A 71,976-nucleotide genomic window follows, 5' to 3' on the forward strand; every position below is an offset into this window, starting at 1 on the left:
ATTTTTAAATACAGAGGGCCAAAATTGGGTGTCAACAGCTTTCCCTCTTCGACCGGAGATGATGAAAGAGTTTTCGGACGAAGACGTTGACGTGTAGCCAATTTTGGCTCGGCAAGGGATTGTTGAGGACGGAGGAAAAAGGGCTGGTTTTGTGGCTGTTAGTGGAAAATGAAGGGACAACAGGTGGTGGTGACGGTGGTCGTTATTGGTCGCTCCGGCTCACCGAGCTGCCCTTGTCACCGAGCAGGCCGAAGAAGACGAAGAGGGGGGAAAAGGAGAGCGGTGATGTCGTTGTGATGTTGGGGTGTTGTTGGGGTTCACCGGAGCTCGGAGCTCTGGCATGGTGATAGGCGGCGGCAAAGAGAGAAGTGGGGGGAGAAAGAAAATGTTTAGGGTTTAGAGGAGAGAAAAAAAATCTGAAAATGTGCAAGTGTTGTGTGTGTAGAATATGTGTAGAAGATGAAAAAATTAAATTAACCCCTCTCCTTTCTTATAATGTCAATAAACACCCTCTTTTGTCCGAAAAATAAAAGAACTCCCCCCCTTGTCCCCTTACCCCTTTTAACCCATGTTTAAAAATGCATTAACCAATGGATCAAGAACCCAACCCATCACCTCAAATGTCAACTTTTTAAAAGGTGACGAGACCTTGACTTGATCGATTTTTGCTTTGCGTTTAAAAATTAATTGCTCCGATTTTCTCTGTACTGACGGATTGTACTAAAATATAGTTAATTAATACATGTATAAATAATAATGTAAGTATAAAATATAAACATTAATGTATAAGATATAAAAATGTACTGCTATAAAATAAAGAGACAATTATTAATTGCACAAAAATGGTAGTATTACGTTGTACATGTGCAAAATAATGATTCTTGAAAAATGACAATAAATTGATAAAATTCCTAAAATAAGGATAATCATCCATAAATTTTTGAAAAAATGTAAAAATATGTAAAAAAAAAAAAAAAAGGTATTTCGTGCTCTTTAATGGATTAGGGCCCCCCAAAACGTTAATTTTAAGCACGTCGAGACAAAATTAGGTGTCAACATACCCCAATCCATTTCGCTATGCATCTCACTTATAGCGGTATCGTAACAATGATTTTGTTAGATAATAATGAAGGTGAACCAAGATGGATGTCCTACCCATGATTCTATGTAATTCATGCTTATGTTTCTTTGGCTAATGTTTTAAACCATCTTGTAGCTTGGCACAAAGCATGCCATTATCTTTTCCGAAGTACCTATGCCATTTTTATGTTCAAAGTGACTTTCTACCCATGTCTTAGATGCTCGAGGAACGAATTATTCATGCCTATAATCCATTCTTTCATGAGCCTTATTTATAACAAGGGCGTTTACTCACGGTGATAAGAGTAAGCTATGTTGAACCATGTCCTATTCTTTTGGTATATCTAAATCCTAAAGGTAATGTTTTATCCATGCCTTACATCTTTGAGTACCCAAGAATTAGCCTACAATTGTACTCCACGCAAGTCACACTTATGCCTTAGTCTTACTTCGATGCTCATGAACTCAAGTCCATACGCCATGGTATGTAGGTACTTATATGAACGCCATATTTTTCATGGTCCCATGCCCCATGTCATGCTATTCACGTTTCATGCCATATGAATCACGTTCCCATGTACGCATGCTCCACGTTACGTCCTCCATGTACAATGCACCATGTCATGTCTATTCTCTAAAGCATATCTTATATGAATAGTACCAATAATTCCTTTTTCTCGCCTCCTTATAATTCTCTCACGAGAATGAGCAAGATGAGCTAAGGTATTTATAATCATGATTAACAGCTAGCAAGATAACCAGAAGTAAGGTGCATTCCTATATTTAAATAGATATCTTTTCATGTACCCTGTGGTACTTATCTCAGGAGTATTCTACTCAGATTCGACGTATTCATGTCATGCCTATGCTAGAGATTTATGAATACCTATGTTAGGATCATATTCTTGTTATACGACTCAAGTCTGTCGCATTCACATCGAGTTGCGCTTACATTCAAAGCCTAAGTCATACTTCTATCTCATATTACCATGGTGACATACGAACTGTTATACCCCATTTTAACCGGGTTAAAGTAGAGTACAACATATTGGAGATTCCTATATTGCTTGTTTTAAGGAGTCGCCACCTAATTGATTTTAAGGTGAATTAGGGCACCTAATTATTAACTAAGGTAAATCTAACTAAACCTCCGTTAATAGTCTCCCATGATTACGAAGGGTTCTATATTATCCTAAAGGGAAGGGGTTAGGCATCCTTTAGAATCCGTTAACTACATGATCCGGCCAAACTTAGGTTAATTAATTAAGGCTAAAGATGCGAATTCGAAGTTTGACTTTTAAGAAAACGGCTAAAAATATTACTAAGATTTTAAAGAAAAATGTGATGATATTGTGTAAATAAAATTTACGTAAAAATAACAATTTGCATAAAAGATGAGTTTAAATGCTATTCTAAAACAAGACTTATAAAAAAATGATCTTATGAGAGATTAATGATGCTATTTAAGATAATGCTCGTAAAATATAGTAACTTGCATAAAAAAGATTTTAAATGCTGTTTAAAATAAAGCTTATAAATGTTGCTATTGCTTCAAAGGGAAGTATAATAATGCTAAAACAAGATTTGCAAAATATAATAATTTGTATATAAGTTTTAAGAAAAATGCGAGTTTATGCAATATTTTAATAAATATCCGAAACAACTCAAATGATGAAGTATTAATTGATTTTGCAATTTAAAACAAAACGTAAAAATAGCTAACGTGAGCTTTCTTCGTCCTTTTATTAACTATACTTTAAACATATGCGTAATTAACTCAAAACTTGAAAACATATTTGCGTTTATATTTGCGTATTAGTGACGTTTTAAAATGTATATGATAGTAAAGATAAAATATAATTCCCTTTACTTAAAATATAAAGTCATGCCATTTTGCAAATCAATTATTCTGAAAATAAATATTAGACATTTCTAACATGAAAAGAAGAAAGTGAAAACTTATGGAATTAATTTTAGTCTTCCTTAAACTAGCTACCCACTGCTAAAACTAAAACTACTAATTCATCTAAGGTTCATCTAAATTAAAGAAAAATGTTAGTCATGCCATACAAATTAAATGCATAAAAAGAATAACATAGAGGGATGGATAATTTAAATGGGCTCAGCCCATTTTAAAAGAACATGTTGGGCTCCCCCCATTTTAAATGTACATGTTTTCATGTAATCCCAAAGAGATATTTTATGCATTGCATGATCTATGACTTGAGCGAGATTATGTTGGGCTTTCAGCCCAACTCCGAATGCGGGAGAAGAACGAGTCATTCGGACTCGTATGCGATAGTCATGCATAAAAAGAAAGATAAGGATTAGCATATAATCAATAAGGTTAGATATATATAAAATGTAAAACTAAAGTCAATTCAATAGAGTATGTATATATTGTGTATATTCAAGTATATCTCATGTATATTCGTAGCTGTTTTACATAAAGGTGTACCAGAAACATACGTAAATATGCACAAAATCTAAACAAACTGAACTGGAATTGACAACATCCCGTACAGGGATACTTTATTTAACCCATGGGTGGCTTACACATACTCATAATGATTAACTTGCTGCCAAATACTTGAGCTTATTTGCATACACAGTATACATGGATACACATAAATTAAACATGTTTGAATCAGGCAAGTTAAGTGTTTGCAAAACACTGGGCTATTCTGATGGACTAAAATTAATCAACTCATAAGCGTATCAACATAATGAACATTTCCACCGATCTGAGTTTTGAGCCAATTAAGTATACATTTGATTGCCACATCTGCCTACTTGAGATAAGTTATTCATCCTCTAGTCAACAAACATATAAAAGATGCACTCTCCTTAGTTTACTTCGAGCTTTATACTCACAGGTCAATATTTAGCATATCCAAAACAGTTATCATGCCCAAACCTCACACTCATACCTTTCTGTTATATTCAAGCTAATTCATTAACATGATAACACATATTAGTCACCAAGGCACGGTCGAAAGCATGAACTAATATATCAAGGCTAAGCCAATTAACCAAGATGTAATATACAAACTCATAAGTTGAATAAACTAGTTCACAAGTTAAACCATCTAATTAATCACCGATTATGTGAGGATCAACTTAACTCTAATTGTTTCCTTATCAAGATTAGATGACCACTATGTTATGCTAATCTAGCACATACTTGATTATACAACCAGCAATACTAAACTTAACAGAACAAACTAAACATGGTTTTATACCAACTACAATACTAAGCAAACAAACTAAAAGGCTAAATAGTAGGGCATAAGTAGATTTAATAATCTCAAGTCACAAAGGCCATCAATTTCATCCTAAAGCCATGCTGTATGTAACAAGTTAATGGCAAAGCAACAAATGGTCAGGACAAATTCAGCATCATCTTTTGGAATCTTTGCACATATTAGATATAGGCAGGACCATATTCAGGAATGAAATGAAGATGGTAAGTATGTTAGCTTACATGAGGGTCACAATAGGATTACATGTTTACATGTGACAAGATCAACAATTTGAGTTTCAAGCAAAGCAACAATCACAATGTGCTCTTTTATTAGTGATATTATTAGTTCATAAGTTGTTAACTTAATGATTCATACTCCTTGATTTAGAAAGCACCGCTAAACGAGTTCAATTTTAGTTTCAAGAAAAATAACCCTTCATACAAAACTTTTAAACATTACTATTGCAATAACACACTTATCATTCTTTTTCTAAACACCATAACACACCAATAACTATTCCTATGGACAAAATTCAAAAACTCTCATTTGATGCTAGCATCATGTTTTGGGTTATACACTCTTTTATCAGAGGATCAACTAAGCCAATAGGAACCAACAAATGCTTCAAGTCATACATGGTCCAAGTAATCGACAGCCTCTGGCATTATTCTCAAAATGCCAAAGAACAAACTAAGCAAAGCAAAGAAAATACATCAAGGCAGTAAACAATAGGGATTGAGGTTGCCCTATATAGGAAAAGAAGAAGATGCAGGAGGTGTTCTTCATGTAGGCTCATTTAAATTTTTTCATAAGAGATTGCTTCGGTCTTAAAGGTTTAAAGAAGAGACATTTTCTTGAGGAATTAGAGTAGACTATCATATTTAATAACCAATTGGCACTTAAACGTATATTAGCACAACACGAAACTACCATATCGTATGCTTTAATCAAAAACAAACAACCTCAATAAAATCTTTAATAGCCTACATACCCAATTCTATATTTAATTCAATTGCTTACGCGAACAAATCCAAAGTATTTCATAGGAGGCAAGTAATTCTTAACACTACGGATCAAATGAAAGCATCCTGTTTCCTTCAAATTGTTCCCTTAGTATAATATTGACCTCATATTATAGTAGCTAACAAATTAACAGAGACAAACACAATAATGGGCATAGAACAGCAGCAAATTTCAACTTATCGACATATCTAAGACATTATTAAGACTAAAAAGGGACACGTATTCAACTCCAGTATACATACTAAATTCATATTCAATTTGGCATACGAAGATGCCTAGAACCGGCTATATAAAGAAAAAAAAGGAAAGTTGAACTAATTTCCACATCGGTTAAATTTTCATATAATCTTATTCTTTTTGTAAACTAAAATAACTAAACACGAATATAAAGACAAACTAACTATTCTAATATATATACGTATATTAATTACACACACGATCACATAGAATCATTCTTATTAATCCTAAAATAAATCGAAAGGCACCAAGAAAAGAATCACCGCTTCCAACCTTCGAGTCTCCGATCTACTCGAATACTCGTTAAATCCGAGCCTGCGTTCTTTAAAAGCACAACCAACGCAAACGAAAACAAAATGACCGGATTTTCGACTACGTTAAAAAATAAAGCTGTTGAACTAATATTGCTTGTTTTTCGCCACCGGAAAACCTTTTTTTAACTTTAGGGGGATTTTTTTTTGGGGTTCAAGAAACTCGTTTTTTTTGTCAGGGGATTCCCTGGCTAAACCCAACTTCCTCCTCCTTTATAGGTTCTGTTTTCGTTGTTTTTTTTGTACTAAAAGGGAAGGAGGAGCGGGAGAGAGAAGAGTTGGACATCCGCGGTGGTGGGGCGAAGGAGATGATGATGGAGGAAAGGGAGCGGCGGTGGGCGGGCGGCGATTGATGAAGAGAGAAAGGAGAAGAGGAAGGAAGGGAAGGGTGCGGCGGAAGGGAAGGGAATTTCATTTCCTTTTTGAAACGAACCGGGGTCGGGTTATAGTGAATTAAAACGTTGGGCCGGGTATTAAAATGTGGGTTGGTCCGAAATATTTTCGGATTTGAGTTCTAAATTAAATAATTTTTTCAATTTGTCTAAACTTTACTTAATAACAAAGTATGTATTTATTAGTGCTTAAAATAAGATTATATGATAGGTCAAAATATATAAAATTTAACAAAATATTTTTTAAGCACGAAAATAAATTTCACTATAAAAAATCTCGAAATGATAAAAATTGCAAATTATAATAATACCGTAAAAATAATAATAATGAATATTATTATAATCATAATAATAATAATAATAATAATAATAATAGAGAGTAAAGTGAAATTTTATTTAATAAAACTAATAATTATAAAAAAGAAGTGAATTATTTTCGGTTAGTCAAATATACTAGGGAGCATAAGTATATTTTGGGAAGGAGAGAATATGATTAAGTCTCTGTATCCAAATCCTACACGCGCTGTATTCAACCCACATGTTGTAACAATCATGTTTTCGAATTCTATCCCATGTTACGACATCCATGTTTACACGTATTCGTATCTCAACTTAGAAGTATTCATGTCATCATATTTTCATGTATTTATGTCCCACGTTATGCGTCTCACGCCCTGTAATCATGTCTGTTCGTCCTATTTCCCGAAATTCGTGCCACGGATTTTATTCCAAACCCACGTATAGTAATCATGTAATCATTCACATACGATGTTAGATACATTATTATAATCACGTTAAATCATTATTTTCAAATAGAATTTAAAGGAAGTCCTTCCATAAATTTTGTAGATTCGATTAGTATAACAACTAATTAGAACAAATGTTTCATGATTCTTATTCATGTAGGCGCTATGTTCTGTTCCCCCGTAGGATTTTCACTAGGTTAATGTTGTAACCATGTCAAGCTCTTATGTTTTACGTCATGTTTCTTTTATGTTCATGTATTAAAGCCATGTCTATATTGACTCAACATTCGAGGAAATGATCCCGAGAGATATTGTAACACCCCCGTACCTTTAACTAGATTTTTGATCCCAGACTTAGAAAATCGGACAAAGGATGTGATTGGAATTTTCCTCGGTTGTAGAAGAACGCCCGTGAACAAGAGTTTTGTTAATACATGTCAAAAAATAAAATACATTATTAAATGTTACATTGTTAAATACGGTGGTTGAGACTCTTTGTTTCGGACTCTCAATCGTGGTAAATACTAGAGATTTTAAATATATACTAAGAGGAATCGAAGAGTTTTGTAGTCCTCAGATTCAACTTTCATCCTAAAGCCATGCTTCTACACGTGGCTTTGGTTTTGTTTTCTTATTCTCATTTTTGCCCTCATTTATTTTCTAAAACAATGCACTAGGCTCTTTATAATTGGTGTTGCTATTACTTTTCCACGTATTCTCACTTTTACCATCATTTTTTTCTCATGACATTAATGTTAAAATATAGAATAATCTAAAAATTTAGAATGCGCCCGCCCTTTTAAGTGAAGGACCTCGCAAATAAACCCAAATCTCAGCTCTTTAAATTTTTCGTCGTTCGGAAATAACATTTTCTAAGTGATTTTTGGTAATTTTATTAAACAAATGAAATAAAATCTTCTACCAATTCTTGCTCAAATCCATATCATAGAAGAAGTAATTCAAGGGAACAACTATAAATTATTATTTTTTATCACTAATTCGGTAAAAAAATTAAACATAATATAAATTCTAAGACTAAAAGTATTATCATTTTTAATTACTACTTAGTTGTAAGTGCATTCTTTTTTCTCATTATTTTTTATCTTTTTGTTTAATTTACTTATATTTTTTTTTAAATTAATTAATTTATTATTCTTTCTGAATCAATTGCACCAACCTTTCGAGGTTTTGTATTATAATACATAAATGGTGATAGTTACCTAAATAAAGGGTTGGGTTGGGTCGGCCTCACAGGCCAACCCATATTGACAGCTCTAAATTGACATCCCACTTGGGCCTTTGTAATTGGTCAATATTATAGTGAATTTTCGTGAATTTTTTTTGCTTCTTATTAAATGATTTTTAACTCCTTTATCTCAAAATATTTGTTACATTTTGCTTCTCATGGGTCAAATTATATAAACTTTAACAAATATTTTAAGTCTCTTTTCACTATATTGATAGGAGAATTGCAATTTATAGTATTTTCCGTATATTTTTCGAATATCTAAATTTTAATTATAAAGTATTTTATTAATCTAACCCAACTTAGCTTTGAAATTAGTCAAATTACCTTTATATTTTGGGATGGAGAGAATATATTATTTGTCCTTATATGTTCTGGTAAAATTAGGGTAACTTTGGAGCCAAATTTTATTTTACAACTGAAGTGTTTATTAGGTATTACAATATCTTTTATCCTTAAAACGTCCAATTTTTGCTTCTTTAGTGAGCACTCATTATTATAGTTTAAAATATTTTACTTTATTAGTATACTTTAATTATTCAAATGTTTTCTAGGATCACTTAGGGTTAATGCAAAGCTAAATTAAGTATATATATAGATTTGGGAGTTATCGAGATTTTGTTGTTGTGTTACACAAATTCAGGTGCAAAACAAGAGTTTTTTTAAAAATTAAAATTTTCAAATACATTATTAATTTCTTAAATGAGTTTAAGTTTAGTAGTTTTTTGAAACCAACTATGGATTTCGGCAACAATTTCAATTTTATCAAACCCATAGTTGAAATTAATTTAATATAGTTAATCTAAAAATTGATCTACTTAATGACATTTTGTGAGAATAATTTTATTAACAAAGTGTCTTGGTTTATCACAAAACTATTTGGTAAAAGCATTTTATCATTTCTCTTTCGCACACTATCAAATTCTTTTTAGTGTAAAATTAGGTGTATTATAATACATAAATGGTGATAGTTCAGTAGTAAATTCTATTTGGTTATTCTTTAGTGTAAGTTCTTCAGTCAACTGTTTGGTTCTGTCTTAGTGTAAATTCTTCAGTCAACTGTCTGGTTCTATTTAGTGAGTTTCATCAACTAAGCCACTGGTCTTGCTATGTTAATTCATTTTAGTCTACGTCAAGTTATAAGAAATATTAAGTGAACCACCGATCTTGCTATAGTTTCTTCCATTTTGTTAAAGGAGTGTAGTTGTGGGGAGAGAGGTCGAAGACGGTATAGTTTAGAGAGACAGAGAGAGAGAGAATGTAGGCGATAGTGTAGGGGTATTTGAATAAGGGGTATACGGTTGGGTCATAATAATTTTGGTTGAAAATATTATATCCGGTTCGGGTTGGGTTAAATTTGGTGGGTAAATAATTATTTGGGGGGAACATGGACTGGGCGTCTAGGATGATGCCATGTGGCAGTCTATTTGGGTTAAGGGTATAATTGACCCCATAGTATAACGATAAGCAATGATAATTAGCCCTATAGTATAATGAAGGGTGTGAATAAATTATTTCCCAAAGTTCAGGGGTAATTTTGGCCCTTTTCCGTTTTCTTAAAGGTCGATATCGTGAACTTTTTTTGGAAAAAGAATATATGAAACAAATAATTTATATTTTAAGCTACATGTGCATAAACAAAAAGGAATTGTTTGTATATGTAGTTGTACTCTTACGTGGTCCTGTAAAGTTCAGCAAGTCGGCAACATTTCATTGGCCCCATCTTAATATTGCTAGATAAACCCATAATATAAAGAGCAAAGGTGCAATTACCTTTCAACTCTGCGATTTAGCGGAGGTATACCTCTCGTTAAAGAAATGGTATATATATACCTATATCTTTATACAAATGGTACAAATATATCTCTGCCGTTCCATAAATTGTGCAAATATACCCTTTTCGCTGATAGATTTTTTTTTTTTAAAAAAATATTTAATTTATTTTTAATTAAAAAATGTCACGCGACTTTAAAAAAATAAGTATGTCCATCTTTTAAGTGAGCTATTTTTTAAAGCCAAGAGGTATTTTTTTTTTTCTAGTGGTTTGTCTAGCTCGTTTAAAATGAATACATCGTAGGCTTTAAAAAAAAGTCTATCCATTTTTTTAAACTAACCAGACCCGACCCACAAAAAAATTACCACGTTGCTTTAAAAAAAAAAAGTCTAATAAAAAAATGTGTAAACTTATCCTTTAAAGCTATGTGACATTTTTTTAAATTAAAAAACAAGCTAAATGACTTTAAAATAAATTATGTCAGCAAAAATGGTACATTTGTAGTTTTGCACTATTTGTGCAATAGCAGGGGTATATGCACCCATTTTTTTAATGAGGATATATTTGCTCTGAATTCCAAAGTTGGAGGGTATATTTGCACCTTTTCCCTAATATAAATACTTCAATGTATGTGTGAGGACTGAGATCACAAATCAAATTCTTTACGCTCCATCTAGATTGCCCCAATTACAATTTGCCCCCTCTCCTGTTTTTGAATTTTTTTTATAAATTATTATAGTCATTAATAGCTTATTGAACTTTTGACCTCATCGGTAAAATTTAATCCATTATAATAATTACTTATTATTTATTTAGATTATCAATTAATATATAAAATTATCTATAATTATCTTTTAAGTTATTTGATTGTAATTTTTTTTTTTTAACAAAATCAATACATAGAACTTAAACTTTTTGAAATTTATAGTATATTATTTACTTGTGATTGAATATGAATAATATTAGATCAATAATACTAGGATAAAGTTAATAATTAAATTTACTTCTTTAGAGGAGGAGATATAACCTTTTGGTTACGGATTTACTTAATGCTATAACTTTCTACTAGGAGTATGAATATATGTGTAACTACTAAAGGACTAGCTACCGGAGCAACCTGTAGATCATCATGACAGTTAAAATTGTATGATTATTGTTATTTTTTTTGTCAACGTACAATTATCCACCTACGTGAGAATCGGACTAATCATGCACTAACCAAAGTATAAGACTTTCTGATAACAAATACAAACCGACTAATTATAAAATACTTAACTTACTCATAGATAAATGATCTGATCTCAGATAGTATATCCCGATCATGTAAAAGAACCATGTGTTTGATCCATGTGCGTTGTGCATACATCTTGAATTTGATTGTGCAAGAAGGGCTAAAGGTGATAGGAGATAGTGTTAGTAATGTGTTAGTCAAATGGTTGTCTTATAATCGATAGGGTCATCAAGTAGAATTGAAAGGTTTGAAGAAGTCATTACCAAGCATTGTTACATATTTCTTGTCACAAAAAGTTGGAGTATGATTGTCCAACTCGTTGAACTCAACATATCTAATGTTGAAAACGCCTTAGACTATAAAGACGTGTTTATGAATTTGAGTCTAATCGACACTAGTTATCGTTGTTATCCAACCCAAGGGCAATCGAGTGCAAGGTAATAAAGTTTGTTGTAAGTTGATGCTTTTTTATCATATTACCGAACAATTCTCGGAAGTCAATATCCAACTTCAAGTCGAAAGATTTTCAAAAGTTTGTGAAATTAAGCTAGAATTGGAAGTTTGGGTTAAAAGTTCTAATATTTTAATTAGCTCTATGGCATCGGCAATGTTGTTGAAATATAAGAAATATTGGGATGACGTGCATATTTTTATGGGTGTGGTTGCTATCTTTGATCCGAGGTATAAGATGAAGTTGGGAGTTTTTATCTTCCACATATTTATGGTGAAACAATTGCTTTAGATAAGATTCAAGAAGTTCGAACCCACTCTTCGATCTCTTTCAAGTATAAGAGTAGCACTGCCAAGGCTACGGAGCATCTAGTTCTAATGAAGTTATTGGTTTATTGAGGTTGATCGTCCGTCTAGCTTTGATAGATTTGTCGCTTCGATTAGGGCCAATGTGGACACAAGAATCGGAGCTAGATTTGTATTTAAAGAAAGTTTGCTACCTCGAACTCCATCATTTGACAGTTTAAGTTGGTGGAAGACAAATGGATTAAAGTTTCCTCCTTTGCAGAATATGGCTTGTGACATCTTAGCTATTTCTGTCTCTACAATTGGTTCAGAATCGGCATTTAGCACTAGTGGGAGGTTGATTAGTCCGCATCGTAGTAGACTTCATCCTACTACTTTGAGGCTTTGATGTGTGCTCGCACTTGGTTATGGAACGAAGTAAATGGTAAGTAATTCTCAATGACTTATTATGATAATAAAGTTTTCATTTTTTTTTATATTATATTGATTAATTGGATTGCATACGTTTCTTTTTTGATTTGAATTCTACTGTCGACAAAGTTTCATGTCCAACATTACTTGACGAAGAGGAAAAGGCGGGATTCAAGTGGACTTCTTGGGCTATAGCTACTTTATGTATCTAGTAAAAAGATTCAAAAAATAGCAGCGTCAATATTCTTTATGTTTGTATTGATTGGAGTGTGTGTTATGTTTAGTCCTGATGTTGAAGAAAAAAACACTTGGTATTTTACGGTTAGAAGTGAATGGGAAGCAACTTTCTGTTTGCATACAATGAACATTGTTCTTGTTTCTTCTTATGATGTTTGTGTGTCTTGCTTTGGAGGAGAGTGACATCAATGGAACATTTCTTGCAAGATTTTCCCATCCGTTTATGACAAGGAAAAAACGGTATACAATGCCACTTTGTCCGTTGCAAATTTGGCCAAACACTTACGATGTTCACATCATCATTGTACCTTCTTGCACTTTGTTCCTCGATTGTCAGATTGCATCCTTTGTTCGGCAAATACTTGCCTATTTTAATTCTTATCCGTGTGAACTTGACAAAGAGTGATGGTTAATAATTTGTTGGAAATGCTTCGGGCGTTAGAGCATCGTTAGACCATTGTGTGCTCTTTACTTTGTATTGGTCAAGCTGTTGTAGAAGCTTTATATTGCATCATTGTAAAGTAATTTCCAGTTGTAAGCATTGCTTATTGTTAAGTTGTCAATCCTTATTTGTTATCAGGAAATGCCTTTCCCATTTGTCTTTACTACGTTACTGTACACATCTTAGAATTGTTTCGGATAATGGAAAGTGTGGAGTACTATACTAATGTTATAGCAAGAGCCAAAAGACCAAGAGCTAAAATGAAAGTTTGTCTCCTGATATCTTTCAAATTTATTAGTGTATGATGTATAAATCGAAGCCATTATGCGTACGGGGATTTCAAATTTTTATGTCCTAGTATCTTTCAATTTTTTATCTCTTGGTAATACCATCATGTTGTTAGATTTCAAATTATTTCCTGCTGAATCCTTGTTACTCAAGGACTAAACGATTCTTTTATTATTGTATGTACTTAATGTTTGTGTGTTGGGAGAACGCCACTAAGTTGATGAATTGGGATTTAGACATGTAATAGATATATTTCACTTCATTTATTGGAAAAATGATATCTTGTTTGATGGCACATTTCCTTTGAACAGTTATACGTCTAAATGTCCTCACTGCCTTTGAGTCTCAAATTGAAGAAAGTGGATATGATTGATATGGATAAAAAGCTATCATTCCACAGTTCTATGGTTTAATGAGCTATATAAGGGATCTAAAAGTTTCACTTGCTTTTAAATCATCATTCTGGCTTATGGTATCAAAGAATGTTTAGCTGCAGAAGAGTATATGTGGGATTGTAATTTATCTCTTGGTATCTTTCAAATTTTACATGAAAAAAAAATCTGGTTGTAAAAAAAAAGAAAAAAAAAAAATTAAAACAAGAACGTGGGGCGGGGCGGGGCGGGGCGGGTTTATGTGGGTGTGGGTGCGGGGTGGGTTTTCGTGGGTTTAGAGGCAATGCGGGGCGGAGCGGGGCGGGTTATAATTTTGTGGGTTTAGACAGAACCCGCACCGCACCGCACCACTGCCATTCCTGTAAAATAAGTGATAACCTTTATCTATGACTACAACAACTTAATTGTATTAAATTTAGTGCAATTTCATAAACAGCACAAGGGGTTGTCTATAATTTATAAAATATAGAAGGGCATCCCTGTAATAATTATGTCTGTTTTTTTTTTTCTTCCTGTTTTTAATTGCCAACCGTATATGAAGTATTGAAGAGTAAAACATTCCAAAAATAGATTGAAAAGTCAAAACTCCTTTGGTGATTATTAGGGTTTGTTAGTTAGGGAGATTAACTGAGCCTTAAGCTCAGCTCAATATAGAAAGAGAGAGAGAGAGGAGAGAGAAATAAGCCTCCAACCTAACAAAAAAACAAACCCAAGATTCATATAACAGCAAATCAAGAAAATTCTTGGAGCATTTAAATGACATATTATATTATGTGGAGCTTTTAGTTTCTTGCAATTATCATACATAAAGGTGCAATCTTTGAACCCTTCTTGTTTATTTTAAAGGACATATTATTTGGAGCTCTTATTTTTTTTTTTTTTTTTTTTTTTGTGATTTCATTTGGATATTGTATTGTGGGTGTTTGTTTCTTGCAATTATTATTCATAAAGGTGCAATCTTTGAACCCTTCTTGTTTGATTTTGTAATGTTACAACTCTGATCTTATTTGTTTTCTTTCTTTATGTTGTGGCTAAAACCTTGAGTTTGTGTGATTCTTGTGTTTATGGTATATGTAAAGGTGGAAACTTTGGATCCCTTAATGTATGTCAGAAATTCCTGAGCTCTTAGGCAGAGGCGGATTTAAATTTTATGGGTTCAATCTATCGATTTTTAGCATTGAACCCATTATATTTTTAAAGTTAGGGGTTCATATATACTATTTATTGGAATGTTAATAATTTTTTACACATAAATTTAGACTCCGCGTCCAAAGTTTGGGGTTCAGTTGAACCTCAACCTTATAGGCTACATACACCTCTGCTTTTAGGTTTTGTGATTTCATTTGGATATTGTATTGTGGTGTTTATTATCATTCATAAAACCCTTCTTGTTTGTTTTAAAGGACACTATTGTTTGGAGTTCTTGGTTATTTGTGATTTCATTTGGATTTTGTGTTTTGGGTGTTTTTTTTTTTTTTTTCCTGCAATCATCATACATAAAGGTGCAATCTTTGAACCCTTCTTGTTTGATTTTAAGGATAATATTATTTGGAGCTCTTAGTTTTTGTGATTTCAGTTGGATTTTGTATTCTTTGTGTTTATTTCCTGCAATTATGGATAATATTATTTGGAGCTCTTAGTTTTTGTGATTTCAGTTGGATTTTGTATTCTTTGTGTTTATTTCCTGCAATTATCATTCATAAAGGTGCAATCTTTGAACCCTTCTTGTTTGATTTTGTAATGGGTCGCTGCTTAAAACTGTTATCTTATTTATTTTTCCTTCATTTTTTGGATGAAAACTCTTGAATTTGTGTGATTACTGTGTTTGCTGCTCTCTGGGAGTTTGCCTCCTGCATTTTTCGTATATAAAGATGCAAATTTTGGATCCCTTCTTGTTTGTATTTGCTTTGATTTTGAGCGTCCATATTCTATGGTGTGATATCTTTCTTCTTTTTATCTATCTTTTTCAATATTCTAGAATGTAAGGATTAATATAACAATATATATTTGGATTTATATCAGTTCTAATACCAAAATAAAACGATAGGACAGAACTGCCACAAAACGACTTACTAGTAGGTTAATAGAGCACTTTGGATGGCATATAACATCACATATTCTGGATCATATCAGGGGCCAAGATGTGTCCTTATATTATTGAGTATTGGAATGAAACATGCCGAATTTGAGCAGAAAGAATATATAGAGGATTTATGTAGGCGATCCAACTAGATTGAGTTTGGACCAGAGTTTTGTAGCCTATTGGTGGTTTGAAAGTTTACTATTTGCGTTGATCAAGGATGTGGATATTTGGGTTTGACCACGCTTAATAAAGGATGAATGTTGAATTTCTTATTTCTTAACAGCGGGAATCTCGATGAGCTGTAGGTAGATTTCACATTTTAGAGTATTTCGCCTTTGACAACACTGTTTCTTAATGGAAGGAATGGTGACGACTTGTAAGTGGATTAGGCACTTGATATTTAACCTACTATTTCAGTTATGTTTTCCTTCTGTTTACCTGGTTCTTTACCAACTTTATCTGTAATTTGCAAGCTCAGATAGTTGTGGTAGGTTGACTGTCAGAATCAAAATAGCCTAACTATGTTATATCACTTGAAATCAAATTGACCTGAGTAGAGCGAACTGGATTTAGTGCATTCATCTAACCAGTTCTAACTAATTTGGGATTTAAGCTTGTTCGTTGATATAGTGGTTCTTTACTCTTTTGGTAAGAGTGGGCTATGGCTTTAGATGGTTAAGCAATAGTTTCTTCGTGCTCGTTTTGTTTAACTTAGTTGGTTCTGTATTTGTGTGGCTCTTCTTGATTACTTTTAACTTGATACGAGATCAAGTGCGACTCTTTTAATATAAACTACCTATGCATTTATGTTTTAATACTACCTGCATTTATCTTCAAAAATGGACATGTTTTAATCCTCCAAAAGTGTGCATTTTGAAGGATCCGACACGGGCAACATCATTTTGGAGAGTACAACATAGCCTCTGTTTTTAACCAAGTTTAATATTCATGGTTTCTTTCTCATAAGATTCTCTTTCATGTTCAGTAGGTGTCTGGATTCTCAAAGTTATATTGGAGAAGGGAGATAATAAATGAGTTGATGCTTGTTATTAGAAGCACTGAGCGTGATGATAGTTTTTGTGTATAGTGCTGGTGGTTGTGTTTTATCCTATAAGGAGGTGCAAGCAAATCAGCTGTGGTTGGTAAGCCGACATGCCGAGTAATTATCTTTTTAGATTAAGTCGTGCAGCTAGGCAGGGACTCCAGAAATCCATTTCTGGGCAACAAGAAAGTGGGCTCCGGGACTCGGTGGAGATTTTGGTTGCCCAAGGGAGATTGTTATTTGGCAATTCAAAATACTTCTACTCAACTGACCTGAATGTGCTTGTGCGGCCTGGAACCTTAGCTGCCGCACAGGCCAATTTGCATATAGTAAACCAGAAAAAGAATCTTTCTGTAGTTGGAGCGATTTCTCGTGCAGTTTCTATTCCTTCTGTGTCAGGGCCCGCATTTCACATCTGTGGCTATCACATTGATCGCCTTATATCTGACCCTGCTAAAAGTTTGTCTGACAAAGCACCTATGGAAATCTGTGGTTCAAGAGCTTCTCCTCCTGGCTGTGTCTCAGGCAAAATGACTTCAGGGCATCTAAACGTTGTTCTGTCTGTGAATAATCCTATTACTTCATATAGCAATAGAAGCTTTGATAATTGTAGAAAAGCCAGCATGAGTTTGAGAAATAAAAATCAGCCCAACAACTTTTTACTTTACGGATATTTCGCATACAATGTAGCAAAGAGAAGGGAAAATTCTGATCTATACGAAGGCCTTGGTTTGACGGGGTTCCATACTTCATCAACTACTTGTTCCTCTACTGGCACTGCTCATGATGTGTCATTCGGTAACTCTACGTGTGGGGTGCAGCTCTTAAGTTCAGCAGATTCATCTGAACAGTATGTTTCCTTTCATAACTTTTCTACTCTTATTCAACTAAGTATAGCTGAAATACAGTGAATTCACCATCATTAGATACAATACAAAAAGAGAACTGGGCAAACTACAGTTGTCTACTGAAAGTGAAGGAAATATTAATGACTTGAACACTACCCTCATCCCTCAGTAGATAGAAACTTCAACATCTTGCGGTTAAATAACTTTAAGGAAATTGGTGCAAGTTGTAATCCTAATTATTCTCAATAAAATTTATGGAAGTGTTAGAATGGGACATGTTGTCTTGTTAGGATGCATGGGACTAGTTCAACCAAATTTATTTGCCTGTGCCTCAAAACCATGTATGCCTATATCAGAGTCTGGAAACTAAAAAAGAAAACAAAAAATGACTGAAGAGAAGTATTAGCATATTAGATTCTCCTCAACTATCTTGGGTTGAGGCATCGTTGTTAGTGCCATCTGTTATTAGAAAATATTAGATGCTTAATTTAGTTCATCTACCACCACAAGCAAGCTACTAGCTGATTTTAAAGTTGGCACTCGAGTTAAAAAGGGTACTGTGTAAAAGTTAAAATCCTCCTGCAAGTTTCTCAATGCTAGGCTGCTAGCTACTGTGGGAAAAAAAACCGAAAGTTTAAAGCTCTGGCATCCATCTCTGTGGAAGAATAGTTGGATTTATTTCAGATCTCACTAAATGAGGACATGACTTAATTTGGATAGAGGAAAGTGTGACTTAATACCTTTTGCTATAGAGTGCCGGTGTTTTTGCATGGTCATCAGTAGGGGTGTCGATGGTTTTCAAAAAACCGACTTAACCGACCGAACCGTATGTGCTGAACCGATTTTTAGTTTTTTTTTTTTTTTTAATAAAACCGACGGTTTTTATATAAATTTATAACCGTACCGAATAATTAGGTCGGTTTTTAATTTTATAAAAATAAACCGAAAATATACCGAACCGAACCGAATAAGTTTATATGTGTAAAATATATTTTATATATTAAATTTAAATATAATAAAATATTCAATATATTAAAGTTGAATATAATAAATATTAAAATTTTCTTTTGGGTTCGGAATGATGAAAACGACTACAAGCCGACAACATAATTAACACCTAAAGTTCCAACGCTGAAACCAACTATACTACTCCTATTGAAATTAAATTAGTTCTAGCATCTCGAGTAGTTACTAGCTTGTAGGCTACAAGGTATTCCAATGATCTTTGATAGAAAGCTACAAAGTATTAGATAATTTCTTGTCGTATGATTTTAAATTTATCTTATTGGATACTTGATCTTAGTAACTCTTCCTTAAGTCCCATCTTGATTGATTTTTGGCCCCTCGTGCAATCTAATTTAGTACTTTTTGTCTTTGCTTAACATTGTTTTACACTATTGTAAAATAGTGGGATCTTTATTTTTATCGTCTTTCATATTTTCTCATCACCCTTTACATGTCTAGAGAGTTTTTTCCAAAGTCCCATAGAAGTATGCATGATATCGTGTCTTTAGCTTTTACTAGTGACTATAACATGATGTTCTTTTTCTTAAAAAAAAAAACCAAAAATTAACCGAACCGTACCGATACCGAAGATGATGGGACGGTTTCGAAAAGTCTAATTTTGGTTCTACAAAATCAAATAACCGAAAAATTGGTATGGTATAAATTTTATAGAATAACCGCCCGAACCGCACCATTGACACCCCTAGTCATCAGGTAGATCTGGAACATTTTTCATATTCTCTCCTTGGTGATCTTTAGGTTACTACTTATCAAAGGACCATATTCCAGTACAAAAAATTGTATTTACTTTTACATTTAAGTGGAAAGTCATTCCTGTTGTTGCTTTGTTCCAATTGCAGGAATATCCACATTGACAGAACCCTGAAGCTAAATTCTGGATCATGTTACCTGCCTCATCCTGATAAAGAAGAAACAGGTGGAGAGGATGCTCATTTTATTTGTAATGACGAACAAGCAATTGGTGTAGCTGATGGTGTTGGCGGTTGGGCTGACCTTGGTGTTGACGCTGGGCTGTATGCACGAGAGCTAATGTCTAACTCGGTCACTGCAATTCAAGATGAACCAAAAGGTTCAGTGGACCCAGCCAGAGTCCTCGATAAAGCTCATACGTGCACAAAAGCCAAAGGTTCCTCAACTGCCTGTATAATTGCCCTTACAGATCAGGTACGTGTGCAAATTCTCAGCCGTTGTTGGAGTATGTATTGATTTCAGCGTAGCCGTTGTTTTCTGGTATCCCCAGCATCTGAGGATTCTTTTAATTTGGCGTTTCCCTTAAAAACCAGACTTCTTGACATTAATAGCATGTTTGGCCAAGTTTCTAAAATTAGCTTTGTTTGGCCAAGCTTCTAAAATTAGCTTACTTTGGAAAGTGCTTTCGCAAAAAGTACTTTTGGCGAGAAGCGGTATGTGTTTGGCTAATCAATTTGAAAAGCACTTTTGAGCAGCAATTAGGTTTGGCCAAGCTTTAAGAAGTGCTTCTGAGTGTATTTTCTCAAAAGTGCTTTTCAAAAAGTACTTTAGAGGAGAAACTACTTTTTTCAGCTTCTCAAAAACAGCTACTTTTGAGGAGAAGCACCTTTTCTTCTCCTAAAAGCTTAGCCAAACACCTTAAATAAAGCACTTTTAGCTTTGGAGAAGCTTGGCCAAACAGGCTATTAGTAACGTATGCAACCAGATATGGATAAGTGTTTTCCAGGCTTGTGATAAAACAGGGAAACGAATAATATGGTAACTTTACCTTGTCAAAACAAGGAAGAATAATAATATGGTAACTTTAGAAGTCAATTATTAGAGCTTTTAAAAGAAAAAAAAGAATTTAGAACTTAATATCATCAAGTATGTTAGACTTATCATTCTTCCTCTCTTCCCAGGGTCTGCATGCCATTAATTTAGGAGACAGTGGATTTATAGTTGTTAGAGATGGATGTACTGTTTTCAGATCCCCTGTGCAGCAGCATGATTTCAATATCACATTTCAACTAGAGTGTGGTAGTGCTGGTGACTTACCAAGCTCTGGAGAGGTTAGTAATGCCCCATTTTCTTAATTACTATGTACAACTTGGTTTAGAGCTGTTTTTAAAGTCTGGAAATATTTTCGTACTCAAATAAAAGATATTTGCCTTTATTGAGCCTTTCGTTATGACTTTTCTGTTTTAAATTTTTCCCTTACAGTTCTTTTTTTTTTCCCTGTTAAAAAAAAATGCATTTCTTCATAGTTTAATCCTCATAGATGTGAATCTTCAGAAGTGTACCAGGTTTTTGAAATATTCGTTCTATTTCTAGTCTTAGTTAAAATTCCTCCTCATCGCAGTTGTCCTCTCTTTTTGTTCCTAGTTTGACAAATTTCACTTCTTTTCAGTTATTGATCAGAACTTCTTGGTGATGTCAGCGACATGCTGTGTTGTGATCATTATGTTTCTTTTTTGTTACTCTCTTTCCTTTTTAGTCAGTCCAAAAAGAATGATACCTTTCTATATTTAGTAACACTGTAACTTTTAACTTCTCTCATTTTACCCTTAATGAAAAGATTTATAGCTACACAAATATGTATGACTTCCAAGTTTCAAAAGTCTTTCTCTTATTCTTAAACTCCGTGTCCAGTCAAACACCTTCACGTAAAATGGGACCGACGGAAGCCCGCGCGCGAAAAAAAGAGAGAAAATCCATCCGTCATGCTTTTATCTGTTGAATAGAAATAGCGGTATCACCTGAATATTTTTTGTTAAGGACTCCGATTTTCCTTCAACTGGTTTACTGTTGATTTCTCCAATTCATTTATTTTGCAGCACAATTCTCTCTAAATCTGATTGACTTGCCCGTGCTGCAGGTGTTCAAAATACCAGTGGCACCAGGAGATGTTATAATAGCTGGCACTGATGGGTTGTTCGACAATTTGTACAACAATGATATTAATGCAATAGTCGTTCACGCAACGAGAGCTGGCTTAGGGCCACAAATGACAGCTCAGAAGATAGCTGCATTGGCTCGGCAAAGAGCACAGGATAAAAACAGGCAGACCCCTTTCTCTGCTGCAGCTCAAGAAGCTGGGTTCCGTTACTATGGCGGGAAGCTGGACGATATAACTGTGGTTGTATCCTACATAAGCAGTGACAGAAATGTATGAGCACTCTGTATTTCCGCCACCTCTCCTTCTTTTATTCTCCGCTGCTTTTAGGTCTTAAGTTCTTTATTTGCCTACATTTGTTCATTTTTCCTTGCATGGACATGACAGGCATCACTTAAGGTCTTGTTTTTTTTTTTCAAAATCTTGATGGGTTTCAATACTTATAGAATTTATTTTATTTCCTAGTTTTTACTGAGGCCTCATTTGTCAAAGCATTGTTGTGAAGCACCTTTTCAACTTAAATATTTCAGTATTTAATATAAAGTTAAGCAGTTAATATTGCTTTTCTCATAGTTACTTCTGATTCTACATCTTGTATTCTGGTTCTAATTGATTGGTTACATTATATTCTTATACTTCATCTAGAGTCCATTTCCTTAACAGTAATGTGTTGTATTTCAAATTAAGTAGAAGCTAAAGCTTACTCTCGTGTACAATCTTATAGAAAATGGAAACTGATGCCTCTTTTTTGCCCGTGATGCGCAGGAAAGATCTAACAGCCTACAGATGTAGTTGAGAGCTTTGTTTCTTGCTTGGCTTTGGAGGTTACTCGTTTTAAGCTTCATTTGAAGGGGATGTTAAACTTTGCATATATCGTGTGATTGTGTCAAAGATCACTTCTGATTTCACCCCTCTTTCCCACTTCATGGCCCTCGCAAAAAGGAAAAGAAAAAAAAAATGAAGAAAAAGTAGATCGGTAACCGCTCCCTCTCTCTCTCTCTCGAAGATCATATGAGTGCTGATTATGTATATGGAATAGGTGTTAGACAGAAAGGTGCTCCGATATATGGTGCTTGATTTAGGAATTATCTTTCTGGAGATATGTTGGTTTCCATTAGAATTGCTAATTAGGACACAGTAACTTGCAGCATTAAGCTTTCTTCAATTCTTGGAAACTGAATTCTTTGTCATCTTTTTCCAGTGTAATTGTTCTGGGACATGGTTTTCCCACTGGCTGTAAATAAATGAGCATTTTCTTTATTCATGTGTTTTTTTTTTTTTTTTTTTTTTTTTTCCCTTCTTTTCTTTGTGATTTGTTGTGGTTGGGCTAGACTGAAACTTATAATTTTTAAAATTGCTGTGCTACTCCAGTTTTCTACTCCCTCCATCTCAACTTATTTGTCGCTTTTTTTTGTTGTGCATGTCCCCCTAAAAAATATTAGTTAGGGGGTCTTTGACAACTTTTATCCTTATTTATGTCTAAGTTATAATATCTCGCATTAAATTTTTGCTCTAATTATGTGTCATCTTTGTTAATGACAAAATTCTATTAAGGGTAAAATGGAAAAAAAATATTTATTGTGTCTTGAACTTCTAAAATGACTAGTAATTTGAGCTAATTATTTTTAATAACCATGGCAAATAATTTTCAGAGGGAGTAATGATTATTGTTATAATTTAAGCACGTGTTTGAAGAACATATATTGAATTTCCAACAGGGAAATATTACTACTATATATAAGGGCAAACTTAGGGACTTTTGTAGTCCTCATAAGAATTTTCAATTCTTTTTTAAACTTTTTAATTAATTACTTTTAGGTCCTAATCTTATTTATTTAAGTCAAATTTATTTTTTTTTGTTTTCAAGGTCTCACTTTTCAAAATATCGAACTCCTACCTCATTTTTCATGTTCTTTGGTTTTTACTTGGTGCTCGATATCCGATTTGATCTCAATTAATCAGGATAATTCATGAGTACCTATCGTGCATTCGGGGAAGCGCTCCTCCAAGATTTTTTTCATATCCATGTTCGAACCCCTAATCCCTAATTAAGGAGAGGATTTCCGCCACACAAGTTAAATTATGTATTTGTCTTAAAAGTTCATTAACTATGTATAGATTATTTATTTAGAACTAAATAACTTTAAAATTAGGATACATAACTTATAAATGTCAAATTAAAATCCGCATTTGATTTGAAGTAAATAATTTCATCAAAATGAAAGTTAAAATATTAAAGGAGTGGAATGAAAGTTTTGCTTTCATATATTGAAAATATACTTATATGAAATTTAATTATTACTAACGCAATTACCCACTTGTGGGACTACAATGGGTATATGGTTATTGTTGTTGTACACTTGTACTAACACAAATTATATTTCTTTAATTAAAATATCTACTTTATATCTTGAATTTGGGCCCGGGCTCAGCACGGGCCTCACATAACTAGAGTTAAGAGAGTAAGATCTTTGACATAGGGACAAAGAGGGGAAAGTAATTGAACCTGTCTAAGGTAACCAAGATGCCTAATCTGGATTTCCTAATTCTGAAATTTACTATCAGAATCAATTTCAGAATGAAGGAAAATATTTTATTGATAAAATCTATGAATCTCTAAACGCTCTTTACAATCTCCACACTATAAAATAAATAGCAGTAGCCCTATTTATAATAGTATAAAGCCTAATTTAACTCAAAATAGGAAAACATATTCCTATACTAATTTGACTATAATATTCCTATACTAATTTGACTATAAATCCTAATTGGATATGGATTAAAATACCAAATCCTAACTAATTTTGGTTTCCTACAATTTTGAATTATTATTTCCAACATTCTCCCTTAATTCAAAATTATATATACGATTAACCATGTTATGTCACCATCTTCCAATTGTTGAAACACTTGTTTTAAGCCTTAACATCAATTGTTTGGAAAAAGACTTTCTCTTCAACTCACTCACTATCTTCCATTTTTTGAAGCACTCTCTCTTTAACCTTCACAATCGTTGGAGCACTTTTCTCCAATATTCCAATTTGTTGATGCACTTTCTCACCAACCTTCAAATGTTGAAGCACTTTCTCTTCAACCTTCACAATAGTTGGAGCACTTTCTCTCCAACATTCCAATTTGTTGATGCACTTTCTTACCAACCTTCAATTGTTGAAGCACTTTCTCTTCAATCTTCCCAATCGTTGAAGCACTTTCTCTCCAACATTCCAATTTGTTGATGCACTTTCTCACCAACCTTCAATTTGTTGATGCACTTTCTCACCAACCTTCAATTGTTGAAGCACTTTCTCTTCAACCTTCACAATCGTTAGAGCACTTTCTCTCCAACATTCCAATTTGTTGATGCACTTTCTCACCAACGATTGATGAGAAAGTGCTTCAACAATTAATGGGTTGGAAACAAGTGTTTCAACAATTGAAAGATGGTGACAAGTGCATAAATAAATCGATATACAATTTTGAATTATGGGAGAATGTTGAAAATAATAATTCAAAATTGTAGGAAACCAAAATTAGTTAGGATTTGATATTTTAATCCATATCCAATTAAGATTTATAGTTAAATTAGTATAGGAATAGGTTTTCTTATTTTGAGTTAAATTAGGCTTTATACTATTATAAATAAAACAACTTATATTTATTTTATAGTGTCGAGATTTAAAGAGTTTAGAGATTCATTTTTTATCAATAAAATATTTTCCTTCAAATTGGTATCGAGTCAAGGAGAGATTAGATCGTAGCTTGTGTGAGATCCATTCAAAGCCTTGTGTGAGATCCGACATATAAAGAAATATAATATTCCATATTTAAATAAACATTGTCCCATTTTTGTGTTTGATGGCAAAAATAATTTTGAGAGTTGTATCAACGGATGAAGAACTTTTTAATGTTGTTGAAAACATTTGGTCCATTATTGATAAAGGGTTCATAAAATCCCGGATGCATAACATTGACAAGCTTGGGGGGGGGGGGGGGGTACACAATTGGAGAAAGATATGCGATTGAATTATAAGGCATTATATTACCTCAATAGCAAAGTCCAATTTTTGTATATAGATATTTGCATGCAAAATCAGAAAAGATGCTTGGACAATTTTGGTGAAATCATATAGGGGTCTTGCTGAGAGAGACTTCAAGAGGTTTGGAGACATTGAGTTGGTCCGGATAAAACCAACCGAATCTGTCAAAGAATTTTTTGTAAGAATTACAGAAATTGTTAATGATATGAAAATCAACGGAGAAGTATTGGAAGAAGTTAAATTTGTTGAAAAGATATTGCAGTCTTTAAGATTAGAATTTCACATTAAGAAAACGATTTATTGAAATAACCCAGGATCTTAATACGTCGAGAGTTGATGATCTAGAAGATGAATTGGTGGCATATGAGATGTCATTGAATCGGCAAACAATAGTGGATGAGGCATTGCAAACAAAGGATGAACCAAAATATAAAGAAAGTCATTAATCCTAAATAAATGAAGAAGGCCAGAATTCGAAATTATGAAGAAAAGAAGCGGTGAGAGTAATTTTTGTTGTGGTATAGATGTATTTCATCCAATGATGTTCAAATTGATTTATCAATGATTTGGTCATAGCTAAAAAGGATAATTTGTTGGACATGCTCTTTCGGTAGAGGCTACTAGTGTTTTAAGTAATGAAATATGTAATAGATATGATTGGTCTATACAATGTGAGGCTATTGAAAAAGGAATAGAAGTACCTGCCATTATCACACAAGAAAAATTGTTTGAAGGTATTGAAGATGAATCTAGTGATGAAAGAAGCAAAAGAGTTCATCAAGAGCAAATTTTTGACGATCTACCCAAAATTGAAGAAGAAATAATTAAGGGTCCGGATCCACAATTGACGTGCATGATTCGGATATTGAAGACACAATCAATTTTGAACCATTATCCGAGATTGTATATTTTGAGGAGCTTGAAGAAAAATTATTTGTTGATGATACTGTTCTACCACCTATTGAAAGGTCAAATAGAGTCGGATGGGCACACAAGACCAAGTACAAATCAAGTGAAGAAGCAGATGATTTTAAATCAAGACGAGTTATTGAAGGATACAAAAAGAAGAACAAATATATTCATGATATTTTGAAGATGGAGAAAGCCAAATTAACTTTGAATCTTGTTGAAGAGAAACTGAAGCTGTCTAAAGATGGCACTCGCAAGTTTGTTGATGCTATGTACTTCAGGAAATTGTTTGAGAGTCTGAGGTGGTTGACTTCTACAAGATATGATATTTCTAACGGCACGCTCAAGGTTAAGATCTTGGTTTAAGGGAGGCTATGTTGGAATTAAACCAAGATTACTAATCCAAAGTTGTTTAGGATTGGTATTTGGTATTTATTTAATTCATATTTAGTTAGGATTTATTTGTCTAGTTCATATTGGAATGAATTTTCTAGTCCTAGTCTATTTTGGTCTCTAGTATTATAAATAGGGATACTATGTCACATATTTTCATTGTAGAGCAGGAGATTCAAAGAGTTTTGAGTTATTAAGTAAAGTCTCCTACCTTCTCTCTATACTTTGATAAATTTCTTTTATATAACATTGTTGAGTCGTCTAAAAAGCTTGTCTTTGATATAATTCCTTTGAGATTTTTATTTCCTTCACAGAATATACAGATACAATTAATAAATTTATGTTGCATATAGTTTCTACTAATATAAGGTGAGTTTTGACGTATATACAGCTTAAGAAATGCAGGAGCCGTATGTCGAGTTTGATAATTTTACAATTTTTTGTTGTGTACGTAAAACATGATTTTCGTATCTCCTTTTAATTAAGATAAGCAACTGGTGTTACCTATGTAGGTTCAAGAGATTTTTTTAACCTTTCATACACCCTCGGTCTTATTTTATGTGACATTTTTTCTCTGAAACACTTTTTTAAATCTGTTAGAAGAAGAATGACACATTTTTATATTTAAAATAATTTAACTTAAAACTTTCTTTACGTTTAATAAAATAATTTATAGCTCCATAATGTCTATACGTTTTAGACTCTACATGTTTCAATGTTCTCTTTTTCTTGAATTATTTTTGTGTCCAGTCAAACTCTGCTACGCATATTGGGACGGGGTCTTTAACTACAATTAAGTGAACTTTTTTCTAGTGTTAGATTTCTTTGATTTTATGGGAAAATACATAATAAGTTACTCCTCAAGCTTGTCCAAAAACGTCAGTTACATACTCAAATTTTATGGACGGCCTCTTTACCTCTAATCTGCTACAAATTGGAGCTAATTTGTTCGTTAAACACAGTTAGTTAGTTTAAAGTAATGCCCTAAATTTCCCCTCCAATTAAATGAGACAACACGTTTAGCAGTAGCACAATGTCCACTCAAACTAATTTTCAATACGACGTAATAATAATCACATTAAAAAGATATTTAAAACTAACAAACAATAAAAAGGCTCGATAATCCTGTATTTGTGGTCTAGATAATTATTTCATAAATAAAATCATCACAAAGAACAGTCAACAGGTTTATGTAACTACTACTATGCTCTCCGTAGGTTAAGTACGAGGCGCAATACATGTGATCTTTGGTGCAAAGTTTGGTACCCCCGACTCCTGACACTTTTCATTTTTTGAGATTCAAATTATAGAATTTTGAATCATATTAACATAAAAATATTTTAATTTATAGTACTTTTCATATAGTTATTGAATATCTAAATTTTAACTTTGAAATATGAAGTTAATTTTATGCAATTTAACGTCGAAGATTAGTCAAAAAAGAATATCAAGTACTCCCTCCGTCCATTTTTATTGTCATGTATACTAAAAATAGATGTCCACTTTTACTTGTTCAGTTTGAAAAAACAAGATAATTTACCATTTCATACCTATTTTACCCTTATTATTAATTATTGAGTTGGAAATTTTAAGAAATCGTTAGTGGATGCACAACTTTTAAAGTTTGTTTGATTGATTTCAACCATTAGATGACTTAGTAATAATTAGAGGTGATATAGTAAAATTATCATTCTATTTATGGTTCTTTAAGTGGTGTGCCAAGTCAATGTAGGACAAGTAAAAATGGATGGAGTGAGTTAGGTGCTTATCGGTCGGTTCGGTTCGGTTTTGTGAATTACCGGTTCGGTTTATCGGTTTGTAAATATGCTAAACCAAAACCAAACCGATAGAATATTCGTCATCGGTTTTTGGTCCTTAACGGTTCGGTTTTCGATTTAACCAATGAGCAAATGCTCCGCTAATTATTTTTGCTTTCTCTCGTTTTCATTTGTTCATATATACATTGCTTTCATGCATAAAGTCTACATAAATTACTAGACAAAACTATAAAATGAACTGTAGCAATCTTTCAAAAACAAAACAAGGCTAGTTCATAGTTCATTTGTTCATAAATAAGGCCAACTTCTTTATAAAAAACACCAGCAGTAGGAAACTATAAAATGCAAAACAAAAATTACAAAGTGCAAAAGAAAGCAGTAAGCAGCAGTAGACCGATAGGCATCGCAAGGCGCAAGTCCTAGTTTCATATGAAACTTGAGAGAATAATCATGCATGCGGTAAGTAATTTAGAAATAGGTTTGTATTAAAAAATTAAAATTTAAAGCCACTAATATATAATTAGGGATAAAAAAGTAATTTTAATATAAGCTTATTGGGTTATCGGTTTAATGTTTAACTGAGTAATCTTTTTTTTTTTCTTTTAAAATGGGGGGAGGGGATTACAATGTGGGGATTCGAATTCTCACCAATAAGGTGAAAGTTCAGGTAGCAACCAATTGAGCTACTAGATCCCTACAACTGAGTAATCAACTTTACGACTTTTCTGAAATAAATATCTTCCCAAAAATCATAGTCAAACATATAATCGTTTGACTTTTGCAGCATTTCTTTTAAATGCAATATCTCCAAAAGTCAACTGGTCATTCCCAATCATAAACAGCTTGTTTGCTACTCCATAAAAATAGTCTTTCCCACTAACTACGTAACACTAACCTTTGCTCTCTCAGCTGGAAAATAGAGCTTCTTATTTGAATCATTTCAAGAATCAATCAAACACCACAAAACTTTAACTTTTTTTGGGTCTGGAGTTTTGATATTTCCAGTTAAGAAATCCAAATGCGAGATGAGGAAATTAGTTAAAAGGGGTATTTATAAAAATGAATAGAGGTATATGACCCTCATATTACCCTCTGTATACATGAGCGACTCTGATATAACACTGAGACGATCTGTTATATTTTGTAGAGGGTCATTTAATCAATCGGAGATCCTACAAGAATTGGTGCAGCAATTGTAATAGGTGTTCTTGTGGGTTGTGCCTTTGCGTTCTTTTATCCCTATGGTTTCTTTTCTCTTGATCATTCACCAACTCAAACTCGCCCTTTATTTAAATATAATGTTCTGGTAAGTTACTCTGCACTTTTATAATATTTTAAATTATCAATTATTGTGGCTTATAGTGCTTTTTACGCAGTTTTCAAATATGTAAATTATATTCAAAAAACTTAAAGATTCCATGTCCAAATTAACGATCAAACTTAAAAACTTTAACTCTCAAAATGTGGACGGTGCCACTTAAATTGAGAAAAGGAGTACTTATTTTACATCAAATGCTTATTTTTATCTCCTTTTTCTTGCTGAGGTGGGAGATGGGATGCAGAGTTACAATGGGGTTGGAATTTTTTTTACCTTTTGGTCATACTTTAGAGAAAATTAATTTGTTAAGAGACAGATTATTGAGTATTGTAGTGAAATTGGCCTGAGTAGAGTGGACTAGATATAGAAGATGCATATTATTGAATCTAACTAGTTTAGGGTTGAGGCCTAGTTGATTGATTTTTTGCTCTTTGATATGTGATTCAGGAGTTGCTAGTTTAAGAGTTGAGTATTGTCACCAAAATCTACTAAATTCATTTTTCTTTCTCAAAAAAGAATTGAGGAGATTTTGGTGACAATACTGCCCTCCGTATGACATGGAGGTCATGGTTTCGAGATATGGAATCAACCACTAATGTGTCGGGGTAGAGTGTAGGTCACTATTAATTTACGTTACACTTTTGGAGTGCGGCCCTTCCCCGGGCCCTGCGTGAGAGTGGATGATTTGTGCAAGAGACTAAAAGAAGGAAATGTTACAAGATTGACTTTCTTTAATGGCCTCTCTTCAGGTTTCGTTTAACAAGATTGACTTAGACGTTTGTTTTAGGTTTTTGAATTATGTCTTCTCTCTTTTTCTTGGTGAAATGGAGGTTTTAAAATTATATTTAATTTGTATTCGTTTTCTTTTGGTATGGATAACTTCTGTGGTTATCTGAATGCAGTCCCGTTGGCATCTTTCTGAAAGATGGGGTATTTTGGCACCAAGTAATATTGTATGCTAGCTACAACTGTAAGACTTAAGAAGAACACTCCATTATGGTATCTTTTCTACATGTAACATTTGGTATAATGATCAAAATGCCATTTGATCAGTGTTGAAGTCTTCTACACGTACCTTAATCTTCGAGATTTAATTCACAGGTCGAGTCATGGCCATATGAATCCACGAAGTTGATAAACATGTTAATGAGATCATACATTAGGAAATCGTCGGAGAAGAATGCAGAGTTGCACGAGCAGGTAAAAGAGCTATATGAAAAGCTTGAGATAGCCGAGCAGGGAAAAGATTGTGCACAGGAGCAACTTGTACTGTTGAGTGAACCTAAAAAAGCTGCACCATCTGACAACATTTCCTGTCCTGCACGACGAATCTGTGAACCCGAGACTAGCTAAGATATTGGCAGAGGTTGCAGTTGAGAAAGAGGTAATAGTTGTACTTGCCAATTCAAATGTGAAAACCATGTTGGAAATCTGGTTCACCAACATAAAAAGGGTGGGTATCCCCAATTATCTGGTTGTTGCATTGGATGACACTATCCTGGATTTTTGCAAGGGAAACGGGGTCCATGTTTACAAGAGAGACCCTGATGACACTGTCAATTTTATTGGCAAAACTGGAAGTAACCAAGTCGTGTCAGGATTAAAGTTCCGTATTTTAAGAGAATTCTTGCAGCTTGGTTACAGCATCCTTGTTTCTGATGTCGACATTGTGTATCTGCAAGATCCTTTTGATCGTTGATTCCGGGATTCAGATGTGGAGGCCATGTCCGATGGTCACAACAATATGACAGCTTATGGTTACAGCGATGTTTCTGATGAACCTGATATGGGTTGGGGTCGATACGCTCATACAATGAGGATATGGGCTTATAATTCTGGTTTCTTTTATATCCGTCCAACCCTTCCTGCAATTGAGCTCTTGGATCGCGTTGCTGACAGGCTCACTCGGGAGCCAAATTCGTGGGACCAGCTGGTTTTCAATGAAGAGTTAGTCTTTCCATCACGTCCTGGATATATTGGGCTATATGCTTCTCGGAGAACAATGGATTTCTATCTGTTCATGAATAGCAAGGTCCTATTCAAAACAGTACGAAAGAATTCGAATTTGAAGAAGTTGAAGCCAGTTGTAGTTCATATAAACTACCATCCAGATAAGTTTTACAGAATGAAAGCAGTTGTTGAGTACTATGTTAATGGCAAGCAAAATGCTCTTGATGATTCTCAGATGGTTCTGACTGGTAACTACTTTGAAATGGACTGTTGATTTCTGTTTCTTGGTGTTTTTTAAAATAGACATCCATGATAATAAATGCCGTCCCCCCTTTGGATGTTTCATTTAAACTATTCCACCTGCTTTAAAACCCAGTTGGGAAAATGTTCTCTTTTGATACAGGTAAGTCTCAGCCTTCAGCTGATTCTACCTTTTGGATACGTGTGTAGTATCAATGTTTAACATCAAAGTTTCTGCCTTCGCCACACAGTTCGGTGAATAATAATGTAGGGATTATTAAATGTATAATACATGGACTGTTATGTAGAGATTGTCTAATTTGAGGGAGTTTTTGTTTTTAGATGCTCTTATTCCACGATGTATTTATGCCACATTTTATTCCTTACAAAGTAACACATTGATTCCTATGCAAGTTATTCCGGAATTAGTAATAGTACAACCTTTGGTGACTGATTTCACCGAAGTTCATAACTTATGGAGTTTTGTATAGTCATATAGAGATTAAGCGGGACCCATGTATTTTTGGTAATCAATGGAAGTGGGACCCACATATAAATTAGGTTATACATATGCATTTACAATTACAGATACAAAAAGAGCAATCGAAGCACTAAGATGTAAAATATTACAGAGTTTTAAAAGGAGACTAAATTGTGTTATATATACTTAAAACTAAAACACCCCTAATTAACTCACTCTTAAACCAAGTTATACAAACTGCTGACAAAGAATAACATGAAATCTCACTTAAAATAAATTTTCCTTGTGTTTCTTGAGTCATTTGAGCGTATATATATGTCCACCGGGCATTTAATGGTTAACATTAATTACCAAAAATATGCACTAAAGCTGATTGCATCGAAATGTTAATGAAAAACCACATGCAAATTAAACTTTGAGGAATAGACATGAAAAATATGAAAGAGAGATACATTTAGCTAGATTGAAATTAAAACTCCATTGTTTCACAAGAGACGACCAAAATTAATTCATGTTAGATGGATTGTGTTAATATACGAGAAACATAATTCTTTAAAATACAAACTATCAAAACCTTGTGTTTCTGATATCACAATATATGTACATTTAATGGTTAACATTAATTACAAAAATATGCACTTACGTTGATGAACCTCATGCAAATTAAACTTTGCATTTATTTTAGCTAGATTGAAATTGAAACTCCATTGTTTCACAAGAGACGACCAAAATTAATTCATGTTAGATGGATAAATGCGACATAGTTCAAAATCATCAAAACCATATCACAAATTACACCTTATTAATGTTACGTTCAACTCAAACTATGCATTTATTTTCCACACTAAATCCATACCTATTGCTAAAAAAAAATGCATCGACTTAAAAACTCGATTTCTGAATCATTTTCAACGAGGATCAGAATGGAATCGCCTTGAGAAGTCGGAGTTTTAGGATCCATATTCACATTATCACCATCACCATCACCATCTTGACCTTCAACATTGTTGTTATTATTTGGAAGCTTAAAAAATAGGTAAAAATGAGAGCCATCTTTTACCCCATACTCGACAAGAGGGATTTCATCACCATTCAACATGATAGAATCACCACCAGTGTTCAACATTAGGATCAAACGATTTTCAGGAAGCTTTTCTTGATTGCTTATTTCTCTTTTCAAATCCGCAACAGTTGTGTCTTTGGCTACTTGAATGTGAAACAAAGTACCTGTTAATATTTCTATCACCAAATTCATTTTCTTTTATTTCGTTTAAGAGTATGGTATGAGAATGATTAAAAGAGAAAGACTTGGAAGAGAGAAGGGAAGATTACACAGAGATTGCATTGTTGAAGGACTCTGTTAGCAAAGGTAGTTGTGAGAGTTAGGAGTCATGTAAGTTCAATATTAGGGAATGTTAAATTAATTGAAAGTTTAGATTTGTTTACGTAATTTAAATAAGTCACCTACTTATATTATACTACTACTTGTTAGTTACCATTTTAAATAGGTCAATAATTAATGTTATATTTTACTCGCTCTGGTTCAAAATAAGTGTTCGCTTAGCCTTTTTCACACCCCTTAAGAAAATACTAACTCCTAGAAATAAATAGTATTTTGACTAAACTACCCTTAATTAATAAGACGCTTGCTTATTTATTGCCTTGAGTAAATATGGGCAAATATGAAAAATAAAGCTAATTCCTTCTTGATTATGTGGACATTTATTTCGAACTAAATTAAAAAAACTAAGTGGACACTTATTTTAAATTAGAGGGAGTAAAAATATTTATCTGTAATTACTTGTAACTCATTTGATTGAGTAATTTTTTTACATTACCGATGCATATATTAAAATTAAAGGTTCTAATCCAAACCTTTAATTTTTTTTTTGGGGAGCACGTGACTATATACTCTCTCTGTCCAATTTATGTGACACATTTTGAATTTCGAGAGCCAAATTTCTTAATTTTGATCGTGAATTCGGACATAAAAATATTATAGTTATTTAAACAAAATTTACATACTTGGAAACTACATCAGAAGAACTACAAGTCACAATAATTAACAATTAAAATATTCAAAAGACGTAAAAAAATCACGGTAAAAAAAAAAAAAAAACTTGTTTGGCTCTCGAAATGGAAGGTGCCGCATAAATTGGGACGAATAGATTAATAAGAAAATATATTGAGAGTTAAGGAAGGTTTTTCACTAGAGAGCTTTCGGATCAGGGTGGAGTTACGACGCGCAAGAGAGTTAATAGATGTTAAATCTCCTTGAATTCTTTATGTATTCACTTCTTTGTGTGTTAGTAAAGTCATTGAACTTTGCTACATATCAATAAACTCACTCAATTTTGGCTTATTTTTTATTGATTTATTTAATTTTGTGGGGCCCACGTCTACATGACATAAAATAATTAATTAATATTGTCATGTCAAATTTTTTTGATGAGATATGTAGTTGAGTGATTTTACGAGATAATAGGCAAATTTGAGTGATTTTATTGATATGATATGTAAAGTTCAATACACTTTACTTTTCATAATTTCTCAAAAGATTCAATATGACTTTTAAGATATTTACCCCAATATTTGATATTCAGTATAACATTTTATCGACTATAAACAATTTTTTTTGCATAACGCATCTAGCGATGGCATAACAAAGAATATCACACTTCCGAAAAATTATAAAATTACTATAAAAGAGAATGTGTTCTGAGAGTGAAATAGCGTCACTATTAATATTTATATACAACTTTCATTTTCTTTAATTTTGTTAAAAGTTTGTCTTGAGAGTGAGAGATTAAAAAAGAAAGAGACAAGTAAAAGAAGGAACAATTTCACAGGGATTGCAGTCTGGGGAGTCTGACAATAGCCATAACCTACAAATGTGGTCCTCCAATGGAAGAGCCAGACAAAACAACAGGGGAAAACGGAGGGAGGAAGGGCCAAAGATCCATTTGCCTAAAAAATTACACCGTTTTATCGTGGTTAAAATTATTTTATATGTATATATAGTAGACATTGAACCCCCTTTGGCTTCTTCGTGTATTTAGTTTTTCATATTTTGAACCCTAAGTGAAATTCCTTGCTCTGCCATTGGGCGTAACCCCTCAAACAAAGGATCAGTCCATCCATAAGACAGACCAATACCTCAACCCTCTCATGAGTTAGCATGATATACAAGGTGGTCTAAGCAACCAGGTTGTTGTCCAGCAACAAATCTACGATCTCATGTGTGTTTGACCAAGAGCTCTTTATATTGTCTTACTACTTTGGCTAAGTTGTTCACCACATCAATCAATGGGAACGATATTAAATATGAAAGTAGCCTCAAAAATGAAAATTTCAGCCATTATTTAAGTTCAGCATCACGAATAATCCGAATAGCATCTTGGAGACATTACCATTGCTATTGCGGACCAACAACTGATAAAATTTAATAGGGTAGAAAAAAAAATATTGAGCATCTTTTCTATTTTTGAGTCTGCCCAAAAAGGCATTGTTCGCCATATCATTGTATATCTGGACAAAAAACAAACACAAAAATCCCAAGGCATGAGAGATACATTGTAGGAAGTCTATTCGCATTTGCATTGCCTAAGAAATAAGTAGTTATGAGGGTGAGAGTTATGCGAATTCAAAATCCAAGAAGATATATAATTTTAAGTTCTTTGACAGTATCATTTTAAATAGGTCAGACAACTTTTTTTCATGTGATTTAGATTTAACTCTGTGTTAATTTACTGGCTTCAATCATCATAATTTCTTATTATAGTCAACTTTTAAATTCTCAAAGAAGAGGCAGGGCTGTGATTTACTTTTAAGAGTGTGTAGTTAAATCAAGTTTGTTATTTTGAAAAGGGAGATGATATATGAGCAAAATGATGGTTTCACAACAATTTGTCTTTTACGTCAAATAAATACCCTCTTGGTGTATATCCACATATAATTCTTTGTAAATTTAACATAACATTGTTTTTCATTTAACAAAGTTTAAGCTGGTTTTTTACCATCTCTTTCTACATGAGTAATTTTAACTTTTCCCTATTTTTGACTCAATGATTAAAATACAATTAGTTACTTAATGGCAGTTGGCACTTTACTATAACACTACGAATATTACTTAATGAAACCAAATAATCTTCCTTCCTCTGGATTGATTATTTGGTTTCGAAATTTAAAGAGGAAGATGGAAACAAATAACATGGATAAGTAGTGTGATACAATTTTCTACAACTAAAATGTCTAAAGTCATTTATTTAGTCAAAGAGAAAGTTTTTGACTCTTCAAAAAGTAACGAATAATGTTCTTTTAGGAATGAAGAGAAATACAAAGAAGATAAAACTCTAAAACAATGATTAAGCTAACATATTATCCTTAATTATGTTACATCCATGATAAGTCCAAAAAGGGAATTTCCCTCAGTGTAATTTAATTAAATTGGGTACAGTAAGTTATTTACCCTAATTTTATGTTGCCATATCTACTCATGAGTTGCTACGAGTATTCTTTTAGGTCAATTTGACCAAATAGTATAAAAATAAACTTATATTGTCAGTGTATAAAAATTAAACTCATTAAATTTTTGTGCGTGGCATTTCCCTTCTGACATAATTGCAGTAGTATTTGAACTCTACACGGTATATGCAAACAAAATGATGGTCATTTTTTAGCTTATTACTCAAGCTATATAGATATTTACTCGTAGGAATTTAATAGCTCAGTTGGTTGGCTACCTGAAGTTTTATCTTGTTGGTGAGGGTTCGAATCCGTACATTGTAATCCCCTCCCCCCATGTAATAAAAACAATTTTTTTTAAAAAGAGAAAATATTTACTCTTTTTCTTTCAAATGATTCTTTTCAAATAAGATTTTAATGAAACACATTCATTTAATACATGGTCATCCAAGGGAGTGCTGTAAATGAATAATTTTTCATGGAACTGAAGTATAGTGCATGCATGCCCATCTGTGCTTATAATTAATCTCCACCACAACTTTTAATTTTCTTTGCATATGACTGAAAAAAAAAAAAAAAAAGAGGCTAATCCATGGTTATGGCACTTGAGAGGAGGAGGAAAGAGTTATCTCATTTTTTCTTGATATTACTGTCCTTTTTCATATTATCAGTTCTTATATATTCCTTTGTTCTTGCTATATTGCTCTTATTTCCAAACATGCACTATTTTATCAATTGTACATGCATTCACTAGTAATCTAATTGTTAGGAAATGCATTGAAAATAATTACTAGTACTTAATAATAAGGGTAAAATAGGTATAAAATTGTAAATTATCTCTTGATTTTCCAAACTGGACAAATAAAAATGGACATCTATTTTTAGTAGACAAATAAAAGTGGACCGAGGGAGTATTATTAGTAGTGTAATTATTTTACATAGCTCAAGGTAGAAGGAAAAGCCAATGGACGAAATGAGAACCCAACAACTTCAAAGATGCATAGTAATTCTACCAAGAGTGATCACGTTTAAGTGAATGAACACTATTTTCATGGGTTGACTTAAGCTTATATAGGTGATTGGTCAAACGACTTCATGATTTTTTTTTTTTCTTAAAGAAAAAAATATACAAAAAAATAGACATATTTACACAGTGTGACTTTCCGGTGAAGAGGTGTCCATTGACTTCCCTTGAACAAGGATAGCTTCGCCCCTGGGGGCACTATAACACATTTTACACGCCCACATCTCATTAAATCAGTCAACAGCTAGAACATGTATTATCGAGATTGAGATTATTGTCACAAGTGGCACCTTCGCCAAAAGATCGCTGGTATTCACTTGTTTTGAATTCCAAAATAATACACCATGAGCACTGTAGATTTAAAACAAACTTTACCCCCTATGCCATGTTTCAACTATGATGTCAAAAACTAAACTGCACTTTTCACATTTTCACGGCCAAGGACACGAGAATCTCAGCTCAATCCGCGTTTTACAGAGCTGGAGCGATGGTGAGCTTTGCTATCATTCTGCATTTCATGCACATACATCGGCAGTTGAATGATCTCATTGATCTCCTTCAATAACACTTCTTCAGTGATGTTGTCAGTAATACTTCTCAGCACCTGAATTTTGTTGTACAGGAACCGAAATTAGCCTAATATATGAGAAATTTTGGAAAAGTTTGTACTAAAGCACAAGCCTGCGTATCAATAAATCAACTGCGTAAACTTAGTATTTGCCATTAAAGCAAATACCTTTTGGTACGTATTGTAACTATTTGGAGTTCCTTTATCAACTCTTGTCCTCATCCACACCCATTCTTGGTTATTGGAACCGCAAGAACACTCTATAATTTTACCCGAGTAGTCTGACGGGTTAGAACCATCTGTGACCATGAAGGAAACCAATTTAAGGATATGCAACAGAGGTAAACACCCAGTCAAGCAGGAAAAGAAAAAAAAAAAAGAGTCCACGGGATACAAATAACGCACGAGAAAATTGCTCAGGACAACAGATTTGTCATGCATTTCTCCGGATATTTATATCCTCGTTGCCAGTATCAGTAACTCCAAGCAACAAGAACCAACTATTGGAAATACCATCTTAAAGAGCAAAGAGAAGAAACAAAACTGTTGTATTACTGTCAAAAGCCTGAGAGGTGAACATCCTATTCTGACTAGCATGATCTTGTTAATCAGAAATTTTCATATAAAGATTAATGTGACACCCTAAATGTGGATTATCTGGTTCGCAGTTACGTGAAACATGGAATTCACATAAATGTGCTACCATGATTACTTTTCCTGAAAATGTAAACAAGCTTCTACGGCCCCTTGAACCATTGAGAACCTCATTGTATACTGCAAATAATCCCCACTAACATGTCCGACCTTCAACTTTAGCAACTGATTCAATTTCAAGTTCTGGATGAGCCACGGTCTAAATACTAAGCATCAACTATCAAAGAACAAAAAGTAAAAGAACACGAATATAGGTGTCTTGAACTTAGTGGAAAACAGGATCCAAAAGGAGGATCAGTTGTCAAATAGCAATGTTGCCTTTAGTTTTTAGTCACAGCAATAAGTACCAACAGAATTTTTATCCACATCCTTACTACTACTTAGCACCTCACAAGCACCAAAAAGGAATCTTGGCAATCGAAAGAGATTAAGTCGTGAAATAGACCCCACTAGATCGTACAATTGATGCAGGTTAACACAATCATATAGTAGAACCACATCCAATTCCCCCAGAAAACACCATCCACCTAGAAGTTTTACTAAGCGATCACATCCACCCAGGTCACGTAAAATATACAAGACGTATGAAACCTAAACATTTTCTTTTTCCTTTTTGTAAGTCAATAAAAACTAAACGAATATGGGATGCAGATGATATTCACCTCTTATATTCAAAACCAAACCCCATATTAAGGGAACCTTCCTGCATGATACCATGAGAGGTTAACTGATATAACTGGGGATTTCTAACCTGGGAAAACGACTCTAAGACCTCTCAGTGGTTTCTTCCCATGTAGATAACGCTTTTCACTGCCATCGACCACCTGTATATGATCAGAGATTATCACACTAGATCCCAAAATAAGAGCAGGAAACATGATTTGTTTCACAAAGGCTATTCCACTTGAACCGTGGACGACAAATGATATTTGACAGCTAAACGGTAGGGAGAAAACAAGAATAAGAAAGCAAAAGGACAAAGAGGAAATGGAAACAGCTCTATTCACTAAGAGAGCAGAGAAAACAACCTCAAATAGGAAGTCAACCGAGTTCATTTCAGGGTATTTCCACTTCAAGAGACCTTCATGAGTGAGAGGCACATAAGGATCCTTCCAACCCTAACACGGAAAGAAAACAGTAACTGAGTGTCCAGAACCTAAAACTATTACACATGCATGATTTATGTGGCTCTGTTACTGTTAGCCATAAACATGTCATTCGCAATTAAAAGATTGAGGATGTGCTAACATCTCTAATACTTCTCTGCAACACAACAGTAAACGTTGAAAACCTCTTCAAATAGAGTTCCCAATAAAGCAATCAAGACATACATGTCATACAACTTGGAAACATCGGAGGTGATGTAAAAGCCTAGCTCCTCAGGGAAAAATCTAATACAACAGTAGAACAAGAAGAAATTCAGTACAATGACTAAAGATTTGTCACTCGTTGAAACCTGAAAAATAAGACCATCTGCTTTATGTGAAAGCTTTGGAATAGTTTCTTTGAGAAGTTTCCTGACAGTAGAGAGCAGCCAAAAACCCTTCCTCTTCACCTGGTAAACTTTAAGAGATCAACAGCCACTTTGGCTAGAAAAAATATGATACTAGAAACTAATTTACAGCGAGTGTTATGATAATATATTCCAAAGTCGATGAAACATACCCCGAAAGGCTCCCACTCGTATCTATAAGTGTTTCTACTCTGGGATATATGTTGACGTTCACGTTCAAGTTCAAGTACACGTTCATGATTCCTTGGCCCGATCACTTCTTTTTCAATCATTCTCCAGCGTTCACAAAAGGGTTGCTGTAAAATACCAAAATAGAGAACGAGCAACATCAATGGACAGATAATGTTTGTTGAAGAAAGCCCGTAATCAAGCCAAACAGAATGACGTGAAGTGGGTAAAGCTTAACCAGAGTTGCAAGTGAGAAAGATATTTGAGATACATAGGTTTCTTGGTCTCCAAGACATTTATTTCTTTTACTATAGGAAGCCATAATCACACACCACAATCTGCAGCTGATTAAGAGAACAAGATGATCGAAAGTATAGGAAACATGCTTGAGCTTTTCTTTCTCCACGAGTAAATGGTGCCTGGATAAGCAGTGGAAATATGATGTTGCGTGTATTTAAGTACATAAGTTATACTGATAAGCATTGGACTGATGCGAAGCAGTTGTGTCTTTCTTTCACTCAATCCTATTAGGGTGTTGGAGCTCTAGTTGCAGTAACACAAAACAACTTTTTAAATTTATCAAAAGGAGAAAACACTGTCGCATGACGGAGGACCGGACTAGTTTGGGAAATATTGATTGATGACTGTACCACATGGTTGAGATGCACCTCAAATACCATTAAGAAACAAACTTCAACTAACCAAGGCAGTAAATGCCTCATGCTAGTGGTGACACGAATGTCAACTGGAGCTCTCTCGCATGATGAAAACCACGTAATTAAGTTCCAAGCCATTCCCAAACCAACAGCACATTAGCATTCCTCCACTTTAAAAATTCTAATCAACTATGTGTCCCTGAAGCTCCATTATCTATAAAGGGGCCGTCCATTCTACATTTGAGTTACGATGCTGGAAACAACAGATTTCTCATTATTAATAGATAAAAAACCCAGCCCTATTATTATTGTTAAAGACTGGTGGCAAAGTTATGAGATTGGAGGCTGGCCAGATTTCATTTTGATGCAGAAACTTATATGCTTAAAAAGAGACATCACTGATTGGAATAGAATGGAGTTTGGTAAACTGGAAACAACGAATATGAGGAACAATCAACCAAATATGATGGAACAATCAACTGAAGGCAGGCTTCAGTCACAGGCTGAAAAGGAGAAATACTGGGGCTTAAAATGGAGCTTCAGCAAATAGCTGAGGAAGAAACATATTCGAGGCAGAACCAAAAAAGGAGATAGGAAGTAGGAACACAAATTACTTCCAAAGCTATTTGGAAGAAAAAACTATCCACAAAGGTTAGCTGTTTCACATGGACAGCTCTCGAAGTAGCTAGTCTAACTCAAGACAACCATCATGAAAATCTGGAAGATGATCCCGCAAATATCTTTTGGTGTCTTTGGCAAGAAAGGGGGAAGTCACAGATATTTTGGTGGCATTTCAACTCCTAACCACTTTTTGAAAGCTGAAATGCCTTTTGTATCTTTCTAGTTGGAATACTCGCTCCCCTGTAAATAATGCTATTTCCCTCCTAGATTTCATCAATTCACTTAATCTAGCTTAATCCTTGACTTTTTGCTTTTTTGGTTAGCTCCCTGGGCCTGAATTTTGTAACAATGCAATGGAGCTAACATCTGATATGCTAAACTTACTGGAATTTCTCAATGTTTAATATAATCAAGTCCAGCTTTTTGTACTCTGTAGTACCTCCTTGGTACTGCTTATCAATAAAACTTTACCTTATCAAAACAAAAAACCAAATAAAAAAACAAGTATCCTAATAGTGTGAAGGTATTTTTGTCATCTATAGATACTGGCTTACTGCTAATATTATTCCACAGGAAATTAACAACTAAACACGTGAGAACCAATGCAGAATCTAATACTGGGATAATTCCCAGTGATACAGAGACCCAGAAGAACCTATGGATAAAGCCAAAATTAATTTTTTCAAAACGAAAATGGAAGTGGTTTCCTCAGAAGAATCCAACCTCTATGAGAGACACACCGTTACACGTGAGAACCAATGAAGAATCTAATACTAGGATAATTCCTAGTGATACAGAGAACCAGAAGACCCTATGGATAAAGTCAAAATTAATTTTTTCAAAAAGAAAAGGGAAGTGGTTTCCTCAGAAGAATCCAACCTCTATGACAGACACACCGTTAAGGGCCATCATATCATAAATTAGGTATTTCCTTTCCTGCTTCTGTATGTCAGGCAAAGTATCAATTATCATCTCCCCATCAAGTAAAGTGAAATGGTGGAACTTTTTTGGCTAAACCCTGAGAGAAAATGAGAATTTCATATGATAAACATAAACAGAAAAAATCAAACAGTTATATAGATATAAAAGGGAGAAAAAGAAAAGATCATAACATCCTGATAGCTGAGTGGCATACTTCATCAAAGTATCTGCATGGAAATCTCATCTGAACCCTTCGGAAGTTAAAATTTCTATCGATTAAGAAACAACCATCCATCGTGATCAGCATCATATACCGTGTCCCATCAGCCTTCCATGTGGCATAGTAGTAGCGCTGCCTTAATATTTGCAAGTTTTCCCTGCACATCATGACAAAGATTACCTTGTGATCAACTCTAATTGATGGGTTTTCTCTGTCCTTGCTTTGTGCTGGATGCTACCAATGATTGTAAGGCAGTTGGCCAGTTTAATAAATGAACAATTGTTTTCTCAAAGTTTATTAATACCCATGTCCGAATCCATATGAGGTTCAAATATGATGATACAATAAAGTTATCGTCCGTGAGTTAAATTTGTATAAGAGATCTAAGGAAAATACATTAACTACTCAAGAAGACATTAGATGGGCAAGCTATCATGCAAAATAAAGAATACTATTAGCCGAATAAACAAGCAAAATATAGTAGATAACACTTATCCCCCACGTCGTGACCTCCAGAGTTAGAAACTGTGTTTACTGCACAGACAAAATAGGCCCACTGCCGCACTAAGCAAGTTGCCCAGTGGCATCAGGAACTATTTCAGCACAATGTTTGTCACCATGTAAAGAACGCGAAATGAAAAGATAGAAAGAAAAGGGGCTCTGAGCTTTTGAAACCTTCCATGAAGGTTGAAGGGTTCTTAAAAGAAAAGACACATATAAAGTTGGCAACTTCTCCCCCCAGCAGAGGCAGCCTCTTCGATGAGCCACAGATCCACTAAAACTAAGGTAATTGATACCGAAATAAACAGGTGTGATTTGCAGATTATTTGGCAGGTTACAAGAATCAGGAAGTTTCAGTCTGAACATCTTAAAGTCATCCAAAAACTTGATTGTTATATGATCCCCACCAAAAACAAAACCCTCTATCTGATGGCATAGTTATATTATTTTCAGGATCTGATCAAACTAAGACACAACTAAAAGTGTGGTGTAATAAAATATAAGCTAATGTCAGCAGACATCCAAGAAAACTTAGTTGCGACATCCATGGAAATACAGCTAAAAATACTTGGGAGAAAAGTGTGCAACTTCTGCAGTACTAATATGAAGGCCAAGGGACACTTCCATGGTTTGTAGATATTATTAACTAATGAAGTTCAGGAAAGGATTCCAAATGGCTGATTAAAAAGAAGCAGAATAAATGGCAGCAGTTTAGTTTTTTTTGCGCATATTAGGAACAAAGTCCAGGAAGCACTGAGAAAAGAAGAAAAAGATAAAACTATCGATACAATTTATTTTGTTTGATTTTAAAAATGAAAAATATCACTATAAAAAAGAAGGGGAAATAAAATAGTTAAGAAAAGAGGCCAGCAGGATCACCATTAGAGAGAAGAAGGAAGAGAGAGAAACAAAAGAAGAATTGGGCGAGAAGATGCTTCAAGTCTTAAATTAAGAAAATGGATTTCCTTTCCTCCTCGTTTGGCTAAATCTTTACTTATATATATATATATATATATATTTATGTACGACCAATTTGCAAACAAAAAACTTTGAGCCTTTTGTTTATGTAACTTAACTTTATTAGCACTAATACAAAGTGTGTCCCTTCTACTACTAAAAACTTGTGGCCTTTTTTCTTTATTTGAGAATCAAGAGTCCTTTATAATCTAAAGCCCCAAGAAACAAAGAGGAAAAGTTTGACCCCCCAAAAAAAGAGGGAAAGGAATAATGTAGAGAGCCAAGGCTGACAAGGGACTCACTATGTTCTACTTGTCACATTAGGAGCTAGTTTCGCACAGCTGTTGTTGGTTGTGTGAGACTCAAAATAAAATGTCTCTGCAAGTTACTCAATTCACACTTAGGTATACAGTTTTCAGCTTAATATGCCAACTGGAAATCCTAAAATGTTAGGGTCACCTTCTAAACTAAATATCTACTTGAAGTGACGTGAGGCTTGATCATATCCCATCTTTGTCATAAATATATGGCTATTGCTTGCATCCACATGATGAAAGAGGTCAGAAATACCACAATCGACATGTTAAAGACAATCAACATGTTACATCACACAGCAAGGTTTCTATTGTCATTTCAGCACCATCCAAGAAATGTAACATCATGCATCATGAATGGAATTGTATCTTTATTAAGAGTCCTTTAAGAAGCTAAGCTCTTTCAGATAGTAAGATTCGCTTAACTTCATAAGGAAAACTGAAAGATTGAGCATAACAAAAATATAGAGAATGAGATATTACGTGCGTGTAGAATGTTTTTTGTTAATTCATAATGTGTAATTCCTATTCTGATTTAGGTGGACAGAGAGTGAGGATTTACTTGTTCTTTTCTATTTGTGGCTGAACAGAGGCTTCTCATATGCATGACTAAGCACAAAATGCTAGACTTAAAGTTACGCAGACAGCTAAAAACATATAATTAAGTTACAGTTTCCTGAATAAGAACTGGAAGCAAACCTGTTAAGAGAGACTGGATGTGAACCAGGAAACTGTGGGCCTCTACCCTGAAAGACAAATACGTTAACGGATTTATGAGTTAGGATAGAACAGGAGACACATCAATGATTTGCAGAAAGTAATCTACATAACAAAAAGTGAGTCCATAGCCAGACCAGAAAATAAACAGCAACGCACATTAACAACAGAAGAAATCTTTGTATAAAAATTCCAATTCAACTATCATAAAAAGATATCAATTGAACAGACTGCAAAATTTCTACCCTTGGGGTCATTTTCAGTGCTTTATAACAGAACTGTTGCAAACATTTTTCCTGCTCTTGTGGAATTACATCTCCCAGAATGTCATCATTTGACATTAAATTTGTCTATCACGGTTATCCTGAAAAGGCAGAAAATGAGTTATGAGGAAATTCTAAAAGCTCTGTTGAGTAGATAAACCTCACTGCAAAGCAAAGGTATAGAGACCAAAACTCCAACATGTTGGTACAAAGATGTAATCAGAAGAAGCTAAAACCGTGATATCAGCATTATCATGTTGAAAATTTCTACTCCTAGGTTGACCTCACCATTTGAATAGATTACTACATTGAGTTTTCTAGGAAATTGTTTTAGACAATAGTCAGAAATGTAAAAAAGTGGACCAGCTAGTTGGTAAGATGTCAAATCAAGTTTGAGGTAGTGTAGGTTTTTTATTATTTTATATTATGAATTTTTCCACAGAGAAAGACTTTTCATTTAATGAAGGAGGTCATGTTTTCTGGGGACAGACCAAAGAGAAAGTAAAATCTGGTTTATCAGTATGGAAGAAGTAGTAGATTAGTCCAGACCAAGCAAGAACAAGCCAATCTTTAAAGCATAGCATGATTTCACATACCGCATGCGGGATGTAATATATAATCAAGACTGACTATAGTTGCAGCATACCAAAGACCCTTTCCCTCACTTAAATACACTCCTTGAAACCCTCAATCCTCCCTCTCTCCATCTGCATTGCCTCCTGTCTCTCTTCTATTCCCCCCCACCACCAAAAAAATAGCCCTTATTCCATCTCTTAGCCCAACCACACTCTACATCACTAGGCCCACCTCTCTTGCTCAACTCTGGCTCTCACAGTCAAATTTGGTCTTTGGGAATCTAAACTTTCAAGAAAGCTGAACCAAATTGAAAACCAAAAGTATATATAGTTGAACGTCTGCCAAAACTCTGTCTCTCTCTTCTGTGAATATGCTATCCTACAAGCTACACATTCTGCAACTATTTTGGTAAGAAGCGCCAAAGGTTAAAAGCTTAAAAGGGGGCAGTGGTGATAGCATATAAAGACCAACATGTACTCTTTCCAGTGAAAAGATTAGAGAAAAAGGAGGACTAACCTGGTTTATCTTTTAGAAGGTCAGCAAATATGACACCATTAGGAGGGGCATTTTTCTACTTTCCTGATCCCAAACATTCTTTACCAAGCTGGAATGCTTTTTCTAAGTTCTAAGCTACCAAAACTTCCGCACACCCTTGTTAGATGCTCCAAGAATGCATAACTTTGGAAGATCCAACACACACCCAAGGACATATTTGGAGCATACAGGCAACATAGGATCTAAGCAAAGTTAGATCTCTTCTATCACTGTTTTGCTTCTCGTCAAGCTTTTAAGTAAACTAGATATCATCTTGAGCAAGTCTATTGCAATGAATAGATGATAGCATGAAGGAACAAAGCTGCAAACGCAAATAAGAAATATAGCAAAGTACAGAGTTATGAGGAATTATATGAGAAATTCGTTTATCTGATAAGAACCAACAATCCACCTCCTCCTTCCTTTTTTAAAAGTATAAAATCTATATCGTCACATTTAGGCATCCAGGTTGGACAAAAAGAAGGAAATGGAAGATATGAACCAAAATTCTTCAGCACTATTTTTTTTTCCACACTTAATTAATATGGATAGATAAAGGAGCATCAGAGATCATTTTCTTATTATCATTCCAGAACTGGAATGAAAATGGGTCAAAAAGAGCAAATTATATAGAGGACTCATATTCTGACCCAAAACTGGTTTGGGATTGAAGGATAATTGATTGATTTTTACTGTGAGGATTCTAAAGAAAAGAAGTTATCACTCCAAGAATACCATATCGACACTTGGTGGTTCAAATTTCATCGAGGCTCAATATTGGGACCAGACATGGAAGACATCTCATGGCTGACGGAAGGAGACTCCCATAAGGTGGTTCAAGTAATCTAGCCTTGACAAGGATGAGGTTTGGCCAGACTACGCTTTTAAGAAGCTGTGGCAGTCCTGTATCCCAAGTATTGCAAGGTCACTGATCAAGAGTTTCTCATTTACAAGTTCCATTGGCAAAAGATCAGGAACGTCACAAATTTGTGGTTTTAATAATCATGCGTAATATGGCACCCAATCAGGTTTCAATACTTTCTCACCATATAAGTATCAGGGATGGGTTTCTCATTCTAATGTTTAGAGCCACTAGAATAGTAGCACTTCAGTGTGCACATTCAAATTCAACACCGCCCTGGTTGAAACCGAAGACATAAGCTTTCGGCAGAGAAGGAACTAACCAGACACTACCTATTAATAAAGTGTCAACAATCAAGGGGGTAGTTTCTCTTGCAGAAATACATACAGGAAAAGGAACCGCAGGACCTCCGTCGTTTCCATCATATGGCATAGCACAGGCATTCAAATCAAGTTCAGAAGATCTTTTCCACTCAAGTGTTGGAGGGCAAACAACCATTTCAGGCTTTTTCTCATGATAAAAGGCATATAAGGCATCAATATAGTCTGGCTTATAGATCCCAGGAGGGCGAGCATCAGAAAAGATTTTGATTGCCTGCATAATAATACTCTGATTACTAAGATATATGTGGTGTAAATTAGACGCAAGACTGATGTAGCATAGAAAAACTTTTCACCTGAGTGACAGATATCGGCCGCGTACGCATAAGGTAATGAATGATCATCAAGCCAGTGCGATTATGCCCATGTGTGCAATGGACAAGAATGTACTTCTTCGCACCTTTCGTATTCTTCGCATCTTTCTGACAGACAAGAAATTCTGAGACCTGATAGTAAGACATAAATATTACTCCCTCTGTCCCATTTTATGTGATGTTGTTTGATTGGCAACGGGATTTAAGAAAGAAAGAAAGACTTTTAGAACTTGTGCATCTAAAACGGGCCATAGATATTTGTGTGGTATCATCTCATTACAGATAAAAAGGGAAGTTTATAGCTAAATTGTATCTAAACATAGAAATATATCATACTATAGCTAAATTGTATCTAAACATAGAAAGATATCATACTTCTTGGGACGGACTCAAAAGAAAAGTGCATCACATAAATTGCGATAGAGGGGAGTATTTAGCATTCAGTGAGAATGTGAAATCATTAACTCTTTTCACTTAAACAAAAAAATACTCAGATGGCTGCGCGCTTCTCATCAATGCATTAGGTTCCTAATCCGTTAACGAAACACCTTTCCTATATATTCTGACAGTATTCCTTTCCTTACTGAGACAAGTTCTGACAAGATACATTTTTCATTGTAAATAAAGTATTCTCGCAACTTAGGCTCTAAATATCTGAAAAATCTTATCTCATGGGTGTTTAAGTTTATAAAGCTTTGATCATTCTCTCATCCTTTATTCCTTTTTTTTTTTTAATTCATTTTTTTGGGGTTGGGGGGAGAGGGTTTGAGGACGGAAGTTGGGGGAAGCTAGGCTGTGACATCTTCTGGGAATTGGGATAACCCAAGGAGGAGATGCAGGCTTCAAACAATGTTCCTTTTCCTATTAACAGAATAACATAGCCCCAGTGCACTAAGCTCTCGCTATGTGCGGGGCGCAGGACAGTGCCAGACCACATTCGGTCTACCAGCATTACCTTGCAACTTTGCAAAAGTTGTTCCCATGACTTGAACACGTGACCTCCTGGTCACACAACTACAACTCTTACCGTTGCACCAAGGCTCTTTTCAAAAAAATAGAATACATTTATAATATTAATATAGACATTTATATGACATCTACCTTACCTTTTCAAAATGGTTTTTGCTCATTTCTATTCCCAAAAGATCAAACTAACTATGACATGTGACATGTGCTTTCCACTTGATTAACAAACAACATTTATTAATAGTATACCAAGTGTAACATGTGACAACAAATAAATACGAAATAGAGAGAGCAAGAGCAGATCGAACCAGGGATGATAAAAGTATATGAACAAAATTTTGCAATACTTCTACATGTTAAGTAATGCAAGCTCATTCCCACACAAAAAATTCAAGTAAAACTGCAAATACAAAATATTAAATTACCTTATGGACAAATACATTAACAGACCCATTGTCAGGTACAGAATCACGGCCTTTGCATTGAATCTAATACACATGAATAGTTTACAAATCAGAACAACCATAATTCAAAGAGAAATAATACTGTAAACCCCTGAAAATTTAAACATTAAATTCAACTAATTATGGGCCAAAGAATGAAATTTAATTAGCTTGGAAGTACATGCGGTCCCACGCGAGAATAATGAAGTACATGAAATTGTTGGCCATGCAATTCCAGGATCAGGGAGGAAGAAGCTCTGGATTGAGGACGAGACCAACGTCAATTGGGGCGTGGAAAACTTTGAGAACTGGGTTTTAAAGGAGTCTTAGGCGACATGGAACCGTGTCATGTAGAGTCCTATATTTATGTGTGATGTCCGCCACAGATATATATAGGAGGCTACAATGATAATACTAGGATGTCTCTCATTTGTTCATTTTGATCTAGATCGTGCTATAGAGCTTGACTCTAGGATTATTCTGAGCAAGCATCGGCTTCACCGGAAAATGGAGGTCGCTTAGTGAAGTGTTGGAGTTCAAAAACCTTCATAGAACGCAGAGCTTTCTCACCGAGCATTGTGTTAGAGACCAAATTTTCCTAGAAAATGGAGCTTGCGAAGCCTTTTGTTCAAGACCGAGCACTATAACAACTGAAAATCAGGGAGAGAGAATCCATTTTCTCAAAATGAGATGTTGGTTCTAGGTAAAAAAGGAGCTCGTCCAAGACATTTATGTCACTCCAAAGTAGGTCACTAATGGTGTTTTTGGTAGATTCACTCCAACTCCATGAATCACGACTATTAACTTCCGCACATTGAGTCTCTTTATTCCTTGGAGATTGGCCAAAAAAACTCAAGAACGTGAAGTCTTGACAACTAGGGTCTGACAAAGAGGTAACCGCCTACTTTATTTTTATATATTGCGTTCCAAAAAGATTGTGGAACACATTTGTGGGTTGTTACATATGAGCCTCTACATACCTTATATGGGTAGTAGTGCAGCTGGTTTAACCCTCCGCTTACATTTAATATGCAGCAGTGTAGCAAGTTAGCCTCTATTTACCTAAGGTTAAGATGCAGCTTGTTTAGTCACTTGTGTATATCAATGTCTAGATGTACTACCAGTAAATGTTATATTAATGATATTTGCTTACCATGGGCCTATGGAGCCAACACTTGAAGTTATTTAAATGATTTCTACATTATGAGATGTTATTGAACATTACACTTCGTCTACACTTGATTTTTCATATTGGCACATATATATAGATATGCATGATTTTGTCAAGACTTGTCCCACCATTCGATGAAGGTAGGCCAAGGACGTATATTGAGTGCCTGTTGTATTCGGGCTTCATTTTCAAGTTGCCATTTATATACACAGATGCTAATGGGAAGTGCATGCCTGCGAACTAGGATCTCCATCTTCCGCATATCATTTTGTGAGCTTCAACTTATGTTCGCTGAAGGTTTTATGCTTTTGTTCTTTTGTTAACCAGGGGGGATCCATCCCACTCGATTTTTCAACCTCATATCTCATAGATATCCATGGCATTCTGGGTAGGATTAATATTTTGCATGGGAACTTATATGGCATAGTTGAATGACTCAGTACTTGTATATTTTGATATAGTTCATTTGAGGTCAAAGGCCAATCTATATATGCTTCTGTACAAATGTTAACTTATTCTGAAATCCCATTTGATTTATGACTTACATGTTCATGCATATGGGTAGCATTTCATTTGTACTAGCTTGGTTCACTTGATGTGAGTTAACAGCATTGGGTGTCAGTCACGGTCTCCCCCTAAAGGCGTGACAAATAATCCCCCATCATTGATTATATTACCATGTACCAACCTTTACATGATCGATGCCTTCTTTCCTCCAATCTGACAATGAATAGTACCGAGTTGTATTTGTGAGATCAACACCATACCAAGCTGAAAATTTTAACATGCAATGAGTTAGTTGTAGTTTGTGCAGATGCTTTGTCATCAAAGTAACCCAAGAGAATTATGGGATCAAAATTAAGAAGGCATCTGGTGATTCTATCGTACTAAGTGGCAATAAAAAGAGAATATAAGTTTTCTATCACAGATATAAAACATATCTAAGACCATATTAATGAGCAGCAGCTTGTTTTCAAAAGTTGATCCACACTTGTTATCTAAGTTAATACTAGTCTATAAGAAATATAGCAAATAACTCCACAAAGTAACAAGAAATGCTTCAAACAACAATCTAATTTCTCCTCATGAAAATGTCTACAAATCAGACATTTTCAAGATAATATCCATGTCAAGGGGATGAACAAGAACCCCTATTCAGGTTAACACACTCACCTTTCTTCCTAAAACTCTCTGTTGACAGAGGACTTGACTACACGAGTATCCTTTCCCAGGAGGAACAGAGTCATTGAAAGTTTCATTTAGAGGAACCTTGGAAGGAATAATGCAACCTATCTCCTGTCCAAATGCAGTACAATCCAACCAACCTGCATAAGCAATCCACAAGATAAATTATGGAAGAGAACTAAGGGAAGTCAAGGAGGGGGAAAGGCGAGAGAAACAAGAACATGTGTTAAAATAATAAATAAAAAAGACACATTATATTAAAGTTATGTGCAATCTAACGTTACATGGATGACAAGAATAAAAAACAGAAAGATGGACTATACAGAGAAAGCAGGAATCCACCACTGCTTCTACAAGTCACAGAGAAAGAGATGGAGAGATAGAGAGAAAAAGAGAGTAAACATGCATAGCTAGGTTTATACAACTAGCACTCTAGATAAAACCAGAAACCTGGAGGAAGTAGTCTGCTTGGCTTCTGTCTCTTTGTCTGAAAACTCTCGCACATTCGTGGCTGAGATGGATATGCTGTCCGTGGATGAGATAGATATTCTGGCTTATCATCTGGACTTTGTCTTTTAAGTCTTTGAATCCTTTCCTCCAGCTCCTAAAACAAAAAGCATCCAAAAAATGCATGGAAACTAGGAAAATATTAAAAATTAAAAATAAAAATTAGGTCTCCACATTATTAAAATCAGAAGAACATACCCCTATCTATGGGCAGTAACTCCATTGTCCCCTGTCCCTTCCACTACTACAGGGAGAAGCAAATTTTGATTTCTTTAAATCGTCCCCCCCCCCCCCACACACCACACACCCAGGGTGGGGTTGCGCAGAGACGAGATTGGTGGGAGGAGGTACAGTGTGTGGCACCAAAAAAGGGTTCACATTACATCTGTCAGATTGACTTGGAGATGACATGATTACCAGCAATAATGCTGAAATTCCCATTAATCAGAGGATAATCTACTTAACGACCTAAGTGACTTCTCCCATACTTTTTGCTGAGACCCAAACTGCTTGCTTGGCTAAAAGGAGCAAAAAAGCAAAGCAAATACCAAAAAAATAATATAAAATAAGCTAATCTGCGCCCTTCATGCTTGCTATGCCTAAGGCCCCATCCAAGGATCTTCAGCCAATATATAAGAGTTCAGATTAACATGTTCTGCACACTCGTGGAGGTTGCTTCAACACCAATATACCAGTAAAATCTCAGCAACTTCAAGCTACCAATCAGTGTAGACAACTCAAACTCCTGGATTGTGCTACTTAAGGGTTTAAGTTAAATCAACACTTGGACATATTCAGACAAGGGAAAATTCAACACTTGGGATGCTTTCTCAAGTAACTGTTCGCCTGTTTGAAATATGCCAAAAAATAGCAGTCCTCAAGAAAACTTGGCTGAAAGGCATTCTACAAAAGTTTTCTACTGGTTATTACTCTGCTGAAGACAAGCAGCAAAGGAACATCCAACATAAAAGAGACAAGAATCGGACAAAGACCGAAAAGAAATATCAAAAAAAGAAGCAAGTTCCAGTAACAGTACAGCTCAATAATTGATAGAGTGAGCAGCTGCAACAGAGACGTACCCGGCGTGCAATCTCCATGGCACTCTCAACATACTCTGCACGCTCACTATGTTCTACAACAGATTTCTTCTGGTTCATCTTCTAATTGTTGTCCGAAAATCTCTTTGTCATCGTCTGGATGTGGCAACGCATTCAGATCCATCCTGGCAATTCAAGTCTCACCACAAAGCATATGTCAAGGCGCCTATGAGCAATTTATTAGGACCATAAGGAAGCCACCACAGTTCTTTTGCTACAACAAAGATCTTACAGGAAATTATTTAACTGCACTGGCCAAAAAAAAACTAATACTCTTTAGGTGATAAGCGGAAAGACTAAATCTATTCAAATCTACATCACATCATTCAAGTATTAGAAGCTAATGAAGCAAACAAACATCATAAATTTGGGTACTACAAAGAAATACATCAATGTATTGGATACAAAGGAGATGATACTGGAGCCGAAATGATATCAAACAGAATAACAGTTGACTCGAGTCAAAGTACACAATCCTTTTTAGTGCCAGAGAAGTAGAAAAAAAATAAACTTATAGCCAAAAGAAATCAAAGTAATATCTTGCAGCACCACTATTTGGTTTTCATTTGGGGTCTCCAATATGCAGCATGGTCAATTTTGAAGGAGAGAGGGCATAACCTTTTATGAATGACCATAGTTGTGACACGAGAAGGCAATAAGGTGTAATTATGTCTACATGAGCAGAAACCATCCACGAAGATGAACTAAAGCGTAAGTGTAATTTTTAGAACTCGAGGAAGTGATCGAACCTCGAACAACGAGGATGATCCATGAAATTCAACCTTTGAGACAATTTATACAGTATTGTTCACGAGTTATGGGTTCACCTTTATGCTCCCATCCAGAGTTTGCATTTTCACGCAAATTTTGTTGTTTTGGAAACCGATGCATAATCACGATAAACAATAAAGAAAAAAATAACAATCCCAAATATTATGAAGTTGATTGTTTTTTTGATTTGAGGAAGAGAGAATAGGCATGCATTCAACCGGAAGTTGAACAAGAAGTGTGTTCATTATGATCCTAAATAAAAGTTCATTAAAAGTGAAAAATATCTCACATGGTTCTTTTTTACCAAGTAAAGTATTTCATTAATAACAACAAGGCCGAGATGGCCATATACAAAAGTTGTACCCAAAAAGGAGAAACCTACAAAATATGGTTCTCTCCAAAAGACACCCAATCTTCTATACAAATAGGAACTACATGGTTGCACCAGCAAAGAAACTATAAAGGAGCTTTTTTATTCTCTCAGATGGTATTGCTGAACCTTTTTAGCCCCTTGCAACCTCCCACTTTTTGCACCAGCAAACAACCCTTTTTACTCCTCTCATCCTCATCCAATTCCCACCTTATGTGAACCTTATCTCTCGTGGATGCACTCTAGAACCTCTAAATGGTCCCATAAAGCAAGTTTTCCCCTCCACCACCTCCTTAAACTGGTCCCAAATTACTACTACCTCTGTCTCAATTTAAGTGTCTTACTTTCCTTTTTGATATTCTATTATTATTTACCGTCTCTTGTTCTCGGTTAGCATACTATTTTGTGGTACTTACTGTCCTTTTTTTTCCTATTTGACCTGCTTTGTTATTGCTTTATTCTGAGCCCAGGGTCTATCGGAAACAACCTCTCTACCTCACAAAGGTATGGGTAGGGTGTGCGTACCTCTATCCTCCCCAGACCCTACTTGTGGGATTACACTGGGTATGTTGTTGTTGTTTTAATTTCCTTTTTGGTATGTCTCAAAAAGAGTGTCTCTTTCTATACTTAGTAAGTTTTCCAATTCCAAAATTCTACATGGCAAGTTTAAGACCACAAGATTCAAAAATCTTCCTCCGTTTCTTAATTTCCATGCCAGTCAAGCTAAGACACTTGAATTCGGATGGAGGTAGTAAACAATACCTATTTGCATGTTATGGGCACCCACCTTTACCCAAGTGAACTTGTAACACACTTTCTTTACAACCATGTGACTGCCTCTTCCATCTTGCCCACTCAACTTACATTCCATTTAGTCCATTCAAAGTTTCAAACATATAGCATCTTATTTTACCTCACATGGATTTGAAGTTCATTCTACATATAAAATGAATTCTAATTCAGCGCCAAAGAAAATCAAACAGCACGTGCTCCCCAAATATATCGGAACAATGCAGCCAAAAAAAAAAAAAAAAAAAAAGGAACCCAAACAACAACAACATATCTAGTGTACCACAGGTGAGGTCTAGGGAAGGTAGAGTGTACGCATACTCAAAACAGTTTGAAAAGAAAATAGGGAAATGAAAGCAGTAACAACAACAAAATAACGCCATACAAAAAGGGTAACAACCACAAAATACTGCGATAACCGAAGCACATGTGGTAACAGAAAAAAAAAAAATCCAAACCTTAATGGAAAACCAATTGCATGAAATCAGCTTGAAAACTCATAATTCTTCGCGAGTATAAACTCAAAAATCAAAACCCTATAGAGAGATAATCCATGATGAAAACAAAGGATTGCCAAAATTGGAAGTTGCATGGGAGAAATAGATTGGATGAACTTATGTATTTATAGGCTTTGGTCGACCAGGGGTATATTCGTCATTATATATTCTTTTAGGGGTAATGCTGTAATTTAGTCCTCATTACTTAACTGCTGCAATATATTACATGTCCATTTCCAAGCTCCATGCCGGTTTAGCTTTTCCAGAAAATAACAAAAATGGTTCCTTATCTTTGGTAGCAAGTGTAACATAGTCCTTTAAGTATCATTTGAACAGATTTGGTTCTTTTAGTTTGCAAAATTGAGAACTTTTGGTCTCCATTAAATATTATCAAATTCTGATTGTTTAAATTTAACTGGAACTCTTGAAACAAATTAACCAAAATATAACAAAACTACAAAAACTAGACTTCCAATTTGAGTTCCCGTTAGATATTTTCTATTTTCATAGTTTTGGTTAAATTTAACAATAAGAATTTGATAAATGTCTGACGGAGATCAAAAGTACTTACTTTTGGCAAACTTAAAGGACCAAAACTGCTCAAATAATACTTCAGGGACTATTTTAAACCTGGTACCAAAGATAAGGAACCATTTTTGTCATTCCCTCAAAGATTTTGAGTTCTTTCGTTTTTCACCCTAATTACTACTATATATAAGGGAGAATCCCCATTTTTTGTAGTCCTCACATGATTTTTTTGTCTCTTTTTACCCCTAATTTAAGTTTTTATGACTTTGTAAATGTTCACACATTTTTGTAAATTTTAAGAACTTTAAGGGCCTTTTTCATGCCCCTAAAATGATGATGTCATGGACAAGATTATAGTGGTCCCCACACTCATACATGTTTGAGTCTTTTTTGTGGAAACATTGTTTACAAAAAAGTTATTTATAATACATTTAAAAAAAAAAAATATTATAAAACCAATTGCATGAAATCAGCTTGAAAACTCATGTCATTCAAATTATAAACTCTTAGAGAGAGAAGTGGTAATCCATGATGAATTAAAATATTAAAATTCTTATAATATTATATATTGAACTTATGTATTTTGTAGTCGCTTTGGTCGACAAACATAAGTAATTAACAAAGATTATCATATTCTTAAATGTAGGATTAATTGTTTAATTAAAACAATAAACACAAATAACTTATATCATTGTTTAATCCTTTAAGAATGTATAAAAAATGCAAATTATAGTCCTTCCGTCTCAATCGAAAAATTAATTCCGAAATACGGTAGTTCATTAGTCAAATTTTACATGCACACTTAACATAAAATTTATCTAATAAATTACTATATTAAAAGAGGAACTATATATATATATATATATATATCATGAAAAAGTTTGAAGAAACATAGTAGTTAAAGAAAATACGATTTGATCTCCAAACAATAATAATACTAGACAATTGCAAAAAATATATTTTTAAATATAAAATTATTTTGCAAAATATGGATAATAAATATTTTATACTTTGGGACAAAATATTTAAGTTCGACTATTTCAAAAAGTAGTTAATTAAATTAAGAAAGAGAAAAAATTGTTATTTTTTAACATGCATCTTTTGAAAGTAAAAGAAAAGCTTAAAATATGAACAATTAATTTTATTGACTTTTCAATATTTTTTGTGTGGTTTAATTTGAAAAAAACATCTACAAAAGTATCTTGCAGCATCAAAGATTTTAACTATTTATATTTATTTATAAGTTAACTTTATTGATATCATCATAAGACAATATTTTTGCATTAAATATTTTTAATATTAATTGGATACTGTAATATTTTTTGGTAAAAAATAAGTTTGATAATATGGGTCAATTCGAAGAAACAAATGCATGAGATTAAGTTAACATATAAAAAGATTGTTTGGGATCATCAAAGACTTTAATCTTAAAATATTTTAGTAAAACAGAAATTAGAAGAGCTTCCAATTGTTTTTTTAAAAATAATAATAATAATACATAAATTAAGAAAATATTTTCAATTAACTTTCAGGTACGTTTCCGTACTTCAATATTTTAGAAGTTTTTCAAAAGTGTCAAATTAATGTTACAAAAACAAAGAACCAAGAGCATAAAAAAAAATTTAAAAATATCGACAAATTGAATTTTAATGTAGGTTTGGGCCCGGGCTTAGCACGGGCCAAATAACACTAGTATATATGTACACTATAATCTTTCGAGATTTGCACCTCATTTTATTATATTTAATCATTTACACCCTAAGTAATGAGGACTAAATTACAACGTTACCCCTAAAATAATATTTGAGGGCATGTTTATGTATGCCCACTTTATTTTATCTAAGGGCCTGTTTGGAAAGCCACCTGGTAATTGGAATTGGTGTAATTACTAGGGTAGTAATTATATAGCCTAGTAATTACATAGTAGTGTAATTACAACGAACTGTTTGTTTGTCATAACGTAATTACAGTGTAATTACAGGCGTGTTATTTGGTTGCACAAGTGTAATTACACAGTTAGTTCAATTTAAAAATAAAATTTTATTATAAAGAAATTAATATTTAAAAAATATTTGCCTTTATAAATGATATTAAATTAGTTATTTAATAACATATTTTTTTCTTGAAAATATATTAATTAATAATCATATATTTGTAACTAATATTGTAAAAAAATATTTTTATATATTTTTCAAATTAATAATATTTAATTTTAATTAATTATAAAACTTAAAAGAAGACTTTTTTTGTGAGAACGTCATGGATTGGATGTTTGACGAAAAAATATTATTTCATAAAATTATTCAAATGTTTGACACAAAAAATTCATCAATTGTAAGTGAAAAATAAATAACATGCAACGTGAAAGCAAATAACTTAAAATTGAAAATATAACCTAAATTCAAAATCCAAAAGAAAAAGCTCAACATAATACTCTTATGTCAAATTCCAACATTACATAAGTAAGTTCCAACGTAACTTAAGTAAATAATTCAAAAGAAAGGAAAAATATAAGTCTATAACCTCATTCACAATGAAATTCTACTTTAATAATGTCACTCGTTATATGTCAAGTTTATTAATGACTCATTATTTCCAATATTATTTCAAAAATTAGAATAATAACACGGTTATGCTAAACGAATAAAATAAAAAAATAAAAAATACGAGCAATTACATGGAACCACAAGAAATAAAGGTTGGGAATGAGAAGAAAGGAAATGAAAAATAAATAATATAAAAACAAAATACATTTTAAAAAATAAAAATAAAAAAGAAATTAAAAATAACAAAAATACAAAATAAATTAAAAATCAAAAGAAATTAAAATAATAGAAATAAAAAAGAAATTAAAATAATAGAAATAAAAAAGAAATTAAAAATAAAAAGAAATTAAAGTAAAAAAAAAACAAACTAAAAAGTAATCCTATAATTCCTAACGGGGTGTAATTACACCCAATTCTCAAATTTCCTCTTGAGAATTGGAGAGTGTAATTACACCCTCTCAATTACACCCAATTCACCTAACCAAATGTAATTGTGTAATTACACCCAATTCCAATTACCCGGGTGGCTTTCCAAACAGGCCCTAAATGTTTACACCCCGATCTCTTTATTTATTTGCAAAGCCATAATAAACCTAATTTGTGTATGGCATATGAGGACAAAGTAGGAAACATGCAATTCAAATTATAGAATTAATTTGATGTGCTCCAGGTTTGGAGGGGAGCTCTTCCAGCCATATAGCGTACATATTTAGATTAAGCTTCAGTCTGAAGTATAATTTGAAGACTTCAAACTACATTTCAATCAAGGCAAATCTCGAAATATTTGTGCATCATATTCGATTTAAAATACACGAGGATTTATCCAACTACATAAGTTCAAAAGATTTTATAAGTTTTTCCTTATATTTAAAAACGATACCATTGCAAGCACCCTCCACCTCTAACTCTAAGATTGTGAGTTTGAGTCACTGAAAGAGCAAAAAGGTAGGAGCTCCTAGAGGATTAAAAAAAAAAAAAAACTATTTGCTTGTATTAATGGACATTAAAGCATAAAAAACATAGCATAGAAAAGTTCATAAACTGCCTGGCTTAAATTTGCTACGAGAAAAAAAATTATATACTTGATCTCATTTATTCAGATTAGCAAATATTCTTAATGTTTGAGCCCTTCATTGCCAGAAATTCGATATATTAGTTTGCCTCTTTCCATATATGTTTAATGCTGGCTTTATTAGCTCCCAACAAATATTTGCAATCTTTAATAATAGCCCTCAAAAGAGTAACATTGTATGTCCTCCTCAGGTCTCATTGATAAGCTTGATGGCAAGTAGATAGTGTGTTTTCACATCTAAGATTTTATATTCTATTTCTTATTCTAATGGTAATTCTTATACGCTTCATTGTTCTATAACAAGATTTGTAGTAGGACCCAAAAAAAAAAATGATTTCTAGTAGGTCTCACCTTACTTGAGTATAAAGGTGAATGCACATGCATGTTTAAGTACATGTTTGACCAAACCTAATAGCTTTAGCTTAAACTAAATATCGGAGCTAAATAATCTACTAATAATTCATATATATTAGATTTCGATCCAGTAATTAAAGTGGTCAGTGAGTGATATCCTGAATTCATAAAGTTAAATTTTGAATTCGTCTTTTCTTGAGTATCCAACATTCACTTTCCTTATCCCTCCAAAGGAGCAGTAACTTTAGTTTTCTATAATTTGTAATGTAGCCATTAATTGCCATTCATGAGACAGCTGAAAGTTGGTCTTCCCCCAATATTGAGACAAGATGTTAATAAAGGTCTTCATAAAATTGAAGCAAAAGCAGCTGACCTCTTTGATGAAATAGCTGGCAATTTAGTAAAAACGTGCATGAAGCATAGTTGACTTGTATTATTATTGTTGCTAGATCTATACTGCAAAAAAAGAAAGAAAAAAAAAAATAGAATAAGCACTTGCAATAAAGTAAGATATTGCTGGAGGTACAAAACATTTTTGTCCCTGGAGAAGTATGACTACACCACCCCCTTCCTTCAATTTATAAAGAATTCAAATCGAAAGTAGTGAGGGAGTTTTTTTTTTTTTTTTTTTTTCAAATAATATAAAAAAAATTGTAAGATCATTTTCCTCTATTTAAATTATGAGTAGATATAAGAAACTATTTTTCTCAACATTGAGTGTACATTTGTTAGTGTTTCTTCTTCTTGAATCCTAACCCAAAAACTAAAGAGGGAGAAACATTTGGAGACTCTAAAGAAGTAGAAATTGTTAATTCGTGCATCAAAAATTATTTCAATCTTTCAAATATTCCATTTAATATTTGTAATACTTATTTGACCATTAACAGTTGCAATAACTGAAGTTAAATATTTAAAATACTGAATAAAATATTAAAATAACGATTTAAGAAGTAGTTATGTGAAATAATAATTTTCAATTCTTGTGCTTAGCGAATTTAACTTCCACACCTTCCAGTAAAGTTCCCGTCCAAACACAACTTAACATTTTCTTTAAATTATTTTCTTTGATTCCAATTTCAACTCATCGTGATACACTTTCTTCTTTAGTCTGTCCCAAAAAGAATGATGCATTTCCTTATTTGATAATAATTTAACTTTAAACTTTACATTTTATGCTTAACGATGTAATCTATAACTACACAAATATCTTTGGTTTATTTTAGTCCACAAGATTCAAAAGTCTTCCTTTATTTCTTAAATTTAGGTATGTCCAAACTATATCACATAATTTGGGACGGAGGGAGTAATTTTTTTTCAATTTCACCCAAATATTTCAAACTAGCAGGTTAAATGCAAAAAAGAATAATAAATCTTCATTTAACTATTTCAATTTTCTTAGTTTTCCTTTCTAAAAGATACTTATGAAGTGTTGTAACCTATCAAAAAAAGAAATAAATGTACTTATGTACTGTTGTAACTCAACCTTGTCCACATCTTCCAGTTTCTTTTCCCATTGTTTCATTATCACGACGGTGACTGAACTTGGAATGGATATTACAATGATTTTTATTTTTTCTTTAATTAGTGGTAAAAAATAATAACTAAGCTATGATGAAAGTTTTCGCAAAATAAATTCAGCCATCCTTTTCTTTTATTGCTTTTGGTTAAGGAAAGCTTGAATCTTTAATGGATTTGACGATTTTATAAGAAAAAATTAACCCAAAAAAAAAAAAAAAAAAAAGGTTTCAATAAGAAAAGTGTGGAAAATATTTCAAGTTTAAATAAAAAGTAGTAGAACCTAACGTCTTTAAGCTTTAATTTTGTCAAATTTGCATTTAATTAGCTTCTTTCCAAAAAGAAACGTAAACTTCACTTAATGAAATTGAGATACACACTATGGTACTACAAACTGACTAGAGAAAATGTAAAATGATCAAATATTTTTTTATTCTATTTTGATATAATTCCAAAGATGCCTACTTTTCTTTTTACTCCTTTTTCTTTTGCTGTTGTCATTTCACGGGCTTCAATTTAGCTTGTCCTTTACTCAGTTGTAACTTTGCTTTGTCTGATTTAACTTTATTCCTGGTGCAGTAAAAACCCAATAGGAAAAGAATAAGTATAAAACCAAGACTTTACTCTCTGATCCATTTGAGGTTAAAAATTATTCAGAGTCTTTGGTACAAGAAAATCTTTTCTGAAATGTACTTTTTAGTAGCACGTATGTTCTCTAAAAAAATTATTTTCAAACGAAAGTGATTACCATTTAAAAGTATTGAGTAACTGTTTCATTAAAACTGATTGTCAACTTTTAATACTATCATAAATATATTATTCTCAAACTTCAATTACTTGATTTGTTTTATTTTATGTGACGCTATTACTATGATTTTGTTTCCTTTTCTCTCAAGAACCGGTTAGAAGGAAGGTTCGAGAGGCTATGAATTGACTGAGTTTGTCGCTTACTTGCTTTTAGCTTTATAAACGATAGGATATATGTTTTAAAATACACGTCTTATTTTTTTGAGTCAGAGCAAAAAAATAAAAAATGGTTCCGGTCGTCCCGAACCTTAATGAATGGAGTATGAATGGATCAGTTAAGCGGTTCGGGTTTCACTTAGTTCTCGCTTGCCTTCTGCCCTTATAGTTTGTTAGTGGGTAGGCGGTCAACTTAGAGAGCAACCGCTTCCTCTTCAGACGTGTCATCGACACCACAAAGTCCTCTGCCTTCACAATGTTAAACTGATCCTCGGAGTTGAAGTTAATTTGTAGCTGATTATGCGTAACTTTTATAGTTACACAGTTCAAGCTGAAGACTAAGATGACTTGTCTTTTTCTCATCCACACCTAGAAAAGAAAAGATCAATCAACAACAGGCAAGTGAAGTCAGGAATCATATGATGGGCAATTGTCTCTTGGGGTTCGAAGATGGATAATGAGATGCTCAAGCTCTTGTTGAGCTCCTTTGATCCAAAAGCAAATAATTGCATATGCAAGTTCCTAGAGTTTAACTCCAGATCAGATGTTAGTTTGGACCATTTTGTGAATCCAGCGAGCTCCTCTTGCATGCACTGATATGGTGTACATAAACCTCTTATTCCAATTTAATGCCCCGAAGCGTGCAAGAATGTCGCATCGATTGTAGAAAATAGTGGAATATAAGGAACAAATATGCTTTTGAGTAGAAAGCAAAACTCTTATGAACATTTTTTCTTTACTTTTTAAAAAATATTTAAGAGACACTCTTTGATTAATCCTACATTTTCTTCGTTTCAATAGTGAAAAAGGGACATACCTAAAATATTTAATAATGACGCTATGTAGTGAATCTATCAATACCATAGTAATAGTAATGGTATACTACTTTGACCTAATGACTGGCCTAGTGACCTACAAATGATTCTCTTACAACCATTATCGTCGTTCTCGGCTACCAAGGTGTTGGCATCGTTATTAAGGTATCTTTCAACGGCTTACAATTTTGTTCTCATCAGAAACTTTTAGTGTCTGATGTAAATATGAAATTTTAGGATAGACTTTAGCAATTTTATTTTAAAGAAAAATAGGAAGCTCGGACCTAAAATAGGCCATCGATTGGAATCTACCAAATGATAAGAATGCATAAGGTATAGGTAGACTTGGGTGAGAAATGAACTATCGAGCATAGTCTTTTCTTGTCCGTCTCCTCTCTAAAGGTTAATAGAAGCCTTTACGCTCACAGATTTCAGCAGCTAACCGAATAGTCATTATTTTCTAATACATATTAGTTTGAATAATAAGAAATTAGCTAGCAAACAACTCTTAAAAAGTATTTTCGAACTAATACCACATCTTTAGTTTGGACAAGGAGAGTTAAAAAATTCTAGACCATAATTTTTCAAATAATTTAAATATTTTAATTTATTAACTATTACTATAATTTATAATATTTTTCTCAAATTATTTTAAATATCTTGAAGATTCTATATAGATTGACAATCCGTCCCTACATAAAATAGAACTCATAAAAAGTAACAACTAATAGTTAGAGCGTAAAACTTGCGAAAAAAAGTGTTTTCGACCATAATTTTTTTCTATTTTATATCCAAAAGTTTCAACCAGTCAAACTATTCTTAATTTTTTTTTTTTTAAATGGAAAACATTTTTCCTTTCCATAAAACTCATTTTAGGAAAACAGAAGAAAAAAGAGAGGCACAGAGAGAGAGACTGTGTGGGCGTGTGTGTGTCCCCTCACTTCTGTCAGTTTCTGCTTAGTTTCTGAAATCTTTGGTCTCTTCAAATTCCCTCTACTTCTGTTTTTTTTGGGTCTCTCAATTTTTTACTTCTTAACATAGTGAGCAAAAATTGTACTTCCACTTGTGCTCAAAACAACATTTTCTTGGTGATATTTTTTGTAGTTTAATTTACTGAGTAATACTTGGATAGGGACACAATTAGCCCCATTTACAGGGGTGATCTGTCTTTCTCTTGTCTTTACAAAACAATTGTTTGTATGCTAAAAGTTGCTGCCTTTGCAATTTTTTCTAATGCCAATATGTAAGTCTTTCTTCTTCTTAAATTTTCTTGATGTTTCTTTAAAAAGCTTTATCTTCTTTAAAGTTTGGATCTTTTTCACCTAATTCTTGGCTAAACTTTGTGTTTGTTCAAGAATTGCTTGTAATGTTTTATAAACTGGAAATGTTTCAATCTAGCAGCAAGATCTGATGTAAAGATGGTATTTTTACAAGTTTGAATCTGCTAATTTATCCTAATTGGTCAAGTTTCCTTTTTTCTTTCATTGGGTTTCCATAAATATGCTAATTGTGTGTATAAGGAGAAATTTTTGGTGGTTTCATTATTTGTGGGAAAAATTAGCATTTCCAAGACATGGGGTTTAGCTGAAAATTTGGAGGAATGAGTTTTTGGTCTAAAGTTTGAATTTTTAAGTACAAAAGTTAGCTCATGATTTCAAGACAATGAATTTGTTTTAGGTAAATGTAATTAGCAGTTAGTTTTTGGTTGACTTAGTAGTCAGCCAAGAATAAAAATTATGTGTGTTTGTATGGATGTTGAAGTAGTCCTAATTGATTCTGCCTGGCACATCTGAGAGAAAAATAGAATTATGTTTTTTCTATGGATGTTGACAATTGCATAGTGATTGCCATTTGATTCAATCTGTTTATTTTCCTTGCTTTTGACTTGGACTGAACCCTCTACCCCCTAGTAAGGGTATTATTACTTTTTTGATGACAATTTAGTCTTTTGAAGTCTTTTTTGAAACGAGCATTTCTTTTCTTTTGCCATTATCCATTTGTCATTTGTCATTTGTCATTTCTCTTGGCAATTTAGTAGTATCTAAGTTTCATCACTTGAACCAGGAATTTTTCGCTGTCTAAAAGAAGAAGTGGCAAAAGGTTTCTTGTAAAAGTTCCATATATCCTAAGCATAGAGAAATGATAATTAGTAACTTCCCACGTTTTCTGTTGAAATCATTAGCCAGATGATTAGAGCTGAAGAAGAGCCAACTCAGTTTCCTTTTCTCAATTGAGTTGAATTTGTCTTTATTTTCAAGGTAGTAATAGTTTACCTGAGAATTTTATATGTTCAAGTGACAGCAGTTATAGTAACCGAACAAAAAGTGTTTTCTTATGCACATCTCTTTATAATTGTAACTGCAGACAATTAGATTGTGCAGTTTGTTTATAAATTAGCAAAGTTATCTATGAGATTGGCTGATGAATAGATATTTGTCTTGAAATTGAACTTTTGACTTTTTTCAAGCTAAAAGTAGATTAAGGAAAATGCCATTATTGGATGCACAATACGGATAATAGTACACATTAGTGGCTCCCCACTCATACATATAGTGGACTTCTCTTTGAAGTTGAAAGAGATAGACATCCTATTTTTATTCTTTTTATCCCTGCCCTCCTCTTTCTCCCTTTTGAAGATTCATTCTTAATATACCTTGCCATTGATTACAGACACATATCCCTTTCTGTTGAGCACTTAATCTATTGTTGAACACTTCAAGGTTAACAAGTTAGAGTAGCGTCTATTTCACCAGGAAAGCTGCAAAAGTAGATTACTGTATATTCTCAAAGGGTTAAGTGGGGTATCATAGAAAAGATAACTTGATAAGTGAAATACGCTGTTATCTAAAGAACCTTTTTGTACTTTACTGAAAAAAAGGGAATATAATTTCCCTTTTGCATGAGACCTGCAAGTCAAAAATGCAGCTGAACAATAAGTGCTATGTGCTACCCTGCATGTGATGGTGTTCATGATCTAGTGTGAAGTTGTATAGAGAAATAAATTGTACTCAAAGTTGTTTAGATCAGGAAAGAAATTCCAGGGCAGCACAATGTCAGTGTAAGGCCAAATATTTACATAACAACAACAACAACAACAACAACAACATACCCAGTATGTTCATGTCTATTGGAAACAGCCTTCCTACCTCCCAAGGTAGGGGTAAGGTCTGCGTACACTCTACCCTCCCCAGACCCCACCAAGCTTAGTACAATAAACCAATTATGATATGTTGTTGAATGAGAATTATAACTCACTTGCGAAATCTGAAGGAAGCAGTATGAGTTTTAAGAGATGACAAAAGTTATGTTTCAGCTTGTTTTAGTGATAAATGATGTTTAATGCTTCAAACGATGAAGCAAATGATATGCTCTATGAGTTGCAGAGATAAAGCACATATATTGTAAAGCATGTCACCAGTCTTTTTTAGAAATATTGTGATCAAACAGCCAGATTATTGATCTTTCTATGTTTTCAATTTCTCCTTGTCTCGTTCTCTGTTCTTTCTTTACTTGATTTATTCTGATTTTCTCTTTCTTTTATTTCTTTCTTCGATTTTCTGAATTCTTAAAGTTCCTTAAGATTTATGCTTTTTGGTTCATGCAGAGAGCTATAGGCCAGTGGGCCTTGAGTGAACCTTAATTTCAGTAGTGAAAGGAAAATGACCTCAGAACCAAAGAAAGGATGGAAATCAATTTCGTCTCTCCACTTGAAGAACAAATCAGCATCCTTGAAAAACAAATCAGCATCACATTTTTGTTTGCTCCCCAAAGCAAAGTCAGATCGATATGGTCCTGGTGACACACCTGTTTATCTCAATGTGTATGACTTGACTCCTATGAATGGCTATGTATATTGGGCTGGCCTTGGTATCTTTCATTCTGGTGTGGAAGGTATAGTCTTTTTAGATTTTCCATCTTTACTTCTTTTTTGTTATTCACTGCTATATGTGTTGCAATTCACCTATGCAATGTCCATTTTTGTTTTCGATATGTTGCTCCTATTTTTGTAGATACAGTTATTTGGGGGGTTTTGCTTTATATATTGCTTTTCCTACTTCAGTTTGATCAGATCTACTGCAGTATGTTTCATCACCTGATGAACTTCTTTGTCTATATTGACTTGTGTTTTAGCTCAAATGAGATAATTAGCTAAAAGTCTTGTGTTCAGACTTATATCTTGGATAGATCCATGTACAATCCTACTTGTAAATGTGGTTTACTTATTCAAGAGTAGATAAATGCATCTATTTAGTATTGGTGTAACATAAGTCAAGTTTGTTCTCCGTTCGTTGGTTTAAACTTAAAAATGTAGCGATCCAGGAGTCATTATGGATTCTGGTTCCTCTCAATACATCTCAGGGTGTTCTCAGAAATTTCCCACGGTGTTGCTGCTATACTTATAGATCACTCACTTATTTTCCCCTAAATGTTTGATGTTACCTGGTTACATTTTCTACAAGTTCTTCGGCGAGTCCAAAGAACTCTCAATATTTTCCTATAAGCTGTATTGGTTCGAGAGAGGAACTTCAAAAAGACTATACTTTTGCTGGCAAGAGAGATTCCTCTGAACCAAATCATGAATACATTGGGAACTATCTTATTGTTGTTGAATACCTAACCCGTCTAAATGCATGTTTCTTCCTTGATTTGTATGGTCATGTCAGTTTCTTCTTGTGTTTCTTGATAGGAGATTTTATTGGTGTTGATAGTTTTTCCACTAAAGAGAAGCTTTTGATGACTTCCGGTCGAAAAATAATATCTTGAGTCCAACATGTTGACAAAAAAAAAAAAGGGCAGCCCGGTGCACAAAGTATCCCGCATTAGCAGGGCCGCACCTCAAGGAGTGTGATGTAGACAGCCTACCCTAATGCAAGCATTAGTGGCTGCTTGCACGGCTCAAACCCGTGACCTATAGGTCACATGGAGACAACTTTACCATTGCTCCTAGGCTCCCTTCAATGGTCTTGAATTTGGGTGATCGGAAAGTTATGGAGTGTGTAAGAGATATATTAGTTTCCCCATTTTTGTTGTTCCAAATTCGTTCATTTATTTAGAAGATAGACATATTAGTTTTCCCCTTTGTGCATCTAATATTTGACTCCTATATTGGTTCTAATCCCCTGGAGAAAGCCTTATGTGGGACACTAGATATTCCGATAGGGGAATTCCAAAGATGTGTTAACCATTGACTATTGCATCTTAATACTAGTTTTATGAGAACTAGTAATTTATGTGTGAAACTTGACATGGAAAAAGGAGAACTGCAAGTGGATCTGCTACCTGAATTAGTTATATTTGGCGCCTAATATTTTTGTACTTTCAGTTAATCTGACCTATACTTTACAGTTCACGGTGTAGAATATGCATTTGGAGCTCATGACTATCCAAGCAGTGGCGTATTTGAAGTTGAACCGCGGCAATGCCCAGGGTTCAAGTTTAGGAAATCGATCTTCATTGGGGCTACAAAGTTGGATCCGTGTCAGGTTAGAGAGTTTATCGAACGTCAAGCTTCTAGCTATAATGGTGACACGTATCACTTGATTGTGAAGAACTGCAACCATTTCTGCAACGATCTATGCTACAAGCTGACTGGCAAAAAGATTCCAAAGTGGGTAAACCGACTTGCAAAATTAGGTATTCCTCTGTCATTCCATCTCTCTTTAATTAGCAACAACTATGATTGATACTTAAGATATGATCCGCTGAATGTACTTAGGGACTATGCTCCTGAATAGAGGCGGATCAATCTTTAAGGAATCTGTTGTATTTTTAAAATAATGGGTTCAGACCAGCTAGTTGTTGCAATTTTAGTAAATTTTCACATATAAAGTTGTGTTTCGCAGCGAAAGTACTGGGTGCTTGAATGCTGCATACACTGCTGCTCCTTAAGACCGTTCTTGTAGAAGTGTTCTTTTTTTTTTTTTTTTTTTGATAAGGTTTCTTGTAGAAGTGTTTGTCATATAAAAACCAACTGCATGTAGTTATTTATATTTATACTTAGTATGAGCTTTTTTTGAGGAATCGAACCCCCACCAACAAGGTGAAAGAAAGTTTAGGTAGCCATGAACCGGGCTACCGTTAGTATGAGTTAATATATCAGAAAAGAGGATTGGAACATTCTTGAGCGTGTTAATCTTTTTACGTACATCAGAGGTAAAAGTTAAATTCAAAAACAGAATTCGTTATTGGTAAAGTTAAATTCAAAAACAGAATTCGGGATTGGATATCTCATGTTTTTCGAGCGTATTAAGGATTTTGTATGTTATGCTTCATTTTTTTTTTTTTTTTTTTTTTCCGTGCATGCAGGTTCATCATTCAACTTCATGCTACCCGAGTCACTGAAAGTTGCTGCCGTGGAACATGACCCTAGTGGCCCGGAATATGATAGCGAGAAAAGAAGGCTGAGAAGTGCTTTCAACTGTCTTTCTTCAATCTCAACAAGACAAAGGCAGTTATCGACATCTTCGTTATTTCTACAATCGCCTTTGAAAGGATGCTTACCATCTTGGGAGTTAAGAAAGTCTAGCAACAGGTCTCTGAAGGAAAGGTAAGATAATGGACACTTCCAATCCCATTTTCTTGGAATCTGTTTAACAGAAATGTTATGAAGGTCATTTCCATGCATTCTTCTTGGGAAAAATGAAAAACCAATCAGAGTGACATGCTTTAGGAGGGGGTAGTTTTTGTAACATGGCGTTTCAGTGTATGGTATGTAATATGGTTTTTCCTTATTTGATTGCTTCATTTTGAGCAAGTTTGTCCTACGTAGAAGTTGAAGCAGAGTTGTTGGATCAAGATTCAAGATGAATAGAGATGCTTCTGGGACTAGTTTCTGATAATATGAATTCAAGTTGGTTTAATTTGTATATAATGAAGAAGTTAGTGGAATTTAAGCAGTAATTAGTTTTAAAGATTCTTTTAAACCGGGACCAGGTTGACCCGAAAAACTGGTAAATAAGCGCCCCTGATCGGCGTTTTTGTCTTTGAAAAATAGCCATAATATGGAGTTTCAAGTTTCAGATATAGGAACAATAAGTTTTGCATGTGAAATTTGAAATTTCATGACAATGGTTATTTTTTAATTACAGGGATTGAAAGTTGACTTTGGGTCACGGGCGCAAATAGCAGGCCTGGGCTGGTCCATGGTTGTTCAGCCCATGGACTCTAACCCGAACCAGACCCGAATACATTATTTGTTATTCAGTTTATATTTAATTAATATGTAATAGGACAATTTATTTTGTTTGCATGTCAATTTAAACATCTCAAGTTTGGCAATGCCAACAAAAAGAAAAACGCTACAGTGCACAACGGGACAAAATGTTTAAAGGTCCATTTAGTGGAATCCAATAGGCAAAGCTCGATTGTTCTTTCAAGTTTAAAGCTCATTCGAGAGTTA

The 71,976-nt window shown here is 33.8% G+C and overlaps 2 protein-coding genes and 2 pseudogenes across 6 annotated transcripts; 3 read left to right on the forward strand and 1 right to left on the reverse strand.

Annotated features, from left to right (window-relative positions):
* The first annotated feature begins 14,375 nt into the window (after positions 1-14,375).
* On the forward strand, positions 14,376-22,915 carry LOC132039005 (probable protein phosphatase 2C 55). 4 transcript variants are annotated; one of them, XM_059429530.1, is made up of 6 exons: positions 14,376-14,622; positions 16,880-17,786; positions 19,650-19,974; positions 20,682-20,831; positions 21,638-21,928; positions 22,421-22,915. In XM_059429530.1, exons 2-6 carry the CDS (start codon positions 17,047-17,049, stop codon positions 22,445-22,447), a joined length of 1,533 nt encoding a protein of 510 aa, XP_059285513.1. In that variant the 5' UTR covers positions 14,376-14,622; positions 16,880-17,046; the 3' UTR covers positions 22,448-22,915. The 4 variants fall into 4 exon arrangements, with proteins under 4 accessions (XP_059285513.1, XP_059285514.1, XP_059285515.1 ...); XM_059429531.1 differs by having other exon boundaries at positions 16,883-17,786; XM_059429532.1 differs by lacking the exon at positions 14,376-14,622 and adding an exon at positions 14,706-14,762.
* Positions 22,916-26,148: 3,233 nt separating this feature from the next.
* LOC132039319 (arabinosyltransferase RRA3-like) lies at positions 26,149-32,340 on the forward strand (annotated as a pseudogene).
* Positions 32,341-38,520: 6,180 nt separating this feature from the next.
* LOC132039880 (uncharacterized) lies at positions 38,521-55,527 on the reverse strand (annotated as a pseudogene).
* Positions 55,528-65,560: 10,033 nt separating this feature from the next.
* LOC132039804 (deSI-like protein At4g17486) lies at positions 65,561-71,465 on the forward strand. 2 transcript variants are annotated; one of them, XM_059430330.1, is made up of 4 exons: positions 65,561-65,820; positions 68,182-68,468; positions 69,924-70,211; positions 70,884-71,465. In XM_059430330.1, the coding sequence occupies exons 2-4, from the start codon at positions 68,237-68,239 to the stop codon at positions 71,126-71,128; spliced, it is 765 nt and encodes a 254-aa protein (XP_059286313.1). In that variant the 5' UTR covers positions 65,561-65,820; positions 68,182-68,236; the 3' UTR covers positions 71,129-71,465. The 2 variants fall into 2 exon arrangements, with proteins under 2 accessions (XP_059286313.1, XP_059286315.1); XM_059430332.1 differs by lacking the exon at positions 65,561-65,820 and adding an exon at positions 65,867-65,998.
* Positions 71,466-71,976: the final 511 nt, after the last annotated feature.

Source organism: Lycium ferocissimum, chromosome 12, assembly GCF_029784015.1.
Source record: "Lycium ferocissimum isolate CSIRO_LF1 chromosome 12, AGI_CSIRO_Lferr_CH_V1, whole genome shotgun sequence".
Classification (NCBI taxonomy): domain Eukaryota; kingdom Viridiplantae; phylum Streptophyta; class Magnoliopsida; order Solanales; family Solanaceae; genus Lycium; species Lycium ferocissimum.

What these genes read in the sequence shown, in the direction of transcription:
- LOC132039005 (XM_059429530.1), top strand. Translation starts at nt 17,047, where the DNA reads ATGCCGAGTAATTATCTTTTTAGATTAAGTCGTGCAGCTAGGCAGGGA. An exon ending in ACTTACCAAGCTCTGGAGAG is followed by an intron (nt 20,832 to 21,637) that starts GTTAGTAATGCC and finishes CCCGTGCTGCAG; the next exon opens with GTGTTCAAAATACCAGTGGC. An exon ending in ACATAAGCAGTGACAGAAAT is followed by an intron (nt 21,929 to 22,420) that starts GTATGAGCACTC and finishes CGTGATGCGCAG; the next exon opens with GAAAGATCTAACAGCCTACA.
- LOC132039804 (XM_059430330.1), top strand. Translation starts at nt 68,237, where the DNA reads ATGACCTCAGAACCAAAGAAAGGATGGAAATCAATTTCGTCTCTCCAC. An exon ending in CTTTCATTCTGGTGTGGAAG is followed by an intron (nt 68,469 to 69,923) that starts GTATAGTCTTTT and finishes TATACTTTACAG; the next exon opens with TTCACGGTGTAGAATATGCA. An exon ending in AAACCGACTTGCAAAATTAG is followed by an intron (nt 70,212 to 70,883) that starts GTATTCCTCTGT and finishes CCGTGCATGCAG; the next exon opens with GTTCATCATTCAACTTCATG.